Genomic DNA, 72,089 nt, shown 5'->3' on the forward strand with positions numbered 1-72,089 from the left:
AATGCCCTTGGGAGCAGTTTAGCAAACTACATTGATGGAAGGGAAGAAAAGAATGCAATACACTTGCTGGATTCAAGACAATACGGTAGCTACAAGCTGATGAAATGTTAGGGGCGATTCTGCATTTCTTTCAGTGGGCATCAGCGCTTGCAGGGAGAACATTATGTGGCGTGCTTTGTTATTTTCTTTGATATGAGGAGGGTTATGAAATAGATTGAAATTCTCTGTTATCTGTAATCTGTTCATTGATATATTATGTGTAAAATAAACCAGTTGTTTGTTCGGTAGCTGGAGCAGCAGTGGTCCGTATTCTCTTAATGTGGGGTCGGGAGGAGCATCCCTACTCCTCCTGGTTCCACATCCAGATAAGTATATTTTAAAAACTTACCTTGTTGGTTGCAGCCTAATAGGCTGCCTGTTAGACTGCATGTAGGCCTAGTTTTCCTGAGTGCAACTGGTGTCGGCTGCCTCAGGACAAACTAATGTTGCAGCAGGGACCTGAAGCAGGCATTAGGCCTCTTATTTTCATGCAAAGGGACCAACGCCTGTTTCAGGCATGGATATTGCACGCTGATTTTTTTGGCCTTTACCAATATGGCAGGCAGTGCACCTTTGGCTCATAATGAACGTGCACATCCTGCCTGCCATATAGGAGGGTTAGGAGGCCGCATAACGCCTGAAAAATGGTCGCTACGCGGTTGAATTTCTAGGTCAACATGTTTATGATTTCGTTGCACTGAGCCCATATAGGGAAATCTTCTCCCACTTATGGAAATCTTCCCCCAAGAATCTATCCTTGGCCTTCTCCTATTTCTCATCTACATGCTGCCCCTCGGCGACATCATCTAAAAGCACAATGTCAGGTTCCACATGTACGCTGATGACACCCAGCTCTACCTCACCACCACCTCTCTCAACCCCTCCACTGTCTCTGATTTGGCACACTGCTTGCCCGATGAGCAAAAATTTGTTCCAATTAAATATTGGGAAGACTGAAGCCGTTGTCTTTGGTCTCCCCCACAAACTCTGTTCCCTAGCCATTGACTCCATCCCTCTCCCTGGCAACTATCTGAAGCTGAACCATTCCGTTTGCAACCTTGGTGTTCTATTTGACCCTGAGATGAGCTTCCAACCATGTATCTGCTCCATCACCAATACCGCCTACTTCCACTTCTGTAACATCGCCCGCCTCCGCCCCTGCCTCAGCTCATCTGCTGCTGAAACTCTCATCCATGCCTTTGTTGCCTTTAAACTTGACTATTCCAATGCTCTCCTGGCCGGCCTCCCATTTTCTACTATCCATAAACTTGAGCTCATCCAAAACTCTGCTGCCCATAGCCTAACTTGCACCAGTTCCCGGTCACCCATCACCCCAATGCTCGCGGTCTGGGAATGCCTCAATTTTAAAATTCTCATCCTTGTTTTCAAATCTCTCCATGGCCTCACCCCTCCATATCTCTGTAACCTCCTCCAGCCCTACAACCCTCCGAGATCTCTGCGCTCCTCAAATTCGTGCCTCTTGCGCATTCCTGATTTTAATTGCTCCACCATGGTGGTCGTGCCTTCAGCTGCCTAGGCCCTAACCTCAGGAATTCCTTCCCTAAACCTCTCCGTCTCTCTATCTCTTTCTCTTCCTTTAAGACGCTCCTTGAAACCTACCTCTTTGACTCAGCTTTTGTCCTAATATCTCGTGTGGTTCGGTGTTAAATTTTGTTTGATAACGCTCCTGTGAATGCCTTGGGATATTTTACTACATTACAGGTGCTATATAAATGCAAGTTGTTGTTGTTGGCACAGGATATGTGTTCCTAGTGCTTCAAGGATTTACTTCATTGGGTTGTATAAGACAAAATAAAAAGAATATCCTGAAATACTTTACAGTTTGTACTGCTGTGTAGATATACCATTTCAATGTAGGATGAATTCAACGTTCCTGTGTTCCCAGGAAGGAGGGTGTAAAAGTGAAGCATTTTTGTCTTGTTTTAGCATGGTAGCAGTCCCTTTAACTCCATCATAAGATATAAGGACCCCAACTGTTGCAGTAGACTCCCACTGTACACTCGGTGGGAATTTTCTGGAATAGCTACAAACTTGGCCAGGAGCTGGATATTCTGGATCCCAATCTTAAAGCAGAGTTTCTTGTATGGCCACGTGGGAGTGGAGCCTCAATGCACTTTTACAAAACCATTGACATAAGGTTAGAGGGGACTCCCTGGATCAAGAGTTTGAAATGTCTTGACCCTCAGTGAAGATGCAGCATATATTAGCACAAGTATACCTGATCTCACTAGGTGTACCTCACCGAAAATGATGGTAGTGGGGCGCATCTTTGGATCTAGGATGGGGCCGGGATCTGCACCCCTGAAGATTAGGGGTATATTGTATTTTTCTATTTAAAGCAACAACCTTTGTAAGGGGCTATGGGAACAGCCAGATTGTTCTTCTGGGGGACACAGCACCTGGCCGCCTCTGAAGCAATCAGCTTCCACTGCCATTTGCAAGATATCCAGCAGTTGTAATGGAATATTCTCCACTTGCCTGGATGGGTGCAGCTGCAACAACACTCGAGAAGCTGGACGTCATTCAGGACAAAGCAGTCCACTTGATTGGCAGCCCATCCATCACCTTAAACATCCACTCTTTCCACCATCGGTGCACTGTGGCTACAGTTTGTATTATCTACAAGATGCACTGCAGCAACTCACCAAAGCTTCTCCAGCAGCACCTCCCAAATCTATGACCTTTACCACCTAGAAGGACAAGGGCAGAAAGCGCAAGGGAACACCACCACCTCCAAGTTCCCCTCCAAGTCACACACCATCCTGACTTGGACAAATATCGCCATTCCTTCATCGTCGTTGGGTCAAAATCCTGGCACTCCCTACCTAACAGCATTGTGGGAGCACCTTCACCAAATGGACTGCAGCAGTTCAAGAAGACGGCTCACCACCACCTTCTCAAGTGCAATTAGGGATGGACAATAAATGCTGGCCTTGCTAGCGATGCCCGGATTCCAAGAATGAATTTTTTTAAAAGGTGGACACACCACTGAAGGCCACTTCTGGAGGCCCCTCCATCTGACACCATAAACTTTAGCGAGGTCAGCATTGGAATTCAGTGGCTGTCAAAATCCTACTGTAACTGCCAGGATCACACCCCCACAGAATTTCTGGGGCCAAAGAGTTTTTAAAAAATAGTTTCAGTTATATTCCTGTCTTTAGCCCAACTCAATAATAATGTTGTGAATGTTTGTTGGTTGTCTCCAAAGTGCTGTAGGCTTGAGGGTAGGAGCCAAGCCACATTCAACTAGAAACGTATTGCACTATTTGTTCATGACAACTTTTGAATTGAGCTGACAGTTATTTAAATCCAACATATCTCAGCAACTGTTTGAGGGGTACTTAAATAAGTTGAACAGTTTTGAATTATGGAGTTTCGTTGAATTGGTCAGGCCATTTAGCTCTTGTGTTGGAAAGTCTACAAGAAGAAAAGAATGCTATTTATACCGAAGCTAACTACAAAAGAATAGGTTAGTATATAGTTTGTGACCAATTATTCTTTTTCTTTGTGGAATTGGCTAACATAATATCTACTGTAAGTAAATATGTATCATATTGTTCTTCTACATTGCTTGTTTGACTTTTATTTAATATGTTCACTTTTTTTTATTCGTTCATGGGATCTGGGCGTCGCTGGCAAGGCCAGCATTTATTGTCCATCCCTAATTGCCGTTGAGAAGGTGGTGGTGAGCCGCCTTCTTGAACCTCTGCAGTCCGTGTGGTGAAGGTTCTCCCACAGTGCTCTTAGGTAGAGAGTTCCAGGATTTTGACCCAGTGACGATGAAGGAATGGCGATATATTTCCAAGTGAGGATGGTGTGTGACTTCGAGGGGAATGTGCAGGTGGTGTTGTTCCCATGTGCCTGCTGCTCTTGTCCTTCTAGGTGGTAGAGGTCATGGGTTTGGGAGGTGCTGTCAAAGAAGCCTTGGCGAGTTACTGTGGATGGTACACATTGCAGCCACGATACGCCAGTGGTGAAGGGAGTGAATGTTTAGGGTGGTTAACGGAGTGCCAATCAAGCGGGCTGCTTTGTCCTGGATGGTGTCGAGCTTCTTGAGTGCTGTTGGAGCTGCATTCATCCAGGCAAGTGGAGAGTATTCCATCACACTCCTGACTTGTGTCTTGCAGATGGTGGAAAGGCTTTGGGGAGTCAGGAGGTGAGTCACTCACCACAGAATACCCAGCCTCTGACCTGCTCTTGTCGCCACGGTATTTATGTGGCTGGTCCAGTTAAGTTTCTGGTCAATGGTGACCCGCAGGATGTTGATGGTGGGAGATTTGGCGATGGTAATGCCGTTGAATGTCAAGGGGAGGTTGTTAGACTCTCTCTTGTTGGAGATAGTCATTGTCTGGCACTTGTCTGGAGCGAACTTGTTAGTTAAAATCTAAAATGAGATTTGATGTTGTGATGCTCTTCCACTATTTGAAGATGGGAGAAAATCCCTGGGGAATTACTGGATAGATTCAGCAATTAAAACAATTTACAGAAAGGTTTTCTGTTTGTTATCTAGGACACTTCCATTTAATAACTGCACAGAGGACTGTCATACAAATGCATTAGGCATTGGTACAATAATACTGCAAATGGCAATTCATAGCCTGTAGACAAGAAAGTACATTGTCCAAATTTTGTAACATAATAAAAATCTAACAATTAAAATAAAAAAGATGTTTGCAATATCCATTTATTTGTAAAGGAGATCTCATTTCACTTTGAGGTCCCTTTGCTAATGTACATTAATGGTAAGAAACACCCATGTTCATATATTAGTTGCTGATACATGTTTGTTCAATACTCCAACCGTGAAATGCACATGTTTAATCAATCATTATTAACCTTCTTTGCAATTTAAAACCATTCATAAATCTCAATTTTATTATCTCTCACCACAAAGTAAAATAGTAGGTTACCCTGGACTTTAAATAATTTAAAATTTCTTCTGCTTCCCACCATTGATCCATATACTTATTTGTCTGTAGCAATAAACTATCCTGTTCTGAGTTAATTTAAAAGCCATAGACATGATTGCCATACCCATAATGATTAAAACAGACATTATCATAAAAAAGTTAGGATGATCAGGGACAAAGTCTCCGAAGCCAATGGTGGTAATTGTAATAAAATAGAAATAAAATGAATCAAGATATTTCCATTCTTCCCAAATTGAAAGCACACCTGCACCACAAAGAAGGCATGCCATAACAACACCTATGATAATGATGATTGGCACATCAAATTTTTCCAGTTCTTTTCCCAGACTTGCAAATAAAGAGTCATCTTCATCTGGCTTTAAGTTCAGCTGGGGGCATGATTTACTTCGATCTCTCTTGCTGAGCTGGAAAGGTTTAAGATTTAAGTTTTCATGGACTATTATTTTTTCGAATATTTCAGCTTTTCTCAGCCGTTCAGATTTCCTTTTAACAGAAGTCTGAGCGTTCAACACACTTTTTATGCGCATTGGTGTGATGATGACTTGTGTGCCTCTTTTAAAGGTGATAGACCTTGTTGTAGCTTTTGATTCCGATTTTGTTAAGCTCTGTTTGAATGAAGACCATCTCGATGGTGTTGCTGAGGGTGGTGGGGTAATATTCTTTCCCATCCGCTTTCTTATGTTGTTATAAACTCCGGAAAGCAAAGCTGCCAGCTTGTCTCCAACATCAGTGATGACTAATAGCATAATGGGGATGCCGCATATTGCATAGAGCATACAGACTATTTTTCCTCCTACTGTTAAAGGATAGATGTGACCATAACCTAAAATTGAAAAGAAAGATGTTACTCAGCACAATAGTGAGAATAATGTACAGTACCTACCAGCAGTTTTTTGGACTACCACATCTGTATGTTCCTTGTAGTATTTTTTATTCCAGTGTCTTCTGGAATCTGTTGGTCTGTGGGTGTCATCCTTCCAGTTACAAATGGTAAAGGGAGATATTTCGGTGATAGATTGCTCTAGCTGCTATGTGTAGCATCAATGCCAGTGTGTTCATGAAAATTTCCCCTGCCTGGTATTTCTTACAAAATCAGAAACACATACAGAAAGAACATATTGTGAAGTGGCCTTAGTTTGAAAGTTCAGGTCTATACGAATGAAACCAAGTCTATCAAACTGATAGGCAAATTAATACTGTTGTTGCTTCTTCATAGATTATTAATGAAAACTGAGATGAACTTCGGTATTGCAGTTAACTATGTCATAATGGCTAAAGCAGATTTATTGCCTGAATTTATATTGCACTCTAATATTAACCATATTGTTTTAGACTCTCCTTTATTTGTGCCGCCATTTGGTCACCAATGTGTAAAGTGATGGTCGTTGACCTTTCATCAGAACTGCCACTGCTACTTCTCTTCCGGAGGGTTCTGACGAAAGGTCATCGACCTGAAACCTAAACCCTTCCTTCCTTCCTCTCTCCACAGGTGCTGCCTGATCTGCTGGGTGTTTCCAGCATTTTCTGTTTTTATTTCAGATTTTCAGCATCTGAGGTATTTTGCTTTTTGAATAGTGATGGTGATTGGTAATAAAGTTTGTTTTCCTGTTTTGTGCCATATGACAACAACAAGGTATAACACCCATGTATAACAACTGAGTCCAATGGAATGCTGAGCTTCAATACACTGACAATGGCTTCAGAAAGAGACGTCCACAATATCACACAGTGTGATATTCCAATATCACCTATTCTCTATTCTTGTGACCTCTAAAGTCATTGAATTTCTGCCAATTAGTGTTTACTTTCAGGGTAGGGTCTTATAATATACAACTAGGAGATGAATTGAGACTTAATTTGTTTAATAATCATGCACCTTCAAAAGTGAGATCTGCACTCCAGCTAGATTGCTTTCAAACTTAGGACATAGTGGAGAAAGAACAGTATTTGTAACCCATCATATCACCCAATTCTTACATTATCAATTAATTAACCTTTCGTGGACCTTAGCTATGTGGTATTGTGCTCAGGAGGCTGTTGACAAGTATACTTATTTGACAGAGCCTGTTTTTACGTGTTTTTACACATCAGAGATTAATCTGGTTGCATCCATTACATTTCCATGTTAATCTTAACACTTAAAGCTTTTAATTGGCTGGGAATAGAAACATAGAAACAAGAGTAGGTCATTCAGTCCCTCGAGCCTGATCCGCCATCTAATTAGATCATGGCTGATCTGTATCTTAACTCCATTTACTTGCCTTGGTTCCAAAGCCCTTAATACCGTTACCTAACAGAAATCTATCAATCTCACTTTTTAAATTTTCAATAGACCTAGCCTCAGCAGCTTTTTGGGGGAGAGAGTTCCAGATTTCCCCTACCCTTTGTGTGAAGAAGTGCCTCCTGACATCACCCCTGAATGGCGTACCTCTAATTTTAACGTTATGCCCTCTTGTTCTGGACTCTCCCACCAAAGGAAATGGTTTCTCTCTAACTACCATATCAAATCCTTTAATCATCTTAAACAGTTCAATTAGATCACCCATTAATCTTTTATACTCAAGAGAATACAAGCCTAGTCTATGCAACCTGTCCTCATAATTTAACCCTTTTAGCCCCGGTATTATTCTGGTGAATCTTCATTGCCCCCCTTCCAGGCCAATATATGCTTCCTGAGGTGCAGTACCCAGAGCTGAATGCAGTACTCTAGATGAGGTCTAACCAGAGCTTTATACAACAGTAGCATAACTTCCACTCTATTGTATTCCAGTCCACTTAAGATATAGGCTAACATTCCATTAGCCTTTTAAATTATTTTTGTACCTGTTCACTAAGTTTTACTGATTTCTGTACATGGACCCCTAAATCTCTCTGCTGTTCCACAGTCCCCAGCTTCTCACCATTTAGAAAATACTCTGATCCATCTTTCTTCGGTCTAAAGTGGATAAACTCACACTTCTCCACATTGAACTCCATCTGCCACAGTATTACCCACTCACTTAATCTATCAATGTCCCTTTACCACTTTCTGCTCCCTTCTACATCACTTACTGCGCCAGCTAACTTAGAATACAAGCTAACTTTGAGATTTGGTGCTCCCAGCAGGAAACTATGCTCGCAGGGAATGTGGGATGGAGAATGTTGTGGTCCACACTCCCTTTGAATGCAGATTTCCTGCTGGGAATATGCAATGATGGAATATATCTCCATAGGCTATAGAGGCAGCTTTCAGGAAATGAAAACCCACTTTTTGACATTTGTTCCCTCTTTATAATATATGACGGAAACCAATATGATAGAAGGTAAGTAAAATATTTTAAATTTATTCCTAAATAGAATGTGGCTAGATTTAATGGGAAAAAAGGTAAAATTTACATAATAAAATAGTAGGGAGAGAATATAAGCAGATGTAATATATTAAATTATTTGAAATTTATATTTAAAGTTCTGTTTCAGGAATTTATTTTTGTGATATCAGCTTCATATTATAGCATTAAAGTTATTCCTTACATTTAGGTTGTCTTGTTTCTGTCATATTAGTGTTTGTTTCAACATCATAGCAGTGAGCTGAAAATATAAGTCCTGGCAGTCATTTTCCTGGACCTGCCGGCAGTCTAAGGTTCAACATATATGTGATCTACCATTCCCCACCAATACCATAACCTGAAACACCATCATTACAATAACCTAAAATAGGTGCTAATAATTACTTAGAATTGTTGGCATTGATTTTTCAAGGCCTTCTTGCTAACCAACTAAATGCACTCAGTTTTCACTGAGCACAAAGGCACTGTGAGGCTGGAAGTTGCTATGCGTTTTGCACATTGTCCAGATCCTAAATGTGTGCCACCAAGTTGAATTCTGCATTGCAACATTCCGTGTCAGAACGGTGCCGGAAATCCACTCGACGCCATATTGGTTCTGATGTTTGATAGGCATCTTTAGCGGCCGCCTACGACAAAGGAGGCATCATTTAAATATGTTAATAAGGGTCCTGTGTTTGAATCGGGGGTCTTATATTAAATTAGTGTCCATGCGTGCCTGAAACATCACTTCCTTAACCCGCACAGCAAATTATGGTGGGAAAAATCAGCAAGCAGCTTTCACAAGTGGTATTTACAGGAATCCTCACCTCCATTAAGGTTAGTCTCTGGTTAGTCATTTTAGGCTGCCAGGGTGCTTTTGGGACAAGTTTTTGGCTCTTTTGTCTGTGAGATACTTTTGCAGAGTGAATTGGTAGAGAACTATTTCACAGGATTTGCTTGTTCTCAGTTGCTGAACATAATTGCTGCTGGGCTTACCATTAAGGCTCCCAAACCAGGAGAGGAAGCAGCAGCAAGGAAGGTAGCAAAGACCTGCACAGCCTGCAAGAAGAGGGCAAAGGAGGCAAGGGTGCAGGAGGCATTACAGCATAGGAGGTTTCAGCAACAGAACATCATACTTGAACCTCACAGAGCAGCAGTGTGTAAGGCAGCTGCATTTCAACATGGAGACAGTCACGGACCTGTGCTACCTGTTGGAGCGAGAATTGGAAGCCAACAGCAGGGCATGCACTGCACTGCCTGTGGCAGTGGTTACCGTGGCTCTAAACTTTTATGCAGCTAGTTCCTTCCGAACTGTTTCTAGGGACATCAGCAACATCAGTCAGTTATGCACTGTTTATGAGGTGTCAACATTTCATTACTTTCCTCATGGAGGCTGACCAGCAGGAAGAAAGAGCACTGGGATTTGCCCGCATTGCTGGTGCAGGGCATCAGAGGCTGCATGCACATAGCCCTGCGTGCTCCCCATCTGGAACCACCTCTGTGTCTCAACAGGAAGGGCTTCCATTCGTTCAATGTTCAACTTGTTTGTGACCACAGGCAGTGAGTCATCCAGGTTTATGCCCGGTCTCCTGGCAATATAGATGATGCTTTCATACTGCGCCAGTCCTCAATACCCCCTCTGTTTCAACCAGACGATTGGGTGGCAAGCTGGCTGCTGGGGGACAAGGGCTATCCCCTCACCAACTGGCTCATGATTCCTGTCAGGAACCCAGGCACAGACACGGAGGGCCAATATAATAAGAGCCATGCAGCAACAATGGTCCTGATTGAGCAAAACATTGACGTTGTGAAACAATGGTTCCACTGCCTGAGGATGAAGAAGTGGAGCAGGAAGATGAAGAAGAAGAGGAAGAGGAACCGGAAGATGCGAAGAGCATGGTCCAGCAGTACTGCAAGCTGCCAGAGCTGTAAAGCAGCAAATTATTGAGGAGAGATTCTCCTGAACCATCCCTCCCCTCCCCAGAGCACCAAAATTCCCTCCTTCCATTTGACCCAGCCCTGACACCCACCACGTTAATGCCCTCAAACAGTACAACTTTATGGATGTTCCTGTTACATCACTAAGATTATGAAGACTATACCAAAGCTATACTAAAACAGAACATTTTACTTCACCACTCCAAAATACTCCAGTCTTGATTTGACAATTGGTTGCAGGACTAATGCCTATCTACAAATCACCCTTGTGCAAAGCCCTAGTGCCTGTCTTGTGTGTTCAGTTACCTAATCTAGTGCTTCTACGAGGCTTCTTCTTGGGTCAATCTATCTCCCTGCCCTTGCTCCTGTGCACTAGCACTGGATACATCTCCATGTGTAGATCCCTCTAGCCTACCCTCTGAAATACACATGGTGGCAATCTCTGAGCTGGTGTCTGGGAGTGTACGGTCGAGTGATGGTTCCTGTTGTGCAGTGCTGCCCTCTTCTTCCTCTTCTGCTTCCTGAAGGCTGTGTGGAGCTCTGGGCCTGAAATGCAAGAAAGGGACAAAAGTTATCATTTAGTGGCATGGATAAGCGAGACAGATGAGTGGCTTCTAAAAGCAGCAACAATTTGTCATGCATAATGTGTAAAGGTGAGATTTAAGTGAGAAGGGAAGGAGAGGAAGATGGTTTATAACCCTGCAGGACTTGTCCTCCAGCCTCACCAGATGCCATGCTCCTGACGCGCCCCCTGCCACCAATGTCCATAACGTGTTTTTCAAGTGGGGACAGCACATGGATGAAGCATGGCCCTTCTCCTCTGGCTGCCTGCTCCCTGTTATTGCATGTGAGCTTGCCCTGCAAAAAATAAGGCAGTATGTCAGTTTTAAAGTAGTGAGAATTTTTGAAGACATGCATGTCAGGGTAGAATAGTGTTGCTGATGTTTGAAAGACGGCAGAGGTTTGAGGAGGTGAAGGAAGTAATAGTGAGGAGAGAAGCACTTGTAGAGGGCTGCAATAGGAGCTGAAGGAGGTGGACTAAAGTGTGCTGCAATGGTTGGAGGAGAGTGCTGATAATCAGTGGAGGGAATGGTTGTGAGTGCTGGGGCAACAGGTAGTGCAAGGCTGAGCAGAGAGTAATGAGAGATATGAGCTAGAAGGTTTACCTTAGCTATCGTTGTGAGGTCATTGAACTTTTTCCTGCATTGCAGCCATGTCCAGGGATGATACTTCTGGCACTGACCCGCTCTGCCACTTCTGCCCACTCGTACCGGGCAGCGTGCCTTGATATCCTCCTGCTGCCTGTTGGATAGATTATATCCCTCCTCCTGCCAACCTCCTCTGCCAATATCTCCATTGCAGCATCAAAAAACAAGGGCCCTTACAGCTTCTCCTGTGCCTGCCATTGTCCACAATTCTTAGTTATAGTTGCCTGCAGCCAAAGTGCACCTCCCCTTTAAGAGGTGCAGGCTGCTTTTAAATGGCGTTAGCAATGTGCAATATTGATGCCCCCCTCCCCCCCACAATTCGGCGAGCTGCCAATGAACAGTGCAAGTAGCAATGATAGTCCACCTATTTTATCTTAATTAATCAAGGGAATGAATTTGGGGCCTCAATTGTGTCCACATTATTGGGCGCGCGCAATGAGCACAGTGCCTGAAAATGTGCTTAAACCAATTTCTACCCCTGTGACTCTTTTACAGTGACAACTTACTTTGATCGGGATAATTGGGAATGTTTGATATAAATTGGCAGTAATGGGAGAGTTCATTCCAGTTTTGATATCTTCTGCGATATTAGTTGATTTCTAAAGGATATGAAAAATAGTTTATGAAGTTACTGGGTGATGGAACATGCCACTGTTTCTTGGACTGTTTTAGCCACCTTCAATAATATTCATTTGCAACTTTATTATTTATTATTTATAATTAATTTTATAATGAAATAACTTTAGACAAATTATGTAAGAGGAACAAATAGTTATTTCATATGAAGAAATGAGATCTATTTTGATTTTAATGGGACATGCCCAAAAGATTTAAAGAAGTTAGATTCTTTGAATATTATTGCAAAAACATTTATATTATTTTCCCTTGTCTGCTATTTTAAGGGAGATGCTAATCTGTTTAAAATTAAAGTTAACACTTTTATTAAAATAGGGAGCAAAGGGATTTCATATGATGCATTCAGCTCTCGTATGATAATATTTGAAGAACCTAATTTTAAAGCAGGTTGGTTACTGCTGTCTTCTCCCATACTAAAAGTTACACTAAATGAAAATGTGGATTTGACTCAGATGATTCAATAATGGCAGACTGGTGCATTGCACTTTTTATTTTGGCCCTGATCTTAAATCCACCCCAGATTTAAGGGATGAAAACCTCTTTTTGCTGGTTCTTAAGGTACCATGTGAATTTCAATTACTAAGCATTATGAGTCCATATCACAAAAATGTTTTAATAACCATCAAATTGTCAGTCTCAGTCAGACAGGCCATGATGGGAATGGGAAATGAAAATGCCAGGCTGATGCCATCAGAAAAAAAAGGTATGATTTGGAGATGCCGGTGATGGACTGGGGTGGACAAATGTAAGGAATCTTACAACACCAGGTTATAGTCCAACAGTTTTATTTGAAAATCACAAGCTTTTGGATGCTTTCTCCTTCGTCAGGTGAGTGAGTGAAGGGTTTTAAAATTGCATATCATATATTAGGCTGGGAGACAATCACAGCAATGAAAGGTGTCGTTGGTGTTCAGACAGGTTAGCCACGGAAAACATTACATCCCAGTGTACTGAATACACAGTGCGTCAGATTACACAGAGAGAGAATGAGACCCGAAAGGCAGAGAGAGAGAGAGAATGTCCAGTTGTATTAAAAACAGATAACTTTTTTTTCTCGCTGGTGGTGTTACGTGTAGCGGAACTTGGCTATCAATTTCTGCTCGACGATTTTGCGTTGTCGTGTGTCTCGAAGGCTGCCTTACATAAGAACATAAGAAATAGGAGCAGGAGTAGGCCAATCGGCCCCTCGAGCCTGCTCCGCCATTCAATAAGATCATGGCTGATCTGATCCTAACCTCAAATCTAAATTCATGTCCAATTTCCTGCCCGCTCCCCGTAACCCCTAATTCCCTTTACTTCTAGGAAACTGTCGATTTCAGTTTTAAATTTATTTAATGACGTATCTTGCACAGCTTCCTGGGGCAGCAAATTCCACAGACCTACTACCCTCTGAGTGAAGAAGTTTCTCCTCATCTCAGTTTTGAAAGAGCAGCCCCTTATTCTAAGATTATGCCCCCTAGTTCTAGTTTCACCCATCCTTGGGAACATCCTTACCGCATCCACCCGATCAAGCCCCTTCACAATCTTATATGTTTCAATAAGATCGCCTCTCATTCTTCTGAACTCCAATGAGTAGAGTCCCAATCTACTCAACCTCTCCTCATATGTCCGCCCCCTCATCCCCGGGATTAACCGAGTGAACCTTCTTTGTACTGCCTCGAGAGCAAGTATGTCTTTTCTTAAGTATGGAGACCAAAACTTTATGCAGTATTCCGGGTGCGGTCTCACCAATACCTTATATAACTGCAGCAATACCTCTCTGTTTTTATATTCTATCCCCCGAGCAATAAAAGCCAACATTCCGTTGGCCTTCTTGATCACCTGCTGCACCTGCATACTAAATTTTTGATTTTCTTGCACTAGGTCCCCCAGATCCCTTTGTACTGCAGTACTTTCCAGTTTCTCGCCATTAAGATAATAACTTGCTCTCTGATTTTTCCTGCCAAAGTGCATAACCTCACATTTTCCAATATTGTATTGCATCTGCCAAATCTCCGCCCACTCACCCAGCCTGTCTATATCCCCTTGTAGGTTTTTTATGTCCGCCTCACTCTCTACTTTGCCTCCCATCTTTGTATCATCTGCAAACTTTGATATGTTACACTCGGTCCCCTCCTCCAAATCGTTAATATAGATTGTAAAGAGTTGGGGACCCAGCAGCGACCCCTGCGGAACACCACTGGCTACTGGTTGCCAGTCCGAGAATGAACCATTTATCCCAACTCTCTGCTTCCTGTTAGATAACCAATCCTCCACCCATGCCAGAATATTACCCCCAATCCAGTGATTCTTTATCTTGAGTAATAATCTTTTATGTGGCACCTTGTCGAATGCCTTCTGGAAGTCTAAATACAGTACGTCCACTGGTTCCCCTTTATCAACCCTGTACGTTATGTTCTCAAAGAACGCAAGCAAATTTGTCAGACATGACTTCCCCTTCGTAAAGCCATGCTGACTTTGTCCTATTAAATTATGTTTATCCAACTGTTCCGCTACTGTCTCCTTAATAATAGACTCCAAAATTTTACCCACCACAGATGTTAGGCTAACTGGTCTATAATTTCCAGCCTTCTGCCTACTACCCTTTTTAAATAAGGGTGTTACATTAGCAGTTTTCCAATCTGCCGGGACCGTTGCCGAGTCCAGAGGATTTTGGAAAATTATTACCAAAGCATCCACAATCCCTACTGCCACTTCCCTCAAGACCCTGGGATGTAAGCCATCAGGTCCAGGGGATTTATCCGCCTTGAGTCCCATTAAATTACTGAGTACCAATTCCTTAGTGATTTTAATCGTATTTAGCTCCTCCCCCTCTAGAGCCCCTTGTTTGTCCAGTGTTGGGATATTCTTAGTGTCCTCTACCGTAAAGACTGAAACAAAATATTTGTTCAGCATTTTTGCCATCTCCATGTTTCCCACCATTAATTTCCTGGTCTCATCCTCTCAGGGACCTACGTTTGCCGTAGCCACCGTTTTTCTTTTTATATAACTGTAGAAACTCTTGCTGTCTGTTTTTATATTTTTTGCTAATTTATTTTCATAATCTATCTTCCCTTTCTTAATCAATCCTTTAGTTACTTTTTGCTGTCTTTTGAAGACTTCCCAATCTTCTATCCCCCCACTATGTTTGGCTACCTTATATGTCCTTGTTTTTGGTCGGATACTATCCTTAATTTCTTTACTTAGCCACAGATGGCTATCATTTCTTTTACACCCTTTTTTCCTCAGTGGAATATTTTTTTTTTGAAAGTTGTAAAATAACTCCTTAAATGAACACCACTGCTTATGTACCGTCTTACCCTTTAATCTATTTTCCCAGTCCATTTTAATCAATTCCGCTCTCATACCATCATAGTCTCCTTTATTCAAGCTCAGTACGCTTGTTTGAGAACCAACCTTCTCACCCTCTAATTGGATATGGAATGTAACCATGTTATGGTCACTCATTCCAAGGGGATCCTTAACTAGGACATTATTAATTAATCCTGGCTCATTACACAGGACCAGGTCCAAGGTTGCTTGCCCCCATGTAGGATCAGTTACATACTGCTCAAGAAATCCATCCCTAATACACTCAATAAACTCTTCCTCAAGGCTGCCCTGCCCAATTTGATTTGTCCAGTTAATATGATAGTTAAAATCCCCCATAATTATAGCTGTTCCCTTATTACATGCCCTGACGATTTCCTGATTAATACTTCTTCCAGCAGAGTTGCAACTATTAGGAGGCCTATATACTACGCCCACTAGTGTTTTTTTCCTCTTATTATTCCTTATCTCTACCCAAACTGTTTCATTATCCTGATCCTTTGTCCCAATATCATTTCTCTGTATGACAGTGATTCCTTCCTTTATTAACATAGCCACCCCACCTCCCCTTCCTTCCTGCCTGTCCTTCCTGATTGTTAAATACCCTGGCATATTTAATTCCCAGTCGTTGTCACCCTGCAGCCATGTTTCTGTAATGGCCACAAGATCATACCCATACGTAGTTATTTGTGCCGTTAACTCGTCCATTTTGTTACGAATGCTACGTGCATTCAGATAAAGAACTTTCAAATATGTTTTGTGACACTTAGTTCCTGCTTTTTCCTTTTTTAACACTTTACCTTATACTCCATGCCTTCTGTCCCTTCCTGACACGCTTTCCTCTGTCTCCCTGCTCAGGTTCCCAACCCCCTGCCACAGCTTTGATGCTGGGTTAATCGCCTTATGCCTTCTAGATTTTATTTTATCTGTCATGCCTGAAGTACACTTTCTTTCCGCTGCTCTACGCTTTTCCCTTTCACTTGTTCTTGAACAACTGTTTGTACTATTTGTATTGTAGATTTCCCCTGGGTCTTCCCCTCTCTTGCTGCTCTCAACTTTATTCCCTTCTGACTCCCCGCTCAGGTTCCCATCCCCCTGTCACTCTAGTTTAAACCTTCCCCAACAGCACTAGCAAACACCCCCGCGAGGACATTGGTCCCGGTCCTGCTCGGGTGTAACCCGTCCCGCTTGTACAGGTCCCACCTTCCCCAGAACCGGTCCCAATGTCCCAGGAATCTAAATCCCTCCCTCCTTCACCATCCCTGCAGCCACGCATTCATCCGGTCTATTCTCCTGTTCCTATACTCACTAGCACGTGGCACCGGTAGTAATCCTGAGATCACTACCTTTGAAGTCCTGCTTTTTAATTTATCTCCTAACTCCTTAAATTCACCTTGCAGGACCCCATCCCTTTTTTTAACCTATGTCGTTGGTACCAATATGGACCACGACTACTGGCTGTTCACCCTCCCCCTCCAGAATGCCCTGCAGCCGCTCCGTGACATCCTTGACCCTAGCACCAGGGAGGCAACATACCATCCTGGAGTCACGTTTGCGGCCGCAGAAACGCCTATCTGTTCCCCTTACAATTGAATCCCCTATCACTATAGCCCTGCCAGTCTTCTTCCTCCCCTCCTGTACAGCAGAGCCACCCGTGGTGCCCCGAACCTGGCTCTTGCTGCTTCCCCCTGATAAGCCATCTCCCCCAAAAGTATCTAAAGCAGAATATCTGTTTGAGAGGGAGATGGCCCCAGGGGACTCCTGCTCTACCTGCCTAGTACTTTTACTCTGCCTGGCGGTCACCCATTTCCTTTCTGCCTGGGTAATCTTTACCTGCGGTGTGACCACCTCACTGAACGTGCTATCCACGATAGTCTCAGCATCGCGGATGCTCCACAGTGAATCCACCCGCAGGTCCAGCTCCGAAAGACGGATAGCCAGTAGCTGCAGCTGGACACACTTCCTGCACACATAGTCGCCAGGGACACTGGTAGTGTCCATGATTTCCCATGTAGTGCAGAAGGAGCATATCACGGGTGCGAGCTGTGCTGCCATGACTTGCCTTAGACTCTCAGACTCTCCTCTCGCTCTAGGTCTCTCCTTTTATCCTGTGCTCACCTCTCGGACTCTCCTGCCTCACCTGTGATGTCTCACAGTCGTTGTCTCTTGTTGCAGGTCTGCTGCTGCTTTTATTCCCCAATCTCAGTCTTCTACTCTCAGGTCCACTGCCGCTCTGGGGAAAAAGTTAGGAAAAGCAAGGCAAAGCAGCACCTCCTTCCCCCAACTCCCACACGTACCAAACTCTCAGCAGTTCGCACTGTGTTGTCTGCACACTGTGCTGTTTGCACTGACAGGCCCTTGTATTTCTACAGTTTGTGACTCAGATGAGTCAGGCCTGCCGCACCTTCAAGTACCAGTTTAATCTAGCTAACCAATTAACTTGCTACAGCAGCTCTCTCTGCTGAAGCCCGACAGAAACTTAAAAATTTAAACTTGGAGAACGCTTACCCGAAGATCGGTGGCTGAATGTCCTTGACTGCTGAAGTGTTCCCCGACTGGGAGGGAATCCTGAAACCCATCGTACAGGGAACCCCCAGCTTCTGTCGCGACACTACAGACTTCCTACAAAAACTCAGTACCCACGGACCAGTTGAACCAGGAACACTTCTCACCACGATGGACGTCTCGGCACTCTACACCAGTATCCCCCACGATGACGGCATCGCTGCAACAGCCTCAGTGCTCAACACCAACAACAGCCAATCTCCAGACGCCATCCTACAACTCATCCGCTTCATCCTGGATCACAATGTCTTCACCTTCGATAACCAGTTCTTTGCCCAAACACACGGAACAGCCATGGGGACCAAATTCGCACCCCAATACGCCAACATTTTCATGCACAAGTTCGAGCACAACTTCTTCACTGCACAGGACCTCCAACCAACGCTATACACCAGATACATCGATGACATTTTCTTCCTATGGACCCACGGTGAAGAATCACTGAAGAGACGACACGATAACATCAACAAGTTCCATCCCACCATCAAACTCACCATGGACTACTCCTCAGAATCAGTTTCTTTCTTGGACACATGAATCTCCATCAAAGACGGGCACCTCAGCACCTCACTCTATCGCAAGCCCACGGACAACCTCACGATGCTCCACTTTTCCAGCTTCCACCCTAACCACGTCAAAGAGGCCATCCCCTATGGACAGGCCCTGTGAATACACAGGATCTGCTCAGACGAGGAGGAACGCGATGGACACCTACAGACGCCCTCGTAAGAACGGGATATGACGCTCGACTCGTCGATCGACAGTTCCGACAGGCCACAGCGAAGAATCGCATAGACCTCCTCAGAAGACAAACACGGGACGCAACCAACAGAGTACCCTTCGTTGTCCAGTACTTCCCCGGAGCGGAGAAACTACGCCATGTTCTCTGCAGCCTTCAACATGTCATCGATGACGACGAACATCTCGCTAAGGCCATCCCCACGCCTCCACTACTCGCCTTCAAACAGCCACCCAACTTCAAACAGACCATCGTTCGCAGCAAATTACCCAGCTTTCAGGAGAACAGCGTCCACTGCACCACACAACCCTGCCACGGCAACCTCTGCAAGACATGCCAGATCATCGACACAGATACCACCATCACATGAGAGGACACCACCCACCAGGTACATGGTTCATACTCCTGTGACTCGGCCAACGTTGTCTACGTTGCAGGAAAGGATGCTCCGGAGCATGGTACATTGGCGAGAACATGCAGACACTGCGACAACGGATGAACGGACACCACGCAACAATCGCCAGACAGGAGGGTTCCCTCCCAGTCGGGGAACACTTCAGCAGTCAAGGACATTCAGCCACCGATCTTCGGGTAAGCGTTCTCCAAGACAGCCTTCGAGACACACGACAACGCAAAATCGTCGAACAGAAATAGATAGCCAAGTTCCGCACCCATGAGGACGGCCTCAATCGGGATCTTGGGTTCATGTCACGCGACACGTAACCCCACCAGCGAGAAAAAAATGTTATCTGTTTTTAATGCAACTGGACATTCTCTCTCTCTCTCTCTCTCTCTGCCTTTTGGGTCTCATTCTCTCTCTGTCTGTGTAATCTGACCCACTGTGTATTCAGTATACTGGGATGTAATGTTTTCTGTGGCTAACCTGTCTGAACACCAACGACACCTTTGATTGCTGTGATTGTCTCCCAGCCTTATATAGCGATTTTAAAACCCTTCACTCACTCACCTGACGAAGGAGGTAAGCTCCGAAAGCTTGTGATTTTCAAATAAAACTGTTGGACTATAACCTGGTGTTGTAAGATTCCTTACAAAAAAAAGGTACACATTCCTGGAGAACCTTGGAGTGAACTTTATACTAACCAACTTTATACCTAGCCACTGAGTACCTGATATATGTGGGAGAATGTTCTGTTCACTGACATCTTTCATTTTGATGTGCACATATTTGTAGAAATTCAAAACGTTTTTTAAAACAAAGTGAAAATATCCATATGTCGATGCTCCTTTAGGTCTCGAGACTCCTGCTTGGATGTTACATTGAGACTCCCTTTGGAGAATAATGGGCATTGGCAATGCTGCAATTGTTGACTTAGTACAGTGGAAGTCAGGTTGGAATACTGCACCTAGAATTACATGAGTGTCTACTAAATAGTACAGTAACATATTCTTTCCCTAATTAACAACAGTCACTGCATTTCAAAATAATTCATTTTATGTGATTCGCTTTGCGATGTTAGTGAGAGGCAAGATGAGGCTCAACATAAGTGCAAGTCTTTCAAAATGCCTGGCAACTGATATGGTAACTATTATTACTCAAAACTATTATTACTCAATTACTTGTCAAAGGATTGCTTTTAACATTCATTTGTTCCTTTATTATGGCTACATATTAAAATAGAAGACAATGAGATTTTCTAACTGATTAGAATTGGATAAAGTAGTTGTTCTTTCTACTGAAAATATTTCATCCAGAAGGAAAAGTGACCACATTTCACATATCAACACTAGTTCATTGACCGTTTTATGTTCCTTTTCTCCCTTCCTTTTAATTTTGATCCTAAATTATTATTCTCAATTGATACATTTCTCATGGAAAGGAACAGCCCCATTCAAGCTTGATGGCATTGCTCAGAGGAAAGCCTAGTATTCACTGCTCGCATAATGACATTTCCTTTTCTATACCTGTAATCTATGAGAACCCTCTTTTAAAAATTAAATAATTGATTTTGGCTTTATAATTTCCTCTTCATATCCTTGAGCACGCCCCTGGGTAGCATACCACAATAGCCCATTTTAATAGGAAATCACCAGTTGGAGCCATAGCAGAGCTTCACATGGCGACCTTGCCCATTAAAACTGGATGTACTGGGCCTGCAGCCAGCGAGATCTTCTGCTGAAGGGATCTGTCACATTGGCTGAGCTGCTTGTGCACACATCTATCAGGGAAGTGGCAGTTGCTATATTTGCAACAGATGCATCATGTGGACAGGTCATTCAGATTTCACCACATGGGCAGGGTTTCCTCAAATACAAAGAGTCATACATGGCAGCCATGCAAACATCAGGGCTCTTCAAGTCAAGCTCAGCGCTGTCACAAAGAAAAAGAGTTTGAACTCAATAATGTTCAGGTGGTAGCTAACCACAGAAACCCCATCATTCACATTAGTGACTGTTATCCATTAAGCATTCCACAGTGCCTGCTTTTTTGAAGCAGATGAAACATTGATGGCTGTTAGGAGATTAGGGCTATTCTCCGCATCCCTTACTGGATATCACACTAAGAAAGCCCATAACAACAGAGGACTGCCTCAACCTGGAGTCCCCAGCAATAGTTTGCTGATCCTTGGCTACCACTTTCACCTTCAAGGAAATGCACCTTACAGCTTAGGTACAATGAAAGAACGTAATGGGTGTGCATTATGCCTAAAATAGAACCTCCAGGAGGGGGTTTATGCCATGACTGATGGGCCTCACAAGAAATGTAAGAAAAATAGGGGAGTACAATTACCCTCACCTTTGCCAGATAGCATGCCCCCCTCTTCCTCATTTGTAGCCAGGTATGAGGGAGCTGGGTGACTGCATTGATTTGGTCGCTGAACTTCCTCAATGCTTTAACTGGACGGTAGTATTTAGCCTCCAATAGAGTCACCCTCTTTTGGGACACCTCTTGCAACAGGACCTTAAACTCTTCAGTATTAAAGTGTTGCCTACATGTCTTTATTGTGCCATTGTGAACAATTAGGCATCTTTTCTGTTACCGCCACAACTTCCCTTTTATGGCAGGCTGCAGCCCTTTAACAGCTGTGACTGAACCGGATGTTGTTTTCCCGAACCAAATAGACTACAAGCCAAGCAGCACTTACTCACCAATAACCTGTTAAACCAATGCTCAATTTGGGTTCCGCCAGGACCACTCGGCTCCAGACCTCATTACAGCCTTGGTCCAAACATGGACAAAAGAGCTGAATTCCAGAGGTGAGGTGAGAATGACTGCCCTTGACATCAAGGCAGCATTTGACCGAGTGTGGCACCAAGGAGCCCTAGTAAAATTGAAGTCAATGGGAATCAGGGGGAAAACTCTCCAGTGGCTGGAGTCATACCTAGCGCAAAGGAAGATGGTAGTGGTTGTTGGAGGCCAATCATCTCAGCCCCAGGACATTGCTGCAGGAGTTCCTCAGGGCAGTATCCTAGGCCCAACCATCTTCAGCTGATTCATCAATGACCTTCCCTCCATCATAAGGTCAGAAATGGGGATGTTCGCTGATGATTGCACAGTGTTCAGTTCCATTCGCAACCCCTCAGATAATGAAGCAGTCCGTGCCCGCATGCAGCAAGACCTGGACAACATCCAGGCTTGGGCTCATAAGTGGCAAGTAACATTCATGCCAGACAAGTGCCAGGCAATGACCATCTCCAACAAGAGAGAATCTAACGACCTCCCCTTGACATTCACTGGCATTACCATCACCAAATCCCCCACCATCAACATCCTGTGGGTCACCATTGACCAGAAACTTATCTGGACCAGCCACATAAATACTAGAGCAGGTCAGAGGCTGGGTATTCTGCGGCGAGTGACTCACCTCCTGACTCCCCAAAGCCTTTCCACCATCTACAAGGCACAAGTCAGGAGTGTGATGGAATACTCTCCACTTGCTTGGATGAGTGCAGCTCCAACAACACTCAAGAATCTCAACACCATCCAGGACAAAGCAGCCCGCTTGATTGGCACCCTATTCACCACCCTAAACATTCACTTCCTTCATCACCGGCGCACTGTGGCTGCAGTGTGTACCATCCACAGGATGCACTGCAGCAACTCGCCAAGGCTTCTTCGACAGCACCTCTCAAACCCGTGACCTCTACCACCCAGAAGGACAAGGGCAGCAGGCACATGGGAACAACACGACCTGCATGTTCCCCTCCAAGTCACGCACCATCCCGACTTGGAAATATATCGCCGTTCCTTCATTGTCGCTGGGTCAAAATCCTGGAACTCCCTTCCTAACAGCACTGTGGGAGAACCTTCACCACACAGACTGCAGCGGTTCAAGAAGGCGGCTCACTATCACCTTCTCAAGGGCAGTTAGGGATGGGCAATAAATGCTGGCCTCGCCAGCGATGCCCACATCCCATGAACAAATAAAAATAAATGCTTCCTGGGCAAGCTTTTCCTGCATCTGCAATGTGTTCAGTGCAGCTGACGGCCCACCTGGTGAACCATGAGTGCAAAATGGGTCAGCACAACCCCATTTTTGCCAGGATCATAAAACTGGGGTTTATTCTTCACAGCAGCTATGGCACAGCTCAGTGGGTTCCTATCAAAATCTTGTGTCTGAGCAGAAACAGCAATATGTTCATGTTTACACCTGGAATTTCTGCAAGAGTTCTTCAGCAGGAGATTGGTGGAACATCTGAAAAAATGTTTTGAATGGCAGGATATCGAAAGACCCCACAGAAATTCAGGGCTGTCGTGTTTAAGAAACTGCATTTTGAAGAATTTAACATTTTCTTCAACCATTTCTCCCCTGACTGATTTGGATTTCTTTGATGTCCTAAGATCAACTAACTTCATAGGACTAATCACATTACTATCTTTGGTAAAAAATGTTCCAGAAAGATATTTCAGTACTTATTTTGTTTGTTTCATTTATACTACAATAGTTATAATGTCACAATGGCTCCACCATACACATAATATTTACTTTTTCATTTACTTTTATTATTCAGTTATTATCCAGAGAATGCAAGATGAGACTACTGAGAGACAACTAGTGAGATTCTAAAGATAGTTAAGAACCAGAGAAACATTGGAGACAGACATAGCAGGTACAGGGAAAGATCATGGTGAGATGATAAACTGGAAATAAAAACATCTCCAGGAACAGAGAGAGTGAGATGGTACAGAGACTAAGGGGGTGATTTTAAACCCCAAGAACGAGCAAGTTGGGGGCAGGTGGGAGTTGAAAATAGTTTTTTGGGTCGCAACCGCAAAATTTTTGGACTTTGCATTCCCAGTGGGAAGCCTGTACTTTTACGCGCCGACGTTAAACCCGGAAATAAAGCCGGGTTGCGGTTGCGACCCAAAAAACAACTATTTTCAACTCCCACCCACCCCCAACCCACCCGTTCCTGGGGTTTAAAATCACCCCCTAAATGTAGGGAATGAAGAGAAACAGAAAGACACCAAGGAACACGTGCCAGCAAGAGAGATTCCAACTGAGCTATAAAAAAATAATTTAAGTAGAATCAGTCCACCAACAGGATGAATGAAAGTAGAACAGGGAAACATTCAAAGATCATTAAAAGGGAAGACATTAAAACATAGAGAGACATATGGGAAAAATATAACAAAAATAGAGAGTGAAGTCTGCGCAAAGTTAATAACATTGATCCCTATCCTGAAAATAATGATGTAAGGAAAATCAAGATGGTGGTTAGTGTTTCCGTTCAGTAATATCCTTTCTTCAGTTAATTGTTTTCAGATGAAAATCTGAACATGCTCAACTAAAGATGCTATAAATACAGTCTAGAATTCACAGTGGAGTACAGATCTTGCCAAACAAAAGAATGCAGCATGCATTTATAATGAAGATGTGGAATGGATAAATAGTCATGGGTTTTTGTTTGATTACTTTGGGGATCGGGGAATATTTATGTTGAATATGGTCAGCGGGAGGAGTGGGCTTGGTGAGCCAATTAAGCACTCCATTCTTAAGCTCTTATGAATAACTTGGTACTCAAGGCTGAGCAGTGATTGTCATAAAATCTATAATTTTACAAACTCATCGCATTTCTCAAAAATTTGTCTTGGTTTCACAGATTGCACATCCAGCTGACTAATTACATATTCCATAACTATGCTCTCAGATTTTAGATTACTCCATATATTTTTTTTAATTATAAAAGATATTGTAATATAAACTCATGATGAAGAGCATCAGAGCTGAGACCATTCCTGTCCGTATGTTGCAGCAGGGGCCAATGATTGGTGATCAGGAGCAAAAACCCTGACTGATTTTTTTTCCCTCTTTCTAGCCCTGGAGCACTGAGGCCAGATATGCCTCTCCCCGAGATCAGCTAACTCACCAGAGATTAGAATATGAACATGGTACCTTCTTAGCCTATGTGGCTCAGTTTCATATTGCCTTTATCAAATTGAACTATGGTGAGCATGAACTGTGAATTAGTACCTGTACAATACCATTAGTTCAGGCATTGCCACTCAGTTAATAGACTAATAAATATTGCAGTAAAATCTAATGCACTTTCAGAAATTCACAATATGTATTTCATATGTAATATTTAATACTTTTTTTGAAATGCCCAACAACAATTAAAATGTGTAAAAGTAAGTTTTCAGTGCCAGAGAGATTGTTTAGCAATCATTAAGACTTACCATGCCGTTAAAAGTTTGCTTAGACTTAAAAAAATTGATGCACCTTTTTCTTGCAAGATAAGAACATAAGAAATAGGAGCAGGAGTAGGCCATACGGCCCTCGAGCCTGCTCCACTGTTCAATAAGATAATGGCTGATCATCTACCTCAACTCCACATTCCCGCCTGTTCCCATATGCCTTGATTCCCTTAGTGTCCAAATATCCATCGATCTCAGTCTTAAATGAGATTACTTTGTTTCCATTAGGGGAGAAGAGGAACTTCACGCCATTGCAGTCATTTCAACGGTGAGTCAGCCAGCGAGATCTTCTTCCCGTAAAGCTTCTGGAGGAGCAGGGCCTCTCAGACAGCAACTTCCGGATTTCCGCATTTAACTGCGCCTGTGCGGTCGCCGGAAGTTGCTGTTCGCTTTGCACTGAAATAACAGTGAGCGATGTTAGGCTTGCTGTTATTTTTAGAGCAAAATCCGGCCCAATGTCTTTTTCTAATTTTATGCTCTCGCCTACACTACTTACTATGCCACCAATCTTTGTGTCATTGGCAAACTTGGATATATGGCTCTCTCATTGATATTAAGCACTCATTGATTTTATAGCTGTAGTGTTTCCATGAATAAATTTATGACATTTGAAAGATAGGTAGGAAAGGTTTTTAACCCCCAAAAAATTACTTTTGTAAGAAATCACGGAACAGTGAGAATTGCAACTCACACACACACACACACACACACACATATGAATGATATATGTTAATAAAGATATTTTATTGCCCACTCTTCCCTCAGAATGAACTCCATGGGCTCGATATTGCCAGGGCTGTGGGTTCGCAGCGGGGGGCTATTCGCCCGGCGAAATCAGTCTGCCCCCCGCACGATCGCAGCCTAATTGGATCCACTTACCTGGTCTTCTGGGATCCCCGCTGCTGATCTGCGCGTCGGGCGGACTGCGCATGCGCAGTAAGGTCTGTCAGCTGGAGGAGCTCTATTTAAAGGGGCAGTCCTCCACTGACAGATGCTGCAACAAATAGGAAAAATTACAGCATGGAGCAGCCCAGGGAGAAGGCTGCTCCCAGTTTAATGATGCCTCACTCCAGGTATCATTAGATGGGGTGAGGAGGAGGGGGAGGACAGAGATCTTCCCCCCGGCGGGCGGGAGGAAGCGGCCTGCCTCTGCCACCAGGAAGGCCTGGCTCGAGGTGGCAAAGGAGGTCACCTGCACCACCAACATATCGCCCACCTGCATACAATGCAGGAGGCGCTGCAATGACCTAAGTAGGTCAGCCAAAGTGAATAGACTTACTCATTCCCCTGCACTCCGTCTGCCACATCACCGCCCCCACCCCACATCTCCTTCTGCACTGCCAACACTACTCTGTCACATCACCCCTCACACCCACTCAAACCTCATCCTCATTTTACCTGCACTTACTCACCTCGCCAGTACTCATCCCGCCACTACCACTCAACCCAATACTCATACAATCTCATGGCTCTATCTCATACTCACCCTCTCATGCATCTCTTTCACGGTCAGCCTCACTCAACCTGCCACTACCTGTGCTGCAGCCACAGGGCATGCATCACATATGTGCAGTAGGAAGCGTAAGGCAAATGTGTTGTCAGCATGAAGGGGATGCACAAGTGTATTTGAGGGCTTGTCATGGTTTTTACTGCTATTTAATTTCTGACCAACTCGCATCACACATTATATTGTCACCACTACTGCCACGTCTTTGCGAACCTTGTCTAGTTTGTGCAATAATGCCCTTTCCTGAGGATCACAATGAAGACCCACACCTGATGCCACCCATTGTGTCACTGCAGAGTGGGTGTAGGTGCATTTGCAGGTCTCTTTTGTGCAGACGACTGAGAGACGTCGGCGATGTCCCCGGTTGCACCCTGGAAGGATGCGGAGGAGAAGTTGTTGAGGGCAGTGGTGACTTTGACAGCGACAGGTAAGAAGATGGTGCTCGGGCCAGCCGGGAGCAGCTCGGCATGAAGGAGGCTGCAGATGTCCACGGCTACATGTCGAGTGACTCTGAGCCTCCGTGTGCACTGCTGCTCAGAGAGGTCCAGGAAGCTGAGCCTCGGTCTGTGGACTCTGTGGCGAGGGTAGTGCCCCCTGCAACGCATCTCTCTCTGTGGTTGCCCTCCCTCCTGCTGTGCAGGTGGATGTGTCACAGCACTGTGTTGTGGAGCTCCACGTGTCAGAGGTGGACGGCTTGGCTGGCGAGGCTGGTGATGCTGTTCGCCCTCCGAGGAGGTCATGACTGCAGCTACGGCGGCCCCCATCTGGAAGATGTACATCTGAGGGGGTCCGCAAGGTAGGTACATGTGTCTGGACCCCGGGGTAAGTGTGCAAGTTGGTGCATTTGATTGTCAGGAGGAGGGTGGTGGAGGCCAAACTTTGTCCCAAGTGACAGAGTGGCCTCCTGCAATGGGTGAGGGTCTTCCCCCCCCCCCACCTGTCAAATGGACCTTTGCAGCTGCCACAGGCTGATAGCTGCAACACGTCCATTTGAACTGGGAGTGTTTCCCCCAGTATGGGAAACAGTCCCAGTTGTTTCTAAAATCCCAACCCTCCAGACATATTCCCTTAATCAGGTCTGTTAATGACCTGAAATAGCAATGTAAATAGTCTCAAGTGGCACCCCGCTGGCTTTAATTGCCTGCGGGAGTCCCACATGCGGGGGCTGCGCGCGCACGTCGGCGCGTCTGTGGGGAACCCAGAAGTGGGCGGGTTGGAGCCGGGCTCCCGATCTGCTCCGGGATTCCCCGATTTTCAGAGCCCCCCCGCCAGGAACGCACCCGATAGCGGGTGCTAAAATGGAGGCCCATATGGCAATGAACATGTGAGGAATGATTCTTCAAGTGTGCATTTCTGATGCGAAGCTTCACCCTTAGTTTTAATGGATGGAAAATCATGGTCAGTACACGCCTTACCTTTTGATATACATTCCCGGTGGTAGAAGCTCTGCACTGGGAGGGTGCATTCAGAAATTTTGCCCTGTAAAGTGGTTCTGATAAAATGATTTAAAAATATATTCTCTCCCCTCTTTTCCGGAAGACACTTATTCTTGTTGGATACAGTTGCATGTGTATCGAATGCCCTCAGTAGCTAATTCAAATAACTATTGTTCATGTATTAGCAAAGACAGTGAATGTTAACAGACTATTCAATCACAGCTTGAATTCAATTTTGTCTTCTCTCAGGATCCATGCATACTTTTCAGCAAAGACCACTGAATAGCTATCAGGAACAGGAGTTCTGATTGATACTTCCTCTCCATAGTCTAGGTCTGCCTATGTCCATTTTAGCCGCCTGAACTGACATCAATTAACTCAGCACAGACCAGGGATTGAACCTTGGAACTACTGAGCTATGTGGCTACATATATACAATACATTGTGCGTCTAGCAAATAAACCATTAAGGCAGCTCTAATAAGGTAATTCAAACTCATTAGTGTAGAAATCACTGTTGGCAAATTTATCATTCAAACACTTATACCAAGGTCCTCGCTCTGCTATTTTAACCCATGAGTTATCAACTCCATTAAAATAACAGAAAGCGGAATTTGATACTAGCATTATAAACTTTTGTACAATACTGCCAACAATAGTTTCTAGCCTAGAGTTACTGATGGGTGAAGCTAAAAATAAATAGGAGTGATTAGAATGTGCAATAAAGTTGCCATCGGGTTTTCCATTATTTTAGTTTTAAAAAGAACATGTACTTCATCCTATCTCCACCCTTCCCCCATCCAGTTTGCCATGTTTACTGTTTGTATTCTCTGAAAAACACTGTTGATTCTGAATAATTTCCTAGGATGCTTTGAAGATATTTAATTTTGTTTGGTATGTGAAATTATTCTCTCCCAATAGTGCTTACAAATTGTGCCGCTTGTTCAAAAAGATGCAAAGCTCTCTTAGGACTGATAAAGGCTGCAAATGTGAGACTGTGATCACGCAGAGAAAACAAAATGTAAATATTTTAAAAACAATCTAATTACAGATTCCATCATGGGCAAGTGAAGTATTTTAACTGGTGGTTTGAAAAAGGACATGCAGTAACACAAAATATAATCAGCTGGAAAACAACAAAAAGTCAGCTAGAAAACTGGTATAACTGAACCACAGACATATCTGAAGATTAAAATAGAATCAAATTAAAAACTGGTGTATTCCCTGGGAAAGTTGCATGTTAATTTGTATTATTATTTTGGAGGCAGGTGACTTACCCACAGTTGTGAACACTGTGCAGCAGAAAAACAGAGAACCAAGAAAATTCCATTCAGTTTGATTTTCTTTAAGATTGGACCAATAACTTTGGAAATGCTTCAGTTTTTCCCTTACTTCATCTTTAAAGTACAGTTTCCCAGCAGCAGTTTCAATCCCTATAAGCAAATATATATATAAATGTCCTGGTATAACTGACACAGATACTAAGAACTCGATTTTGATTTTTAAGGGAAAAAATTACATTGCATGTAATAATCTCATGCATTTATAATATTTAATTTGGGATCATTATGATTTTTAAAGAAGGACTCATGGTATACAATTACTATTGAAACTGAAAAGCTATTATGTGAACAATTAAAACAAAACTTAACCTAAGATATATTCGGCATGCATTCTTTACCATGAGTTTTGTTGACAATTTCCCACAGCTCATTCAAAAACTTGTCGTAGTTCTCTGCTGACCCACTGTTACTTTCCAACTGCTCAAACAGCAACGCTCCGATAACAGCATACATTACCAGGAGGAAGACCAGGAAGAAATGAGGAATAATAGCATGCACAACTTTGAGACTCCATAATTTGCATTTCGCAGCAGGTTTTTGCTCTTGAACAGACATCTTATTTGCAGAAGGCGATGTAATAGGAATGTCAGTTGCAGCAATGTGTCTCTGTGTCTTTTAAACGCATTATCCGGGATAGAGTGCCTCACTTAAAATAACCACCGAGTGTATGGTCTAAAGGGACTTCAGGCAGTCGGCAAATTAGCTGGGCTTTCAACTCCCCAAGGGGAAACAAATAGCCTTAATAGCAACATTTACTAGAAATTAATATTGATTCATGCAGCTTTAATGTGGGCTGGTGAAAAGAAATATATGCAGAAGTGTCCTCCTACAGCAACTTTCAGATTTCATGTCATAAAGTTCCCAGTTATTGCAGATAACAGTCAGTAGCATACAGCCATCCTATGGTACTAACTTTATGTCAGCTGTTTATGAATAGCATTATTCATTGTCCAAAGGACACATTTCTATTTTCAAAATTTTGTATAATTAGTAAGAGGAAATATGCAGCTGCCGTAACTATAGTATTCACTTGGAACTATACATCTACCAGCATAGTTTTCATATTAGAATAGTTTAATTGTTTTAAGGGTTAATTTAACTTAAATTATTCTGTCCTTATTCAATCTATTTCCTTACAGAACTGCAACTTAAAATATGATTGATTGCGATACTGCCATATTGTAAAGAATCATTTTCTGGACAGGAATATCCCCTGTACCTACCCTGGAATGCTACATGATAATTGAAGCCCTGCAGAAAAAAGGCCATAGTTCAATACTTTCCTAGATTTGATTCAATATACCATTGCTTGGAATGAAATACTTTAATTCTATTCCAAAAGTTCCTGAAGCTATCCTGAATGCAGCTGTAGTCCTTTGTAATGAAATGAAACTGTTAAATTTGAACAATTGTCATTATTGTCTCGTATAATTTTTCCAAGCAACTAATTTTTAACATAACAATGCCCAAGGTGCAACCCTGCATTACCAGGTTCATATTTCTTTTATGAGCACTAATGCAAGTCATTTCCAAGGCCATTTTTGCTTTCCTTTAAATTTACAGAGGCCATCCATTGCCTGAAAGCTCTGACCACATATTTCCTGTGAATTAAGGCATTATGAAAGACTTTCACAGCTACATGCATTAAAAGGCAGAGATTCCTCCTGTCATTACTTTAACCCGTGCAAAAATAAGCAGTAACATGAAGTTTGCACCAGCGAAGCATTCATCTTATTCCAGTGCTCTCTTATAATTCCTCCTTTGTGTGAGCAGGTATACCAAATAGTTGGAAATAGTTTTGTGTTGAGCTGTGTTTAACATGTTACAGCTCTTTTAAAGTCTTGTTAAGAGTACTTTTGCAATATTGCTTAGCCTTGAACTTCCCACATACAGTGCATGTATAATGCACAATAAAAAGTACCGCTAGATCACTGGAGGGGCCTGCCAGAGCTGAATGAAGGAACAGAGGAGCAATTTGTTTGTGTGCATATTAACATGGAAGCAGCATCCAGTACCACACTGGCAGACAATGTACAGAGTAGCCATTGCTGGAAGGGAAACTGTCATGCTCTCGGTGATGAACTCTTCCCTTAAGCTCTTGGCATTGTTTTTACAACAGTCACCATAACAGAATAGCCATTACAGTATCTGAGATTTTAAACTCTAATATCTCAAGAGCAACAGCTGAAGTATTGGTGAAAGATGCCCCTGTTGTGTTTACTGTCTGCATGCCTATTACCCACAACAGATGTCATTAATGTTGCCATATGGATAATAATATAATACAATGCAGAAACCTTAATACATGTCAACCATCAAGGATTTACCCTGATAGGCTGTGTTTTAGGGGCCCAGGCCGTATGTCAGAGTTTGCTGATAAAGATAGAGAGCCTGGTCTGCACTAATTTTTCTCAGCAAATGCTGATGCGCGGATTGAATCCCGCTCTCTTCAATGCCATACCTTGGGCCCTGCGACAAATTGATTACCACCACTACATACTGTAGGTGGGAATTCCTATTAGAACAGGAACTCCTGCCTACAATATGCCATATTTGGAATCACTTTGCAATAAGGCTTGGGTAGGAAGAGTACTGAGTGGAGAGAGAAGGGTGGGAAATAGATGGCAATAAATGAAAAAGGAATAGGTCAGAAGCTGCTTCTTAGGAGTGTTTGTAGATGATGACATTGGAATTGTCACATATCAACCCATTGGCCTGGACAAAAAGATATTAGCTGAATCACATGGTTCCAAATAGTGCATTCCTATTGGTGCATTACAATGCAAAATTTTAAAAAATTGCTTTCGTACTTTTTCTGTAAGCAACAATAACAACAACGTGCATTTATATAGCGCCTTTAAGGTAGTAAAAGGTCCCAAGGCGCTTCTCAGGAGCATTATCAAACAGAATTTTATACCGAGCCACATAAAGAGATATTAGGACAGATGACCAAAAGCTTGGTCAAAGAAGTAGGTTTTAAGGTGCATCTTAAAGAGGAGAGAGAGGTAGAGAGGTGGAGAGGTTTAGGGAGGGAATTCCAGAGCTTAGGGTTTAGGGCCTAGGACCAATGGTGGAGTGATTAAAATCGGGGATGGGCAAAAGGCCAGGTCAGACTCGTAGTGTGCTGCGTCCTGCACAACATAGCGCAGCAGAGAGGTTCACAGGTGGAGGAGGACAAAGGCGCTCGTCCATCATCATCTGCTGGCACATCATTGAAGAGGAAGACAAGGAGGAGGCGGAGGCAAATGAAGATGGGGCATGCCAGGGATGCCCTCATCTCTCAAAGGTTCTTATAATGAGAGTTGCAAAATAAAGAAATGGAGATACTAAGGCTACGTGGCACAACCACCACCACCAACCCCCTCCTCCCCTTTGCACAAAACAGTCCTTCAACCACTCATACACACATTTACACATCTGCCCAATGGGTATTGTCATGCATTAGCATTCATGATGCAGCAAATGAAAGGGCAACTTAACACTCGGGCGCAATAATGGCCAAGACATGGAAGTAGGGATAATCAATAAATTTTATGTGCCAGTATAAGAAAAAAGAAAAATTATCAACATAACATTTCTTCAAATGCCCTTGTGCATTCCTATTGGTGAATTAAAATTGCTTAAACTTATGCTTTCTACCGCTTCTACATGGCTGTGGCAAAATGCAGAGCTAGTGACAAGCTGCTCAGATCCATGCCCTGACTGCTGAGATGCTTTTGGCCTTCGATCTCTGGGTTTTGGAGCCCGTGAGGGCCCCACCAAAGACTACTACATCTGTACCTGCGCAGGGGCAGACTCGGCCATTGGGAGAGGAGGCAGCATTTTGGGTACTAGTTGAGGGGAGGGGGGATTCAACGGGTGAGACGTGGGAGTGCTTTGAGTGGAGTTCCCCTTCCATGTCCCCTTCGGCATTATCCTTCGCCCAGGCCAGCGCCACATCATTCCTACCACTCTGATGGAGAGCTGCTTGGTGCAGATCAGTGATGCACTGTAAGGCCACGGATAAGGTATATGTCATCATGTTTAAGGCAGCAGACATGTTGGCATCCAAAGTCTGCACGGCCATGATGGTGGCCTGCATAGACTCATTTGTGAGCTGTGCTTGAAGCTCAATGGAGATAGTCACTCTCTCCATTGCAGACATTCTCGCACTTACCTGCGACAACAATCCACTAGTGTTGAAGTTGGACTCCTCCATCCTCTCCGTTATTGTGGAGAGTCTATGTGGCACATTTTCCAGTACCTCACAAAGGTGCAGCTGTACCTCAATCATTCTCCATCTCAACGATGGCCCCTGGGGTTCAGCATCTGTGTCCAGCTGAGCAGAGCTTGGAGATGAGTGCACCCTACGACGTGGACTCTCCACAGCCGTCCCTGCCACTAATGACTGCTTGTGCTCACTTATGAATGGTGAATCACCAGGTGTAAACTCAACTGACTGTGTAAGAGGACCCACCAAAGTGCGACTATCTGCACTGGAGCATGACTGTATGTCCTGTAATGGTGCACCCACAGAAGGACTGAGGACCTCTGAGGAATCGATGTCATCCAGCTCGCCAAATTTTTCTTCTTCATTTGAAGGCCCTGGAAGACAATAGAAGGCGATACGAATTAGACATGGCAATGTAATAATCTTGCCAATGACCATATTCAGGATTCATTGATGAAATAAAGTCATCATATGTGTGAAAGATGTTTAAGTTCTCTCATCAGGCATCTGCAGGTTCCCAGTCTCTCCGTTTCCAGTTGAGAGGGATGCAGCTGTTCAACTTATCTTCGTTGCCTCCTCTGCATCAGTCAGCTGCACAATTTGTGGAGGTCCACCTTCAGACCTCGCCCTCTCCCATGCTTTTTGCATTCTCTTCTCCTACGAGGGGTGACAGAACAGACCTGTGAGTGACTGAAGGTGCCGTGTTCACCCGATGGATGCAGTGCATTGGGTGAGGCTGACTATCAGGCAGCTGCATCAGAGGTTGACTATCAGACAGATGCATCACATTGCATCAGGATTGGGGTGAGTGGCACTGGTGGGTGCATAAATGGGGAGGTGAGCAAGTGCATAGAAAGTGAAGGATGGTTGCTGATGAAACTTAAGTGGATGTGAGGAGTATTGTGATGGAATAGGCTTGCCAAGACCGAGTTTGGGGGGGTTGTGGCGGGTGTTGTTGTACACCACAGGATGTGGGTGAATTAGCAAATGTACTCACTTTTCCTGACCTGGTCAGTCATTTAACTGCTTCCTGCACTGCAGCCAAGACCTGGGCACCGTGCTCCAATTGCTCACCTCTCCTGCCACCTCCAGCCACGCCTTCTTGGTGGCAGAACTAAGTTTCTTCCTCCCATCACTTGGGTATATCACCTCCCTCCTTGTTCTCACTACATCCAGCAATATTTCCAGCAAACCATCAGTAAACCTGGGTGCTGCCTTTTGGAAGTCATTTGTGTTTTTCCTCCTTTCTCCTCCAAAATCCATTTTTGCCTTGTCCCTTTAAATAGTGGACTTCAGATTGCGTCATGGGGGTGAGCCGTACGCCCGCTGCACAGCCTGGAGACGTGAAACCCAGAAGTAAAATTAAGTGTCTTCAATTGAGTTGCGATCGCAGATTCTGAGGTGCTCACTTTACTTCCAAGTTTCCCACGCGATAATCTACCAACCTGCTGAGTTCCCGGCTCCAGGTAAAAATCATACCCCAGGAGTCAACACTGTGCACCCCTGGATAGATCCACTGCAGAATTTCCATTCTCTTGCTGCAGAATTCTAGGGACCCTGGCGGCACTTTATTAAATGCCAATTGGTTTGACGGTTGAATCAACTCCTACTAACTACTTCTTACAGCTCTACTGAAATTCGGTGGTCACTAATTGTGAGAAGAAACCAACCTTGGTTTTGAGGTCTAAATATTTACTGCAAAAACAGGGTGTGGTTGCTGCATCAAGTCTCTACTAAGACCAAACAAGACCAGCTTACTGGTATAATACAAACGCTGTGTGCAGCAAGCAGAAGCGTGTTCCAGCCAAGTGCCGGAGTAAATGAAAGATTTTCTCCAGCATTGGCAATAGTGATAATATTTTTGCCACCCTTGTAACAGTAGTGCCAGATGGATGGCCCAGTAAAGTAGTGGGTGCAATTGTGAGGAAGGTAGATTAGGCTTTAGTAGTACTGGGATCTCTAAAGCAGCTGAGTCAGTGCTAATGAACACTTTAAACCTTTACCTGATAATGCATGGGCTCTTGCCTCGAGGATCGTAGAATTCTATGTCGAATGTTCTATTTCATTCTGTTTTATACAAATGTGAGTGCTTACCTTTTACTCACAACATGACAACCATTTTTCTTGCGGCACAAATCAAATGTTTCAGCAGAGAAGATAAAAAATCTCTTTATCTGTGCGACTGTGTTACTTGAATAAACTAACAGTGGTAGTTAGCACTAGAAATCAGAAACTTTCTTCTTATTTCTTTGCGGAAGCAAAGATTTTTCCAGCGGTTTTGCATCGGAGGTAGTACTGAATCCTATCACAGTACTGACTGATGTCATTTTGGTGACAAGTGAGATATAGTAAGAAGTCCTCCTTCCTGTATCTGGATTTTGCTAATTAGTGATCACTGAATAACCATTTTACAACAGATTGTACCGCCATACAAGTGGTTTAACATAAATGAATCTATATCATTAAAAATCATATGCCTGTGTGAATCTGTACCTGTATGTGAATATATTTCTGTGTGACTGTTCTTTTGTTTGAATTTGTGTGTAAACATGTGTGTGTGAATGTTTGTCTGTGTCTGAATATGAGCCTGTATGAATATCTGTCTTATTGTGCATGGAGTAAATTTTAACCCCCAAGGATGGGTGGGTTGGGGGCGGGTGGGAAAGTAAAAATTGTAAAAATGTAAAGCCCGACCCCAACTCGCCTCCAACCCGCCCACTTCTGGTTTTAACGGAGACGAGTCGTGGGGGGTGGTGGTGGGGTTGGGCGGGGAGCGGTGACCAACCCGCTCTCAGGAGGCGGGTCAGTCAGTAAAATATTTTAAGGAGGCTGCGGGCCTCCATTTTAAAAGGTTTTTTATTTTTAACTCTTGGGGGCCGGGATTCCCTGGCCTTCTGATACACGCCACGTAAGAGGAGGCGAGAAGGGCCGGATCAACAGATGACCGAACTTCCCCAATGTCCGACCCCCGCCCCCACCCCACCCGCTGTCTCTGATCCCCCCCCCCAGATATCAGAGCTCCCCCCACCCCACCCAACCGATGAGCGACCCCGTCCTTGATGTCTGGCCCCAAGCCCCTTGTGTCAGACATACCTGCTGGCATCTGTTCCCCGGCTGCTTTCCCGTCCAACAGACAGACAGCCTGTCAATCTGGCTGGCTGTCATGCGGGAAACCTGCAGAAAAAATTTAAAGGACGTCCTTATATCAAAATTGTAAGGTTGTCTGGGAAACCCATACTTCTGGGTTTCCCGTCTGGAAATGCTCCCCCACCTCCCGCTCTCCATGGCTCGGAGTGAAAATCCAGGCCCATGTGTCTGTTTTAATGTCTGTATGTAAACATAGGGCTGATAAAATGGCTCTCACGCAGTGCTCCCTGTGCCAGCATTGTTCAGGCAATCAGTTTGCTGTGCATGAAAGAGCTGAATTTGTATCATAACATTTGGTCAACTTATTTACATAATTTACTGATATGTCTCTCATGAAGTGCCAGTAACATCAAGGCTGCATAACTGGGCTTGAGCAAGGAGGGGTATCTGACATAGGGCAGAGGGATGAGGTGTGGGCATAAAGGTTATGGTGCCAGGGGCCAGGGATGCTGAGGGAGTGAGAGGGAAGTAAGGGGGAGAGGTGGATGATTTCTTTTCTAAATTTGAAGGTTGTCTCCCCTTTAACACCATTCAGATGGGACCGGGGAATTGGAGACTGGGAACAGATGCTTGAAACAACAATAACTTGCGTTTATATAATGCTTTTATTAAACTTCATTAAAACATTTAAATGGGAAGGGGGAATGCCCTGCATGCAATTTCCTAATGTCAGTCCATGCAGGATGCTCAGTCATAATTATGCCAATGAATAATGGGCATCCAGGGTTGCTAGTTACAATTATGCATAAGTTAATTGGAAGGTCCATTGTAAGAACTATTCAAAAAGTTTTAAGGCTATTTCTGTACCATTTTCTTCATTTTTGGGGGGTTTATTCTACTGTCATTTAGGATTCATTAGCCTTTGTGACAATTGTTGCGAATTTTTTTAGAACCACCCATGGCTTTCCCAATGGGAATCTGCCACATCTGTGCATTTTCAGGAAAGAGGACCAGTGAAGGGGTGCCAGGCAGGTCAGACTGCACCAGCTCTGTACTCACACACCTAACAGTACCCTCACAACCGCATCTATAGACAGAGATGTACACACATCGCTTTGGCAGAGAATTAGTGCATGTAGAGGCACCAATTTCTAAGGGAGACCATGGTACAAAAACAATATGTGAATCATGACCAACCGTAATGCTAGATAGTTCTTCAAAAACACCACTATCTCAGTATATCAGGTACTGCATGAAGGAAGGTATGTCACCCTGACTAGCAACCAAAGTAGCTTGGTTAGCACATCGCCAAGACTTCACATCTGCAGTCCCTGGAATACCGACCTGGCAACCACTATGGGGAACTGTCTTCAAAAGCTTTGAATCAGCAGAGAGGTAGATACAGATCTGTGCCGTGTGCTGCAAGGACGCCTGCAGCTAAAATGCAGGAAGGGGCTGGCATAGCCAAGGACAGTAACCATCAGTTGCAACTTCAAATCTACCTCTTCCTCTACATCTTTGCATGCATACTGCAATGGTGACCTATGGGCATGGTGCCTTGGAGTGGCAAACAGGTCCACAATCCTTGCAACCATCTTATGCAGCATTGTTTACACTTAAGCAGCCATTAAACAAGGATGCTGGGCTGCTCCATTGCTTGCCTGCAGATTTGTGCCTCCACACTGGGTTTCCCTTCAGTTTACTTTTGCCTGTCACTGCCAGGTTCGGGGCACCACGGGTGGCTCTGCTGCACAGGAGGGGAAGAAGAAGAGTGGCAGGGCTATAGTGATAGGGGATTCAATTGTAAGGGGAACAGAAAGGCGTTTCTGCGGCCGCAAACGTGACTCCAGGATGGTATGTTGCCTCCCTGGTGCTAGGGTCAAGGATGTCACGGAGCAGCTGCAGGGCATTCTGGAGGGGGAGGGTGAACAGCCAGTAGTCGTGGTCCATATTGGTACCAACGACATAGGTAAAAAAAGGGATGAGGTCCTGCAAGGTGAATTTAAGGAGTTAGGAGATAAATTAAAAAGCAGGACTTCAAAGGTAGTGATCTCAGGATTACTACCAGTGCCACGTGCTAGTGAGTATAGGAACAGGAGAATAGACAGGATGAATGCGTGGCTGCAGGGATGGTGTAGGAGGGAGGGATTTAGATTCCTGGGACATTGAGACCGGTTCTGGGGAAGGTGGGACCTGTACAAGCGTGACGGGTTACACCCGAGCAGGACTGGGACCAATGTCCTCGCGGGGGTGTTTGCTAGTGCTGTTGGGGAAGGTTAAAACTAGAGTGGCAGGGGGATGGGAACCTGAGTGGGGAGTCAGAAGGGAATAAAGTTGAGAGCAGCAAGAGAGGGGAAGACCCAGGGGAAATCCACAATACAAATAGTACAAACAGTTGTTCAAGAACAAGTGAAAGGGAAAAGCGTAGAGCAGCGGAAAGAAAGTGTACTTCAGGCACGACAGATAAAATAAAAACTAGAAAGCATAAGGCGATTAACCCAGCATCAAAGCTGTGGCAGGGGGTTGGGAACCTGAGCAGGGAGACAGAGGAAAGCGTGTCAGGAAGGGACAGAAGGTATGGAGTAAAAGGTAAAGTGTTAAAAAAGGAAAAAGCAGAAACTAAGTGTCACAAAACATATTTGAAAGTTCTTTATCTGAATGCATGTAGCATTCGTAACAAAATGGACGAGTTAACGGCACAAATAACTACGTATGGGTATGATCTTGTGGCCATTACAGAAACATGGCTGCAGGGTGACAATGACTGGGAATTAAATATGCCAAGGTATTTAACAATCAGGAAGGACAGGCAGGAAGGAAGGGGAGGTGGGGTGGCTATGTTAATAAAGGAAGGAATCACTGTAATGCAGAGAAATTATATTGGGACAAAGGATCAGGATAATGAAACAGTTTGGGTAGAGATAAGGAATAATAAGAGGAAAAAAACACTAGTGGGCGTAGTATATAGGCCTCCTAATAGTTGCAACTCTGCTGGAAGAAGTATTAATCAGGAAATAGTCAGGGCATGTAATAAGGGAACAGCTATAATTATGGGGGATTTTAACTATCATATTAACTGGACAAATCAAATTGGGCAGGGCAGCCTTGAGGAAGAGTTTATTGAGTGTATTAGGGATGGATTTCTTGAGCAGTATGTAACTAATCCTACAAGGGGGCAAGCAACCTTGGACCTGGTCCTGTGTGATGAGCCAGGATTAATTAATAATGTCCTAGTTAAGGATCCCTTTGGAATGAGTGACCATAACATGGTTACATTCCATATCCAATTAGAGGGTGAGAAGGTTGGTTCTCAAACAAGCGTACTGAGCTTGAATAAAGGAGACTATGATGGTATGAGAGCGAAATTGATTAAAGTGGACTGGGAAAATAGATTAAAGGGTAAGACGGTACATAAGCAGTGGTGTTCATTTAAGGAGTTATTTTACAACTTTCAAAAAATATATATTCCACTGAGGAAAAAAGGGTGTAAAAGAAATGACAGCCATCCGTGGCTAAGTAAAGAAATTAAGGATAGTATCCGACTAAAAACAAGGACATATAAGGTAGCCAAACTTAGTGGGAGGATAGAAGATTGGGAAGTCTTCAAAAGACAGCAAAAAGTAACTAAAGGATTGATTAAGAAAGGGAAGATAGATTATGAAAATAAATTAGCAAAAAATATAAAAACAGATAGCAAGAGTTTCTACAGTTATATAAAAAGAAAAACGGTGGCTAAGGCAAACGTAGGTCCCTTAGAGGATGAGACCAGGAAATTAATGGTGGGAAACATGGAGATGGCAAAAATGCTGAACAAATATTTTGTTTCAGTCTTTACGGTAGAGGACATTAAGAATATCCCAACACTGGACAAACAGGGGGCTCTAGAGGGGGAGGAGCTAAATACGATTTAAATCACTAAGGAATTAAATTAATGGGACTCAAGGCGGATAAATCCCCTGGACCTGATGGCTTACATCCTAGGGTCTTGAGGGAAGTGGCAGTAGGGATTGTGGATGCTTTGGTAATAATTTTCCAAAATTCTCTGGACTCGGCAAAGGTCCCGGCAGATTGGAAAACTGCTAATGTAACACCCTTATTTAAAAAGGGTAGTCGGCAGAAGGCTGGAAATTATAGACCAGTTAGCCTAACATCTGTGGTAAGTAAAATTTTGGAGTCTATTATTAAGGAGACAGTAGCGGAACATTTGGATAAACATAATTTAATAGGACAAAGTCAGCATGGCTTTATGAAGGGGAAGTCATGTCTGACAAATTTGCTTGAGTTCTTTGAGGACATAACGCACAGGGTGGATAAAGGGGAACCAGTGGACGTAGTGTATTTAGACCTCCAGAAGGCATTCGACAAGGTGCCACATAAAAGATTATTGCTCAAGATAAAGAATCACTGGATTGGGGGTAATATTCTGGCATGGGTGGAGGACTGGTTATCTAACAGGAAGCAGAGAGTTAGCATAAATGGTTCATTCTCGGACTGGCAACCAGTAGCCAGTGGTGTTCCGCAGGGGTCGGTGCTGGGTCCCCAACTCTTTACAATCCATACTAATGATTTGGAGGAGGGGACCGAGTGCAACATATCAAAGTTTGCAGATGATACAAAGATGGGAGGGAAAGTAGAGAGTGAGGAGGACATAAAAAACCTACAAGGGGATATAGACAGGCTGGGTGAGTGGGCGGAGATTTGGCAGATGCAATACAATATTGGAAAATGTGAGGTTATGCACTTTGGCAGGAAAAATCAGAGAGCAAGTTATTATCTTAAAGGCGAGAAACTGGAAAGTACTGCAGTACAAAGGGATCTGGGGGTCCTAGTGCAAGAAAATTAAAAAGTTAGTATGCAGGTGCAGCAGGTGACCAAGAAGGCCAACGGAATGTTGGCTTTTATTGCTAGGGGTTAGAATATAAAAACAGAGGTATTGCTGCAGTTATATAAGGTATTGGTGAGACCACACCTGGAATACTGCATACAGTTTTGGTGTCCATACTTAAGAAAAGACATACTTGCTCTCGAGGCAGTACAAAGAAGGTTCACTCGGTTAATCCCGGGGATGAGGGGGTGGACATATGAGGAGAGGTTGAGTAGATTGGGACTCTACTCATTGGAGTTCAGAAGAATGAGAGGCGATCTTATTGAAACATATAAGATTGTGAAGGGGCTTGATCGTGTGGATGCGGTGAGGATGTTCCCAAGGATGGGTGAAACTAGAACTAGGGGGCATAATCTTAGAATAAGGAGCTGCTCTTTCAAAACTGAGATGAGGAGAAACTTCTTCACTCAGAGGGTAGTAGGTCTGTGGAATTTGCTGCCCCAGGAAGCTGTGGAAGCTACATCATTAAATAAATTTAAAACCGAAATAGACAATTTCCTAGAAGTAAAGGGAATTAGGGGTTACGGGGAGCGGGCAGGAAATTGGACATGAATTTAGATTTGAGGTTAGGATCAGATCAGCCATGATCTTATTGAATGGCGGAGCAGGCTCGAGGGGCCGATTGGCCTACTCCTGCTCCTATTTCTTATGTTCTTATGTTCTTACTTCTTTTCTCTCTCCCCTTCAGTCTGTAAGGGAATATCTTTTATAATAAGGGTTTTTTAAATGTATTAGAAGTTTAGTTTAAGTTCCTGCATTCATTCTGTAATCTATCCAGCATTTAGTGTTTTTCCAACAGAGATTCAGGGGTAAATTTTAACCCCACGAGCAGGTGGGTTGGGGATGAGTGGGAAGGTAAAAATTGTAAAAAAGTAAAACCCGACTCCAACCCGCCTCCAACCCGCCCACGTCTGGTTTTAACGGAGGTGGGTCGAGGCGACCAACCCGCTCTCAGGAGGCGGGTCGGTCAGTGAAATCTTTTAAAGAGGCTGAGGGCCTCCATTTTAATAGTTTTTTTATTTTTAACTCTTGGGACCAGGATTCCTGGGCCTTCTGCTTCACACTACATAAGAGGAGGCGAGAAGGCCCGGATCAGCAGGTAAGTGCTTTTATTGCACTGCTTGTGGACCAGGAGGAGGGAATGTTTCCTCCACGCTAAACAAGCCTAGCTGCCGCGATCCCACACACGCGATCGGCCGACTCCCTCCCCATGTCTGACCCTGGGTCTCTGCTCCTTTTACATTGCCATGCAATTCATGGGGCTTCGCCAAAGGGGCAGACTTGGACCTGCTCCTTCAATAAATGCATCCCAAATGTTTCCATTGGAAATAAAAAAGGAACCAATCACATCCTGGCCCACTCTTTTGTTGTTGCCTCAGAAGAACCCCCAGATGCAAGAACTCCCTAAGAAGCTGGAGGTGGGCTTTTTGCCTGGGACCGCCTGAGATCGAAGAGTCTGAAGGGCTCAGGCAGCAAAGCAAGAAAGGCCGCAAAGGTAAATGGCACCTTTCAGTTGCAACCTCCCAGCAGTTCCTCAGGCCTGGAAGGTCCCAAGGCTGGTGGCCGCTTCTGCTATGTTAGTGACCCAACCCACCAAATTTGGGTGTTGTGAGGCCTGGACAGGTGCAGCACACTTCAGATGTGATCCGCCTGTCCAGCATTTGGGCGGGTGGGGGGGCAGGAAAATCAGCCAAACTTAGCTTAAGGAGTGCTTAAATTTCCTTTGATAGAAACAGAGCCTCTTCATCAGGGACAATTTCTCCTTATCTGAAGAAAACACACTTTTCAGCAGCTCTGTAATTTTAGGAGTAGAAAATGAGGGTGTGGAAAGCATTTATGTATCCAGAATAGGCATCAATAGCAATAAAGTCCATCTAGCTGTCTCTTTCAGGAAAATCACTATGAACTTTCTGTCACAATTTACTTTCCCATTTCCAGGGAAACACAGCAGTAATTCTGTTTGGCTAACACATTTGGCAGCAGATTACACAGGCTTCAATATCCTTATCAAGTTTGGACCTTCAAAATAGAGTGTATCTAATGCTTTCATTTTAAACATGTCAGTGTCCCTTACATAGCTTTAATAACAGTCTTGGTTGCAGAACTTTAACATTCATCATTTATAATCCCTACAGTGAAAATCCATTTCAGTCGACAGCCCTGGCTGTCTGTTAAAAAATGGTTTTAAGTTATTATTAAATTAATATTTTCAGGCCAACCAGATAGTGTGTTCTCCAGTAACTTTAACAGCTTTTGTTAATTCTCGATTAGTTGCGGTATGTATTTTTACTTGAGATTCTGCTAGTATTGGCAAGAGGGGCAACGCATCAGCATTTACATCGTTCACTGATGTTTTGTTCTGCACTGCATTCTGATCTGCTCTGATTCATATCACACAAATTTCTGCTCCCAAATCGCCATCCCGATGGATCCGTTTATTGGGGGTTTCGCCGTTGATGGACTCAGATCCTAGAGAACCTAATGCAGATCTTCTAATTCCACTCAATCTATCAACTCCAAGCAATGGGCTTTGAATACCACTTCAGACTGCTCCCGTTTCTCTTTGCCCCTTTGGCGTCTAGTCCAAGTTTATTCAACTGCCTGCTCAAATTGAATTCTACAAAGAAGCCCCCATTGACCTTTGACTTGATAGCTGAATACTTTTCAACCATTTTATTTTGGCATCAATGCCAGATAAACAACTTCTACCAGGTCTTCATTTCAGCACATTTATTCTTCTTTCACAAATCTTTGAAGGTGGCAGGACAAGTTAAAAAAGCTGTTAAAAAAGCATATGGAATACGTGACTTTATAAATAAAGGCATAAAGTACAAAAGCAAGGATGTTATGCTAAACCTTTAAAAATCACTGGTTAGGACTCAGCTGGAGTATTGTGTCCAATTCTGGGCAGCACACTTTAGAAAGGATTTCGAAGCTCTGGAGAGGGTGCAGAGGAGATTTACCAGAATAATACCAGGGATGAGGAAATTCAGTTATGTGGAGAGACTAGAGATGCTGGGATTGTTCTCCTTAGAGCTGAGAGATTAAGGGGAGATTTAATAGAGGTGTTCAAAATTGTGAGGAATTTTGATAGAGTAAATAAGTAGAAACTGTTTCCACTGGCGGGTGGGTTGATAACCAGAGGACACAGATTTAAGGTGATTGGCAAAAGAACCATAGAGGAGATGAGGAGAATTTTCTTTATGCAGCAAGTTGTTATGATTTGGAATGCACTGCCTGAAAGGGTGGTGGAAGCAGATTCAATAGTAACTTTCAAAAGGGAATTGGATATTTAGTTGAAAAGGAAAAATTTGCAGGGAAATGGGGAAAGAGCAGTGGAGTGGGACTAATTGGATACCTCTTTCAAGGGCTCGATAGACTGAATGGCCACCTTCAGACTCCATGGGCCCGATATTACCAGGGCAGCGGGTTCGCGGCAGGGGGGGTGCGATTGGGCACGTGGGTAACGCGCCCGGTAAAATCAGTATGCTCCGAACGCAATCGCAGGCTAATTGGATCCACTTACCTCTTGTTCCGGGTTCCCCGCTGCTGATCTGCGCGGCGGGCAGACTGCGCATGCGCAGTAAGGTCTGTCAGCTGGAGGAGCTCTATTTAAAGGGGCAGTCCTCTACTGACTGATGCTGCAAGAAATAGGAAAAATTACAGCATGGAGCAGCCCAGGGGGAAGGCTGCTCCCAGGTTTAATGATGCCTCACTCCAGCTCTTATTGCATGGGGTAAGGAGGAGGGGGAGGACAGAGATCTTCCCCCCGGCAGGTGGGAGGAAGTGGCCTGCCTCTGCCACCAAGAAGGCCTGGCTCGAGGTGGCAAAGGAGGTCACCTGCACCACCAACATATCGCCCACCTGCATACAGTGCAGGAGGCGCTTCAATGACCTATGTAGGTCAGCCAAAGTGAATACACTTACTCATTCCTCTACACTCCGTCTGCCACATCACCGCCCCCACCCCACATCTCCTTCTGCACTGCCAACACTACTCTGTCACATCACCCCTCACATCCACTTAAACCTCATCTTACCTGCACTTACTCACCTCGCCAGTACTCATCCCACCACTACCACTCAACCCAATCCTCATACAATCTCATGGCTCTATCTCATACTCACCCTGTCAAGCATCTCGTTCACAGTCAGCCTCACTCAACCTGCCACTACCTGTGCTGCAGCCACAGGGCATGCATCACATATGTGCAGTAGGCAGCGTAAGGCAAATGTGTCATGAGCATGAAAGGGATGCACAAGGGTGTTTGAGGGCTTGTCATGGTTTTTACTGCTTTTTAATTTCTGATCAACTCACATCACATATTATATTGGCACCACTACTGCCATGTCTTTGCGAATCTTGTCTGGTTTGTGCAATAATGCCCTTTCCTGAGGATCACAATGAAGACCCACAACTGATGCCACCCATTGTGTCACTGCAGAGTGGGTGGAGGTGTATTTGCAGGGCTCTTTTGTGCAGACGACTGAGAGACGTCGGCGATGTCCCCGGTGGCACCCTGGAAGGATGCGGAGGAGAAGTTGTTGAGGGCAGTGGTGACTTTGACAGCAACAGGTAAGAAGATGGTGCTCGGGCCAGCCGGGAGCAGCTCGGCATGAAGGAGGCTGCAGATGTCCACGACTACATGTCAAGTGACTCTGAGCCTCCATGTGCACTGCTGCTCAGAGAGGTCCAGGAAGATGAGCCTCGGTCTGTGGACCCTATGGCGAGGGTAGTGCCCTCTGCGACGCATCTCTCTCTGCGGTTGCCCTCCCTCCTGCTGTGCAGGTGGATGTGTCACAGCACTGTGTTGTGGAGCTCCACGTGTCAGAGGTGGACGGCGAGGCTGGTGATGCTGTTCGCCCTCCGAGGAGGTCATGAGTGCAGCTACTGCGGCCCCCATCTGGAAGATGTACATCTGAGGGGGTCTGCAAGGTAGGTACATGTGTCTGGACCCCGGGGTAAGTGTGCAAGTTGGTGAATTTTATTGTTCGGAGGGTGGTGGAGGCCAAACTTTGTCCAAAGTGACAGAGTGGCCTCCTGCAATGGGTGAGGGTCTCCCCCCCACCCACCTGTCAAATGGACCTTTGCAGCTGCCACAGGCTGACAGCTGCAACACGTCCATTTGAACTGGGAATGTTTCCCCCAGTGCAGGAAACAGTCCCAGTTGTTTGTAAAATCCCAACCCTCCTAAAATATCTCGTTAATCAGGTCTGTAAACGACCTGAAATACCAAAATAAATACCTTAAGTGGTACCCTGCTGGCTTTAATTGCCGGCGGGTGTCCCACACGCGGGGGCTGCGCGCGCATGTCAGCGTGTCTGTGGGAAACCCGGAAGTGGGCGGGTTGGACCCGGGCTCTCGACCCACCCCGGGAATCGCTGATTTTCGTGGCCTCCCCGCCAGGAACGCACCCAATCGCGGGGTGCTAAAATCGACCCCTATGATTCAAATCCATCTTTTCTCTTATTTACTGCTAGCTGCTTTAGTTAATTACCCAGCATTTTCCTTAAATACATTTTATTTTCCTGATATTACTTGTTTCCTTTTACTGTTGTTCCTAACTTTAAATGCATTTTATTCCTCTCTCTTAGATTGGTATAACATTTTCACTTTTACTGTCTTCCGTTTTTTTTATTAGAATCTGATATCAGAAATGTCAATGGATTTTATTTAAAAGCCTCATTTGTGTGCATTGTGCTATTTGAAAATCTATCATAATGGACATACAGCATAGCATGCTGTGTTCACTATAGACTTGTGGTAAGGTGTATTATAAACATTGCATGTTAAAAACAAGACCTCTGAAATTCCTGGGCCCCTGCCAGAAATGCAGAGGAGCAGGGTTTCATGCACTGATAGTCCCCAGTGCTGGTCCCCCCTAAATCCTGGGGTCTGCTGTTTTGCATAATTCTGGGCAGGATAGTATAATGAGTCCCACCAGCAGTAGGATAGTTATGGCAGTGAGAACGCAGAAAACACATGAGGGGAGGGGTAGAATAAGGGTAAAAAGAATGGATTTAAAGGCCTGCATTCATTTAAAGGGTTAAACTCAATTGAAAAGAAGACATGGCACCTGTAAAAGAATTCAAAAGAAAGACCGTAAATGTTTTTGAAAGCCATGTGGAGGTCATTTTAAGTGAGATTCGACAAAAGAGGGATACAGTTCTCAGGGTGGGTGAGGAATAAAACAGTTAATTCAGCCGACTGTAATGTGGAAGGCAACAGTAGTGAATGACACCTGCATTACCTCCAGGGTACCCCTCTAACATCGGGAGATGTATAATGATCTCACAAGGGCAGCATAGGTTAGTAACTTGCCAGCTAAGTGTCATTACTGCTTTGTGACACTATCAGAAATCAGGCACCACTCTCCGCCCTCAGTGTTCAGTCACCGCCCTATAAGGTTTCACAGTGCACATTTTGGTCCATGCTCCAGTTCTGTGCTCACATGGAACCCTACAAATCGTGTTCCCTCACAGTTTGCCATGCATGCTTGTCCACTGAAGCCTTACTTCCCATATCCATGCTTCCAAACAGCTGTTATTATTCTCCTCTGTTCTTTGAGTGCTGACAGCTTGTAGGGAACAAGATTCGGAGACTGCTGCAGCCAGTTCATACTCTACATTCTTCCAGCTTAGATAGGAGAAGGCAGCCCATATGCAGGCTACAGGATTAGTCATTAAAGACGGTGTAATGAATCAGTTTGCATTTCCGTTTTCTTGCTGCTGTAGCTTGTAGACTTGCAGTGCATCCTCTTCCTATGCCTGGTCTTCTGCATCAACTATGTCAGCATCTAAAGAAAGAACTTGCACTTATATAATGCCGTCCACCACCTCAGGACACCGCAAAATGCTTTACAGCCAATGAAGTACATTTGAAGTTTAGTAACTGTTGTAATGTAGGGAAAACATGGCAGCCAATTTGCACACAGCAAAGTCCCACAAATAGCAATGACCAGATAACCTGTCTTAGTGATGTTGGTTGAGGGATAAATATTGGCCGGGACGAACTCCCCTGCTCTACTTCAAATAGTGCCATGGGAACTTTTACATCCACTGGAGAAAGCAGACAGGGCCTCAGTTTAACGTCTCATCCAAAAGACAGCACCTCCGACAGTGCAGCATTATTGTGAAATGTTAGCCTAGATTAAGTGCTCGAGTCTCTGAATTGTGGAGTTGGACTTGAACTCTGACTCAGAGATGAGGGTGTTACCACTGAGCCAAGGCTGACACCTCTCCTTTCTCTTCTGAGATTTCCAGGTCTTTCTGGAGAGCGAAATTGTGGCGGACACTGCAGGTGACCACAGTTCCAGAGACTATGCTTGGTGCATACTGAAGAGCACGCCTTGACCTATCCAGCCACCTGAATTGTCCTTTCAGCAGTCTAATGGCTCATTCTATGCAAATTCTGGTTCTAATGTGAGCATCTTCTGCAGCAGTGGAAGTCGTACAAAGTGGTGGCTTGAATCAGGGGAGGAGCGGATAGCTTGTCACCCAGCAGCCACCCTGCTCTTGCCCTGCTGCTGTAATACAGCTGGGACACTAGATTGCTCAAGTATAAAAATGTCATGATAGCTCCCAGCATAATGTGCATCAATGTGCAAGAATCAGTATTTATGATTGCACATTAACTGCTTGATAGATGTAATTCGGGGAATGACATTTAGGGCACACATTGCCATGTGAGTGGTCTCAATGGCCCCTAGCACCCTGGGAAATCCTGGGACTCAATAAAAATTTATTGTTCTTTCACCCATCTGCCTGAGACCACTGTCAAATTATATAAACTATACAGCCCCAACAAAGAAGGCATTTGTGACTTGTCTGGTGAAAGCATATACAGTAAATTGGCTGATTTAGCAGAAGTATCCAATGATCACTGGAAGCAAGGGCAGACTGGCCATATGGGAAATAGGGAGATTTCCCAAGCGCCCCTGTGAATGGTTCCATCGCACTGTATTATGGGTGCCCCCCCCCCTCTCCTCCCAACCCCTGCTTTTTCCATGAGAAACCCAACAAATCCTTTTGGGGGAGCTAGCCCGCCCCTGCCTGGAAGGAGCCTGTTGCATAAAAGTTCAGTACTGTAGTGACCGTTTCTATCACTATGAACGCAGTCTGTGCTGTTGACCTGGTCTGAAGATCTGGCTGCATCAGTGAATTTAGCTATGTAAGACTACAAATATGGAAAATACTGTAAAAACACTGTAAAACTGCAAGACATGAAACAGGCTGCGAGATATGAAACCGTTAACCCCACGTGCCAGTCAAAGAGACTCCAGCCCATGATCAGTTTAATAGATTGTAAACAATTTTACAACACCAAGTTATAGTCCAGCAATTTTATTTTAAATTCACAAGCTTTCGGAGGCTTCCCCCTTCGTCAGGTGAACGATGTGAAATGAAATCCTCGAAATGAAATCGCATTTATAATTCACAGAACAATGCTTGGTGAGTACAGACAGTTTTTTCAACTGCCCGTTGCCAAGGCAATCAGTGTGCAGACAGACAGGTGTTACCTGCCAGGTCTCACAGAATATACAAATCACCAAAAAAAAAACAACAAACAAAAAAAAAACAGAGATAGAGAGGTAGAAACATAGAAAAGACAGCAACTGACCCGTTATATTAAAAACAGATAACATTTGTTTGCTGGTGGGGTAACGTGTAGCGTGACATGAACCCAAGATCCCGGTTGAGGCCGTCCTCATGGGTGCGGAACTTGGCTATCAATTTCTGCTCGACGATTTTGCGTTGTCGTGTGTCTCGAAGGCCGCCTTGGAGAACGCTTACCCAAAGGTCGGTGGATGAATGTCCATGACTGCTGAAGTGTTCCCCGACTGGGAGGGAACCCTCCTGTTTGGCGATTGTTGCGCGGTGTCCGTTCAAAAAAAGTTTAATAGACTCATTTACCATCAAACAATGATCCCCTGGCGAAGACATATTAACATCGAGACAAAGTATAATCAAACTGAGCCTCTGAACCATGCTCAGTCTCGGACAAGAACGGAAAGCCTTTCACACCTGAACAATGCTGTGAGTCAAGGGCCCATCACAGTGAGGAATACCGCATTGTTCTGATGCTGTGCAGGTAGCGGGGGAGGAGATAAGGAGTTGTCTCTAGACCTCACAGCTCTGCACAACTAAGGAGTTTTGAATCACCGTGATGCCCAGATGAAGAGGTGTGAATGTCAAGCAATCCAAAAGATTGATAGCTGAAACCACAGATGAGGCCCAGGTGGGGGTTTGCATGACTGGAAAACTGTAAGAAGGTTCAACAGCAGAATGTGAAGGCTGCAGTCAGGTGAAAGCGGATGGAGACTAGTCACCTCCAGATCCAGGCCTAAATCAACATCGATAACGACCAGCCACGTGGGTGATTGTAAGTTCCAGGCAAACCACTAAGGGGTTTGCACTATGGAGGCTGCAGTCAAGGGAAGAAGGATGGAAACCGATCATTTCCAGGTCCAGGCCTGTGATCAGCATCGGTAACGACTAGCTGCATGGGTGATTGTAAGTTTCAGTCAAATCATAGAAAGGTTTGTACTGGGGTTTTGTTGGTCTAATAAACTAACAAGTTTGGGTTCAGCCAAAGCCTGTTTGTCGCGTACAATTTTGTTCTTGTAATTCCGAGGTCCAAGAACCGGTGTAAGGCGGAAGGGAACGGAACACCTTACAGCTACTCCAGAACTTTTTGGCTGAATTGCAGTATCCTGAGACACAACGCCTTAGAAATATTTAGGAAAGACCATCTGGGTCAATATATCCAGCTGGCTGGGTACCATTGGGAGGGTCTGGTTCTCTTTGATGCTGCTGATAAAAGCCTTGTTTCCCATTTGGTCTCCTGCTGCTGTATCTCCTTCTCTTCCTCCTCCAAAATGTAGATCATGTATAATGAAATTCGCACAAGGAACCACATATTGCAATCTTAATTGATGTTTCACTAATGCTCTTGTGTGAGCACCCTCTCCACGTGGAAGGAAAGTTGTTGCAGAATTCTTTAAATGTGCACAAAAAAAGATTCTAAACCAATACAGGCAATGCATAGTTATGCAGAAGTTCACCTTTAAGAAATCCCTTCCACCTTGATCAGCTGGTCCTGGCAAGAACTCTTGCTTTCCATCGGCATTCTATGGAAGAGTGAATGGGAAGGTGGAAATAGTGGAATTTAGGACAATGCATTATTTGCATGACTGTTCTGGTAAGAGACGGCCACCTCTTCAGTTTGCTCCCAATTCCACTGGAATTTGTTGATGTTGCAGAAATGGGGCAGTAACCCAGGCAGATCTAGGGCCCTTCCCAAATGCAGGTTCCTCCCCCTGCACGAGAAATGCCTGATTTGCACCGTCCCCCTTCCCAGAAATTTTGGGCTCAAAATATTTAAGGCTATTCATAGAATCATAGAATCATAGAAGTTACAACATGGAAACAGACCCTTCGGCCCAACATGTCCATGTCGCCCAGTTTATACCACGAAGCTAGTCCCAATTGCCTGCACTTGGCCCATATCCCTCGATACCCATCTTCCCCATGTAACTGTCCAAATGCTTTTTAAAAGACAAAATTGTACCCGCCTCTACTACTGCCTCTGGCAGCTCGTTCCAGACACTCACCACCCTTTGAGTGAAAAAATTGCCCCTCTGGATCCTTTTGTATCTCTCCCCTCTCACCTTAAATCTGTGCCCCCTCGTTATAGACTCCCCTACCTTTGGGAAAAGATTTTGACTATCGACCTTATCGATGCCCCTCATTATTTTATAGACTTCTATAAGATCACCCCTTAACCTCCTACTCTCCAGGGAATAAAGTCCCAGTCTGTCTAACCTCTCCCTGTAAGTCAAACCATCAAGTCCCGGTAGCATCCTAGTAAATCTTTTCTGCACTCTTTCTAGTTTAATAATATCCTTTCTATAATAGGGTGACCAGAACTGTACACAGTACTCCAAGTGTGGCCTCACCAATGCCCTGTACAACTTCAACAAGACATCCCAACTCCTGCATTCAATGTTCTGACCAATGAAACCAAGCATGCTGAATGCCTTCTTCACCACCCTATCCACCTGTGACACCACTTTCAAGGAGCTATGAATCTGTACTCCTAGATCTCTTTGTTCGATAACTCTCCCCAACGCCCTACCATTAACGGAGTAGGTCCTGGCCCGATTCGATCTACCAAAATGCATCACCTCACATTTATCTAAATTAAACTCCATCTGCCATTCATCAGCCCACTGGCCCAATTTATCAAGATCCCGTTGCAATCCTAGATAACCTTCTTCACTGTCCACAATGCCACCAATCTTGGTGTCATCTGCAAACTTACTAACCATGCCTCCTAAATTCTCATCCAAATCATTAATATAAATAACAAATAACAGCGGACCCAGCACCGATCCCTGAGGCACACCGCTGGACACAGGCATCCAGTTTGAAAAACAACCCTCGACAACCACCCTCTGTCTTCTGTCGTCAAGCCAATTTTGTATCCAATTGGCTACCTCACCTTGGATCCCATGAGATTTAACCTTATGTAACAACCTAATTAATCAAAGAATTATTACACCCGTAATACTCTTTGTTGATTTCACTGAGTTGCCTTTTTTCCCCAGTGAATGTTGTGCTCACCTTGTGATGGGTGTTACTGCAGGGAAATGGAACATCAAGCATTCCCTGAGCAGGTATAGCATACAAAAATACAACATAAAGCTCCCTTTACTCCAGCTCAACAATATAGAACCACTGATTGCAGCATTGGTTAATCTAGATGCAGAATAAAAATGTTGCATATTTTAACTCCAAACTTCTTGCAGAAATATTTCAATTCAATGTGTGTAAAAATTTCCAAATATCTGCTCTATTCCAATGCTCTCCTGGCCAGCCTCTCACCTTGCACCCTCCATAAACTTGAACTCATCCAAAACTCTGCTGCCCATATCCTAACTCGCACCAAGTCCCATTCACCCATCACCCCTGTGCTCGCTGACCTGCTTTGGCTCCCGGTCCGGCAATACCTCGATTTTAAAATTCTCATCCTTGTTTTCAAATCTCTCCATATCTCTAACCTCCTCCAGCCCTACAACCCTCCGAGATCTCTGCACTCTTCCAATTCTGGCCTCTTGCACATTACCAATTTTCATCGCTCCACCATTGGCAGCCATGCCTTCAGCTGCCTAGACCCTAAGCTCTGGAATTCCACCCCTAAACCTCTCTCCCTCTCTACCTCTCTCTCTTCCTTTAAGATGCTCCTTAAGACCTACCTCTTTGACCAAGCTTTTGATCACCTGTCCCAATATCTCCTTACGTGGCTCAGTGTCAAAATTTGTTTGATAACGCTCCTGTAAAGCTCCTTGGGATGTTTTACTACATTAAACGCGTTATATAAATGCAAGTTGTTGTTGTCTTAAGAGACAACCACCCACACACTGACTAGTTCTGAAAGTGATGCTAATTGCAATTCAGAATACTTTCATTCCTTATATACCAGTTAATGATAAGTGCAAAATATGAAATAGCACTCCAGTGTCAGATTAATGTAAAATGAATCATTTGAAAGGTTGTTCTAGACTGGAAACTGTATTCCATTATGAATAACACAGTGTTTTATATGATCCATGTCCATTGTGGCAATTTATTTAATTTGATTTCTACAGCAGTTATTGTAGATGTTCTTAAGTACCTTAGAATCCCACTTCAACGCAAAACCACAGCAAGTTTTAAAATTATTTTCATTATCGCTTTCCACTGTCCTTCGAGATAATGGCCCAGAATTTGCTGGAGTGGGGCATCTCGTGGCATGCCCCGTGAGTTAGATTTTATTCCTCACCCTTCAGCTCGAAAATTTTTTGAGCCACTAATTGCTGTAAGTGCGAGTTGATAATGGGGCCAACGGGGCATCTGGGACCTTAGTGAACAACAGGGACCAACAGTCTATCTCCTTAACCAATTAATTTTAAGGACAGAGAAAGAAACAGAAGAACGGCGGAGAAGAAAATAGATTGAATTAGGGTCCAATTAGATACAGAAAGAGAAATAAAGAGAGGGAAAGGAAAAGTAAGAAAAACATTTTAAAATTTTAAATTTTAAAAACTTCTAGAAACAATTTACTACGTCCAGGAGTGTGACTCCACAGTTTCAACTGTTCCCTTTCTGGGCCTCTGAGTTTGAGTGGCAGTGAAGGAACATAAATCTCGTCATTAAAAGGGTCCTTACGGAATTACATTTCTTGAAACTCATGGGGAAGTTGACGGTGCGCTCCAGTTTTTGTGAGGCAAATGGTCGAGTGGCGCAAATTGTCCAGCGATTTATGGCGATTTGCAAATCACGGCGTATCTCTTCCTCGCCACAAGTTTCTGGGTTTTTTACACATTAATAATGGCGTGCGCATTAAACTCGCTGTTATTTTCCCAGCAAATTCTGGGCCAATAGCTTCACTTTTGCTCAATAAACTCGCATCCTTTTTTCAGTTGATAACACAACTGTTACTTCAGCTCGGGGATATAATGCATACTGGGATCATTTTAAGCATGGTAGTGTAATGGCTATGGTACTGGACTAGCAACCCAGAGGTCGGGGGGTGATTTTAAAATGGACCCGAGAAGGGAGCAAGGGGGTCAAATTGAGGTCGGGAAACCCATTAGTACGGGTTTCCTGGAGTCCTCACGATTTTGACGTAAGAACGTCTTTTATTTTTTTTGTCGGTTTCCTGTCCGACTGACTGGCTGATTGACAAGCTGGTCTCAGTCGGATGGGAGACCAGCCAGGGAGAGGACGTCTTCAGGTAAGTCTGCAGGTAAGTCTTTGTTTGTATGGATGGAGGGGGCGGCACGGGGGGCATGGGTGTGCATAGGTGGGCATGGGGGTCGCGAGTCATGGGGGGTGGGATCGGGGGTCCGTGATCATTGAGTGGGAGGGAGGATCGAGGTCAGGATGGGAGGATCGGAGTGGGGGGGAGGATTGGGGTCGGGGGTCAGAGGGGAAGGATTGGGGCCGGGGGGAGGGTCGGGGTTGAGGGGGTCCACGATTGGAGGGGTCCGTGATCGGAGTCAGGGGTCTGCGATCGGGGGATCGGGGGTCTGCGATTGGGGAGGGTCGGAGTTCCGTGATCAGGGGGGTCCGCGATCGGGGCGGGTCCACGATCTGGAGTCGGGGGTCCGCGATCGTTAGAGGGTCGTTGCAGGTCGGCTTGTTGGGCCTGGGGGAAGCACACCTGCTCCTCCGGGCCCACAAGCTGTGCCTTTCTAGGCAGCTACCTGTTAGTCTCGGGCCTTCTCACCTCCTTTCACAAGGCATAAAGCAGAAGGCCCGGGATTCCCGGCCCCCTTCCCCCGGGGTTGAAATCGGGAATTGGAGAAAAATGGTGGCCTGAAGCCTCCTTGAAAGGTTTTAAGACCCGACCCGCCTCCTGGGAGCAGGTTGGTCGCCTGTCCCTTGTCAGCCCCGGTGAAAACCGGAAATGGGCCGGTTGGAGGCAGGTGGGGGGCAGGTCTGAAATGGTGGCAATTTTCAATTCCCCTCCGCCCCCAACCCACCTATTTTTTAATTTGAAAATTGAGCCCTGTGTGTTCAAATCCCACCGTGGCAAATTGTGAAATTGAAATCAACAGATCATCAGAAAAAATGACCATCAAAGCTGCTGGATTGTTGTAAAAGAAATATGCCCAATGCTGATTTCAGGCGTGCGCCCATGACGACTCCGGGCACCCTGAACAATTTGGCATGGAGCACTCTCCCAGTGAGGAATGAACACCCTCATGCTATATCCAACTCTTCAGTGCCAGTTTTTTGGCTGCACAATCCAATTTCTTAGCCATGAAATTTAACAGAGAAATGTGAGGTGTTACAATTTGGGAGAAAGAATAAGTAGAGGACATCCACACTAAATGGTAAAATTTTAAAAGCAGAGAAACTTGGGGATTCAGATACACAAATCTTTAAAAGTGGGTGAACAAGTTGATAAAACTATTAAAAGAAAGCGTATGGGATCCTAGGTTTTATAAATAGGGGCTTACAGTAGAAAAGCAAAGAGGTAATGCTAAATGTTTACAAATCATTGGTTCGGCCACACACAGAGTATTGTGTCCAATTTTAGGTGCCTTACTTTTGAAAAGATGTCAAGGCAATGGAGAGGATGCAGATGGGATTCATTAAGATGACACCAGGGATGAGAGGCTTTAGTTGTGAAGAGACACTAGAGAAACTGGAGCTTTTTTCATTAGAACAAAGTGGTAAAGAAGGAAATCTAATAGAGGTGATTAAAATCATGAGCGATTTTGATAAATTAAATTATTAAAAACTATTTCCACTGGTTGGTGAGTCACTAACTAGATGTCATAAATTTGAGATCATCACCAAAAGAACAAAGGAAGAGGTTAGGAGATATTTTTTATTATGTAGAGGATTATTAGAAATGGCCTATAAGAAACAGTGGTGGAAGCAGAATCCATAATAGCTTTTAAGAGGGAAGCGGCTAAATATTTGAAAAAAGAACATTTAAACGTGTATGGGGTAAGGGCAGAGGAAAGGGACTAAGTGGATGTCTTTCAGATACCCCAGTACATATCTGCTGGGCTGAATGGCCTCCTTCCATGTTATAAAATTGTATGGGGGAAAAAATTTGATAGGGCCTATTATTGGGCGTAGGTAGCATGATCTGCTATTAACCCGTGCCCAGTGGCTCCTGCGCAGGCAGGACGAGAACTTCGTCCAGCCTCGGTACTCATTTGCAAGCTGTGTTCAAATCCAGGCCTTGAACATCGATTCGATGCAATTTGCACTTTCCACCAGCAGGGGGAGCCCCAATCTCTTAAAGGGAGAATGTCTCTTAAAATGTCTTAAAGGTAGACGGTTCCTGTTATTTGCTAAAAATAAGTCTACTGTCTGCACGGAGTCTGAACGGAGATCAAACTTCATGCACGTAAAACACAGATGCAGGTCCTGTCCCTATGTTTACACACTGATGAATTATGTTCAAACATTAAATAAAGGTTGTGCATTACTAAATCCCACATCAGGCCTGCAAGAGTATGTGCATCAAGGTACTCTGATGATGCACTAGAGGCCTTGGTGCAAGAGGTGGACAGAAGGAAGGACATCCTATAACCACAGTGGGGTGGGGGGGGGGGATGGTGACAAGTGGCCCTCCATACATATGCCCAAAAGGCAGTGGGGGACAGTAGAGCCACGCGCATAGCACCACGAACATGGATGTAGTGCAGGAAGAAGTTCAATGCTTTGACACGAGTGATCAAGGTGAGTCAGGTCAACTGTCAAGTGGTGTCTCCTACCAACTGCACCACTAGCCGTATCCACAGCTCCACGCACTATACCTCCCATCCCCCACATACCAACAAGCCCTTTCCATCAGTACTCAACTCTTCCAATCAGATGCTTCCTCTCACCCTTATACATTACCACTGTTGCAAGCCACCCACCCACAATTCACAGGCCACACACACTGGCAGCTATTCAACCATGTCTGGCATATCACCAGATACATGTCCCGCTTTTTTGCAGCAGAAGGTGGTGCATATCAGGAGGCAGCACCTGTGACCTAACTCCATATACCCACCTAAGCCCAATATCCCTTAATACCCTTGGTTCACAGAAATCTCTCAATCTCAGATTTAGAATTCACAATTGAGCTAGCATCAACTGCCGTTTGCAGAAGAGCGTTCCAAACTTCTCCCACCCTTTGCGTGTAGAAGCATTTCCCAAATTCACTCCTGCACTTCCTGGCTCTAAATGTTAGGCTATTTCCCCGCGTTCTAGTATTCAAGTATAGGAGACCTCTAAATACAGTTACAAATGTCTCGGCAGCCAGAAGCAATAATCCAGCCACTAACCTGTAAATCTTGCATGGTCCCTTTAAATAGTGCTCATGGGGGGTCCTCCAGGCACTCTCAGACACATTCAGATGGTCGGGGTTAAAACTGTGCATTGAGCTGAGCGTTAAGTGCCAAAATGGTTTCTATCACTTTAAATCAGCGTTGCACACTGATTGTATCCATTTTCTCTTTACTTTACATGCAGCCGACGTCCAGTATTTGCACATGAGCTAACTCCTATACCAAGATGGTGTCCGGCGCACGTCATGCTGGAAACGTGCGTGTCCAGCCAAGACGCCATCTTGGCACCTCAAGAGGCTACATAGCGCCGAAACAATGGGCGCTACACGGCCCAATTTAGCGCCCAATAATTTTACCCATTGCTTCTAAAAATTGAGGAAATTAAGTCAAATTTGGGAACATTAATGAATACTTTTATTTATTGCAATTGTGTGGTGAAATACCAATTGAACCTGATATTTTTTGGGCCAAACGGAATTACAAAATTACTCCTTTAAAGTCATGTTTTTCAACTGAAACAGACTACAAGTGTTAACTTAGAGATGGGTCATTTTCAGCCACTCTATTGTGAAGTGACCATAACTCCATTTTGAGGCTATGTGGTGTTTTCTATGTCGTTTTCTTCTTAAAGAGCTGAATAACTGAAAGATAGTTCCTATTTTTCTGAAATTGAAAATAATCATTCGTATTAAATTAGAAAGCACCAGCAAATGGATGATAACTTTATTTGCCTTTAGATGTATCTAAATGTAAGACAAATCCAATCTCTAACAGTTTAATATTCTTAATGTTATTAAATGTGATGAATCATGTGGCTACTTGCAGCAGGAGTGGAAGCATCTCATTTAGCTGCAGCAAAATCTTGAAGTGCTGGGGCAAAATTCTACTTTATTTTTATATTTTTAGGCCCACATTTGCTCACGAATCATTCAGACAATGTCAACCAAGAAAATAAATCTTAAACCATCTAATTCGGTAATTCACAACATTTTTTTTAACAACCGGCTCCAGGAAAAACAACTGTCACGCTGCCCCCTTTCAGGATACTGATACTGGTAAGGCTGAAAAATATTTGTCTCTTTTCTTCCCTTGTTTCTATGTCACTTTCTTCCTTCCCTTCTGTTTCTCTCTTCCCTTATTTCTCATCTTCTCTCCTCTCTCACACACGAACACATTATCACTGGTCTTACCCACTGAAGCCACTCTCCCGCTGGAAATGTACATGTGGATAATTAAATATTCTACTGAGCATGATGATTTCTGTGCTTCTGAATGAATAGGTGTGATGTCTGTGGAATGTTCCTGGCTCGAATTGGATGGTGTGAGTTGTGAAATTGGATTAATATTCTCCAGTTTTTATTGATTAGCTTTAAGTCAAGGAGATGTTTCCCACAGCTTTACTTTCTTGGTGGTTTACTTGTGGTGGATTGCCTCCCGCAGAAGATTGAATAGTTTTGGTAGAATCCAGAGTATAGAAATTGTACATGGTTCATGAGGGAATAGGGCTGATGGACCACTGACTCACCTTTGAGTCAGAAGGTTGTGGGTTGAAGTCCCACTCCAGAGACTTGAGCGTATAATCAAGGCTGACACTCCAGTGAAGTACTGAGGGAGTGCTGCTATGACACTATTTGAAGAAGAGCAGTGGGGTTCTCCCCAGCATTCTGACCAATATTTATCCCTCAACCAACATCACTATAACAGTTTATTTGGTCATTATCTCATTGCTACTTGTGGGTCCTTGACTGCCGCATTTCCTACATTATAGCAGTGACTACACTTCAAAAGTACTTCATTGGTTGCAAAGTGCTTTGGGATGTCCTGAAATGCACTATATAAATGCAAGACTTGCTTTCTTTCTTTCTTTCTGCCTTTCTTTCTTTCAGCCTTTTTCTTCTTTTCTTCTTTTTATTCATTCTCTTCGTTGGTGGAGATACATCACCAGTTCCCCAGTGGTCCTACACTGTGGGTGTGTTTTAACAATTCTACTGCTCCAAACTTCTGTGCATTTGTACAAGTTACACCAATGATTCTGAACACAGTGAGCTTCCAATTTCAACCAGGTCACCTGGTGCTTTTCCACAGGAAGGATCACACAAAATGGGAGACTGACACTACTCCATGTGTAAGGATACAGAATTATAAGGCATAATTTTAACAGGACAGCGGGAACTCAGCAAGGTGGGGGGGGGTGAATAATCGCTCGGATAACCCAGAAAAATGTTGCATGCGTTGGCTCGAGCGAACGCAACTCAATTGAAGGCCCTTAATATAACTTACGATGTTTTGCGTCTCCACGGTGCGCAGAGGGCGTACTGCGCACCCGAATGATGTGCTGGGAACTGGAGTATTTAAAGGGCCATTGCAACCATGGATTTTGAGGCAGAAACGACAAATTTACAGATATGGATCACCAAAGGACTAAGGCAGCACCCCAGTTTAACGACTCTTCACTTGAGTTGCTACTAGTTGGTGTGAGGAGCAGGAGGGACATACTGTACCCGGCTGATTGGAGGAAGCACCCTGCCTCTGCCACCAAGAAGGCCCAGCTCGAGGTGGCAGAGGAGCTGAGCAGCAGAAGCACTGTGGCAAGGTCGTGGGTACAGTACAGGAAGTGCTTTAATGACCTAACCAGGTCAGGAAAAGTGAGTACAATTACTGATTCACCTACATCCTATGGTGTACATTACCCCCCCTCTCACTCTGTCTTGCCAAGCCTATCCATCGCATCACTCCTCACACCCACTTAAGTCTCATCATCAACTTACCTTCACTTTCTGTGCACTTCCTCCCCATTTGTGAACCCACCACTCCCACTCAATCCTGATGCAATGTGATCAATCTGTCTGATAGTCACCCTCTGATGCATCTCTTTCATTGGCAGCCTCAACCAAAGCAATGCATCCATCGGGTGACCACATCACCCTCACTCACTCACACGTCTGTTCTTTCTTCCCTTGTAGGAGAAGAGAGTGCAAAATACACAGGAGAGAAGAAGGACTGGAGGGGGGACACCACAAATAGTGCCCCTGACAGAGGTGGAGGAGGAGGCCTTGGATCTGAGCCGCAAGGTTGAATGCCTGGCTGTCGGGATATGCAAAAAAAAATGCAAAATTGTGATCGAATGCCCATCCCTGTACATTGAATACCAATGGTAGTAAATTCATAAATTTAGAGATGTTCCCGTGACAACTGTAAATGCTGTATCAATATTGCAACTATTAGCAACCTGTTAGAACTAGATTGGAGTATTACATAGAATTACATAAAATTTATAGCACAGAAACAGGCCTTTCGGCCCAATAGGTCTATGTTGGTGTTTATGCTCGACAAAAGGCTCCTCCCATCTTACTTCATCTCACCCTATCAACATATCCTTCTATTCCTTTCTCCCTCATGTACTTATCATGTAATTTAGTGTGCTTTGAAAGTTGGTAATAAGCTGCTGAAAGTGAAGTTGTTTAAAACTATAATAAATACAGTTATTATTTCTTAATTGTTTGGTAGTGGATTATAAGAAACCCTAAAAACACTACACGTTTTTTTCCTTTTCTACTTAGCTTAGCTTATTTGGTTGCATTATTGCCTCTGAGTCAGAAGTTGTGGGTTCTAACCCTATTCCAGGACTTGAGCACACAAACTAGACTGACACTCCTGAGTACTGAGGGAGTTTCCATTGTTAAAGATTTGTATTTTAGATGAGATGTTAAACTGAAACGCTGTCTGCAGGTGGATGGCATTATTTAAAAAAGAGCATGGAGTTCTGGATAACATCCTTCCTTGAATCAAGTGCCACTAAAAACAGATTAACTGGTCATTCATTTAACTTGTCTTTTGTGAGATCTTGCTGTATGCAGGTTGGCTGCTGTACATAATAACGGTGGCTGCACTTCAAAAAGTAACTTATTGGATGTGAGATATTTTCAGACATTTTAAGAGACCTCTGAAGTAAGTTCTTCCTTTCCAACTCAATAATGTTATTTTGTTCATCTGAAATATCTTTCTACTTGTCCTAATAAAAGAAGTTTATTTTTCTCACCATGAGGCACAAATGTCTTCTTCGTCGACTAGTTTTTCAAAACCAACCAGACCATTCAGCATGGCGTCCACTCGCATTCTTGGGTAGAATTGCAACTCAGTTTTCACGTGGGGTTAATTGTAAAATCCCAGTTATTGCCTCTATCTAGATGTTGTATGTATATCAATTTTTATTATCTGCTTTCAAAATCATGCCTTACCCCAATACAAAGACTGTTGACTCCAGATAAAATAATTATTGTATTCATCAGTATTTATGCATGATTGCTACAAATATATAACCCCAAGGATGATTTCTGGGAAGAATTTGTATAAATGTCATGTGTTTGATATTCTATTTTTGTTAAAATTAAAACAAACTGTACTTTTTTTCCATTTCCTTTATGCCCTGCCTTTTGTGTGCAGTGTCTCATGTAATAGGGTATTGCAGTAAAGAATGGAGAGGCTAAAACTTCGGCAATAGAGACATTAATGGTTCTAAATTGTATTTCTTTTGGTTAACACATCTATAATGCATCTGTTAATCAATCTTATGTTCTATGTGCAATTCAATTTATCTTGATTTCTTCATTGGACTGCTGGCTGAGAGTATTTTTTCAAAACAACAGCAAACATCATTACAAAGTGGTCCATAATATCTCCTCAAATATCAAAAGCAATGTCATTAATTAATTATTGGTTATATGATCACACATATTGTAAATACATGTGTAGGTATATATATATATGTTATATCATCTTAATCTATAAAATACATTTCTGTTGTATTTTAGGTCCCATTATTGAAGAATTAAAAACACCTGCAGGATATCCTTTAGCTCATGATCAAAAGCATAAAAGCAGATATTTGGGTGAAATTCCTCTTTTAACAAACCTGCTAACAACCTCTTAACAAAATTACAGCAAGTCATGGCGTTGGAAAATTAAATTGCTAAGAAAACGATTTCAAGTTATTAATCATAGAGAAAAAATAGATGTTCTCCTGTTTTTCAGTAAAAGAAGAATTGCTCCCCCATAACTCAGTCATTGCCAGCAGCTTGTTTGGCCAGCTCTGTATGTAGATCAGCTAGGTCCAAAATCTGGTCCACTTTGGATTTTCAATTCGGTTAAGCATTTATTCTTGCCTTAAAGGAGCAGCTTTCCAGTAACAAAACTCTAGCTACAAGAATAAAATTATTAGCAACATGTTTTGGAATCTAATCCCAGATGTTAACTTGGTTAATTATGGAATTCTTATGTAAGTTAGTTTTCTTAAAACTTTATTTTACTCACCTGGAACAGCATGATGTACAATATCAAGAAATGTTGAAAGTTTAACACAAATGTCTTTGAAAATCTCCTAAGTAGTTTGTGTTTAATGAAACTTCTTAGGGAGAATTTTAATCCATCCCGCCCGAGTGTGCAAAGAATTATCACCCCGTTCCCGCTCGATTCCCACTTGCCACCAGCTGGCTGCCCGAAATCTGCCCGCAGTCAAAATCTACCTCATAGTCTCCAATTATACAATGATAACGAATGTGCTTGGCTGACTCCTTCCATATATAAACTTGGAACGAATGATTTGAATATTTGGTTTGGTCCAAACCAACCCAGCTATTACAAACCATTATCATAGTGTAATTGTGTATCAACTGTTAATTTAGATCTGGGAATTGCTTTCCACAATGGACTGAGTATTAGATACTCAGTAGTAACAATAATATCCCATTCAGTTGTCTTGTCCATGTATTCAATGATTTGTTACTAGAATTATGCCGTTATTTCCTTGGGCCAATTTGGCTTCCCTTCAATAATGCCTTATTTGTTCTTTTACATTTGAGCTTTTTTATGATTATATTTTCCATGGAAATAATTTCAGGCAATATGTTATCTCATGCGAAATAATGGGACATTGAAAAAAATGGCTTGACATGCATGAAAGGTTTTACCTTATCAAGAGACTCCGCTCTTCTTTCCCATTTTAAACTCTGTTAGATAAGAATGCGGATGAATGAGACAATTAAGTAATATCTCTGGTGAGATGTCAAACATTATATGCATAATGACTGCTACACTGGGAGAAATGATAGTGCACCACCTTGAGTCATAGGAGTGGCCATATATTGTACTCTGCAATGAACCGGAGGCATTATCTCACATTAATAGATATGTTAATCACATTATATGACCTAATTGCCAAAACAGTAAGCAGTAATGCTTGCTAAAAGCATACTTTTGCACAACAACCATTAACCATTATTAGATTCAACTGCTGCAGGCTAATTCTTTGTGACATATCTGACAGATACAGCTTGCTGTTGGTAATGCACTTCTGTGCATTTTGCACTGTGTACCTTATATTTTCTCTAAGATTTGTGGAGACTGCATTTTCTAATTACTGTGTCTGCTCTATCTTACTAAATTATGAATTCACTCAGAGGAAGAGAAATCTTATGAGAGTCAATGGATTACATTTAAATATGAAGTATGATGAATGTTTATATTTATAACAACTTGGATTACGAGGGCATAAAATAAACTAAGCAAACTAACCTTGAATTTTTAGCATATTGAAAAGTTCTGATAATTATCTCAGTTTGAATGAGACTGAACATCGCAAATTTTTGTTGTCAGCAAAAATTTACATAATGACATGCTGACTTTCCTCTGAGTAGATGGACTTGAATGGTTTTTGAGGTATATGTATATCAATTTAATCATATCTGATTGAAACAATTGTGTTAGTGGCTTTAGTGAGGTTGAACACAGGGAAAACAGAGAAGGGGAATTTAAATTCTGATAACGATCCCATGAATTGAATGGGCTCTGGATATATGACATGGCAATATTAAAATTGAAAATCCCAGGTCCAGAAAGTGGATACTCAAAGATCCTAGTTATTTAATCTTTGCAACAGTAATACATTTTCAACAACTAAGAGTGTAAACCCAATTTGGAGCAATAAATCACACCACTGCCAGGCCTCAAGCACCAATATTTTGAATCACCTTCTCAAGAGCAAAAACCTGCTCGCAAAGGCAAACATAGTGCTTCCCAAGTTTGGTGCTTGAGGCCTGGCAGTGGTGTGATTTATTGCTCCAAATTGGGTTTACACTCTTAGTTGTTGAAAATGTATTACTGTTGCAAAGATTAAATAACTAGGATCTTTGAGTATCCACTTTCTGGACCTGGGATTTTCAATTTTAATATTGCCATGTCATATATCCAGAGCCCATTCAATTCATGGGATCGTTATCAGAATTTAAATTCCCCTTCTCTGTTTTCCCTGTGTTCAACCTCACTAAAGCCACTAACACAATTGTTTCAATCAGATATGATTAAATTGATATACATATACCTCAAAAACCAATGGAATGTCAGTTGCAGCAGTGTCTCTGTATTTTGAACAGACTGTATGAGACAGAGTGCCGCACTTAAAATAACCACAAACTACATGGTGTTGGGGAATTTCAGGCAGTTGGGAAATTAGCTGGGGTCTCAACTCTTCAAGGGGAAAATAAACAGATTCGTTGGTAATTTTACAGGAAGCGTGTGCTTCTGCTATGCAATTTTGATGCAGGCTAGATAAAAGAAATACTTGAAAAAGTGGTAGGGTAGCTTTTGAATATTATGTACTAATTACATTATTCATTATAGGTCATGATCCCAGTAACAAATAGACATCAAATTACATCAATTTGCATATACATAAAAGAGGATATATGCCAGAGGTCAGTGGGGTTTATGAAAAATAAGCCACTCCGTGGCAAAAGCTAAAAGCTACATCAATATGTGTTACAAGCCATCAGTCGCTGAAATGTATTTTATCTATACAATAGATATAAACAGTAAAAAGTTACTTCTGTTTGGTCAGCCAAGTGACCTACACCAAAAAAAAGCCCATCACAATGCTTAGGAGTATCCGAAGCAAACTACTGAAAAATCCACTTAAATAGAGTTTCCATTTGCTTGATGTGGAGTGCCCACTCAGTCCCCATAGGGGCACACCCTGTTCATCTCAGCCCAGAGAACGTAGGCACAGTTTGGCAACAGCTAAGGCATGAAGTGTGATTGTGGGTACCGCTGGAGTTTAACCAACTAAAGCTACGCTGCTTACTAGTGCAGGCCAGTGCTAAATTTCTCTTCTTTTTTCAGATAGCAAAGCCGTACCCATTAGGGCACTCATTTGCAGGATTATCTGGAGTGAGTGGGAGGAATCCCAGACCCCAGTAATAGGCCTATCCTGCCATTTCCCATCAGTGAGCAAAGCTGGCTGGTCAATCATCAACCGTGCCCTGGCATACTGCAACATGCTTGGCTCACCTATCTTCTACTGTTCCAATCTTCCATCACCAGGCATGTCATCTTGGAAAAACCCAACCCTAAGTAGGATAGTCACTAGTTAATCAATAAATAACTGAAAGTTTGAGCCCTCACTAGGCAGACAACAGGTACCAGGAATTCTCCTTAGCATTATGGTGAGCAGCACAATACATCATAACATGTGTGAGTGCATTACCATCATTCTTTTGAGCACATCTTGGACCACATTATAGTTTATTGAAAGTTGGTTCTACAAGTTGGAGGTGCAAAACATTAGCAACAACTGCTTCCCTCTGCAACCCAATCAAGGTAGGTACCTAATCTTGGATATATGAGCTGCCAGGTAATACCTAACAACATCTATCTTTCCAAATCTTTGAATTTCCACATCAGCCATTTGACAGACATTTACCTGCAGCAGAGTGGAAGGACCTATGCACTACAGATTGCAACATGCCAGCCACCTTGATGTTCTAGACATCAAACTCAAAAGGATCTGGGGATGATCCATGTTGAAGTCCCATGGAAGTTGGTCAGCCTTGAGAGGGTGAGAGCCTTGTGTCCCCTGGTATTTGAACCCTTCATCGCTCTGTTAATTCCCTTCCAAACCTTGAAAACTTTAATTAGGTTACCATGAAGCTACCTCTTTTCCAAAGAAAACAAAGCCAGCTTCCTAATTATCTTTTATACCCTTTCAAGACAAATAATATCCTTACAATCAAATAAAATTATTACTTTTGAGCAATTGCCAGTACTTTCTGCATGGTGTGAAAATACCTTGTGGAGATGTTTCATTTTGCTTTGTCTCATGTGCAATGTTTTCCAAGCAACTAAGTTTTAATATAACAATGCCCAAGGTACTATACTATCAGTTCATACTTCTTTTATGAGCACTAACGCAAGTCATTTCCAAGCCCATTACTGCTCTCTTTTCAAATCACAGAGGAGAATGCCCAATAGCTTTTCTGACCACACATTAATTCCAAGTTAAGACTTTATGAAGGATTTTCATGGATATAAATACTGAAGCTTCAAATTTGATTGCAGTGCATTTTTAACAGGATAGAATTGTATTCAACAGAACATCCAAATAACTTTCCCTGGAGCAAAGAATAACACAGAGGGGGGCATACTTAGGGATGGAAATTATCATATAATAAAGTACTCTACAAGGACCAGAATTAAGAAGTGTGGATCTTATCATTATTAACTAGGAATATTGAAGTGGTAAATGAGAACAAAGCACTAAAATAATACATTGATCATCCTCTGTACCTATTCTTTCCCCGAGTTGATAATATTGGCTAAAGATTTAAGTTGCACTATAAATGCAACCTAACCTGAAAGACAGCCTTTAACTTCCAGGGCCTTAACTTGAAGCAAATCTGGATTTGCACACCTGCGTTGCATAAGTCTACAGGGGTAATTTTCCGATATGCACTGCCAGCGAGCGAAGTTCCCTTCCGCCAGTGCGTACTTGGAAGATGACCCCCTACTTGTAGACATAAACAGAAAAATTATAAATGCTGTAAATCTAAAATAAGAACACACTTTGTTGAACAATGGGCCGGATTTTGCTCTGAAAATGACGGCGAGGCTAACAGGGCTCGCCGTTATTTCAGTGCATCTGGTACAGCAACTTACAGCGACTGCACATACGCAGTTAAGCGTGGAAATCCGGAAGTTCCTCTACCAGATGCCCTGCTCCTTTGTAAGCTTTGCGAGAACTGCGTCTCGCCGGCTGACTCACCATTAAAATGAATATAACAGCGTGAAGTTCCTCTACTGTCCTGATGGATACAAAATAATCTCACCAAAAAAAGGTACGTCAAGTTTTTTAAGTCTAAGCAAACTTTTAACGGTATGGTAAGTCTTAATGACTGATAAACAGCCGCTCTGGCACTGAAAATTTACTTTTATATGTGTGGAGTCTCATTCCTTCAGATTTTAATTGTTGTTGGACATTTTCAAAAATGTTAAATTTTTACATTTTTATTTTTTTACTTTTTCTTTCTGTCTCTTTTATCTCTGTCCTTTAATTCAATATTTCTTACCCTCTCTTTATTTTGCTTTCTGTACCTGATTTGACATTGAATTTACTATTCTAACTTACACTTCCTGGTTCTGTCTTGGTGTGGCTTATTAATATGCTTCAATCTGCTTAGTTAAGGGGATACACAGCAACTTGCCCCGTTCACACAGGTCCCAGATGCCCGGGAGAGGACACCACACTGGATTGAGGGCCTGCCAATAGGACCTTGCAGTACAAAAGCCCATGAAAAGTCTATGGGTAAGTCCAAGTCTACCGGACAGTGGCCGCCATTGGTTCACTGAATAAAATCTGGCCCATTATCTTTCACAGCTTCAGACTTTAGCAGTCTCTCCCATTTTCCTGCCAGTTTCTTCCATTCACATTCCATTACATTCCCTTTTATTTTGGAGCTGTTTTGCTCACCTTTTGTTTTTATAATTTTTTTAAATTCATTCTCGGGATATGGGCGTCGCTAGTAAGGCCAGCATTTATTGCCATCTCTAGTTGCCCTTAAGAAAGTGTTGGTGAACCTTCTTCTTGAACTGCTGCAGTTCATGTGGTGAAGCTACACCCACAATGCTATTAGGTAGGGAGTTCCAGAATTTTGACCCAGCGACGATGAAGGAATGGCGATATAGTTCCAAGTCGGGATGATGTGTGACTTGTAGAGGAACTTGGAGGTGATGATGTTTCCATACTAGGTGGTGGAGGTTGCGGATTTGGAAGGTGCTGTCAAAGTGCATCCTGTAGATAGTGTGCACTGCGGTTGGATTTGTCCTGCTTTTTGAGGCAGGACATATCTGGGCAATTTTCCATGTTGTCAGTTAGATGCCAGTGTTGTACCTGTACTGGAATAACATAGCTAGAGGCATGGCTAGCTCTGGAGCACAGGTCTTCAGGACTACAACCGGGATGTTGTCGGGGCCCGTAACCTTTGCTGTGTCCAGTGCACTCAGCCATTTCTTGCTATCACGTGGAGTGAATCAAATTAGCTGAAGACTGGCATCTGGGGACCTCAGGAGAAGGACATGAAGAATCATCCACTCTTCAATGCTTCAGCCTTGTGTTTTACAATAATTTGTTGGGCTCCGCCATCATTGTGGATGGGGATGTTCATGGAGCCTCCTCCTCCCGTTGGTTCCTTAATTGTCCATCACCATTCACGACTGCATGTAGCAGGACTGCAGATTTGACCTGATCCGTTGGTAGTGGGATCTTTTAGCTTTCTGTAGCATGCTGCTTCTGCTGTTTAGCATGCATGTAATCCTGTGTTGTAGCTTCACCAGGTTGGCACCTAATTTTCAGGTATGTCTGATGCTACTTCCAGCATGCTCTTCTATACTCCTTATTGAACGAGGGTTGTCATCTGGCTTGATGGTGATGGAGGAGTGAGGGATATGCCAGGCCATGAGGTTACAGATTGTGTTGGAATACAATTCTGGTGAGACTGATGGCCCAGAGAGCCTCATGGATGCCCAGTTTTGAGCTGCTAAATCTGTTCTTAATCTATTCCACTTAGCATGGAGGTAGTGCCATTCGACATGATGGAAGGCATCCTCAATGTAAACATGGGACTTGATCTCCACAAGGACTGTGCGGTGGTCACACCTACCAATACTGTCATGGACAGAAGCATCTGCGATGGGTAGATTGGTGAGGATGAGGTCAAGTAAGTTATTCCCGTGTGTTGGTTCTCTCACCATCTGCCGCAAGCTGAGTTTGGCAGCTATGTAGGACTCGGCCACCTCAGTCAGTGGTGGTACTACTGAGCCACTTTTGGTCATGGACATTGAAGTCCCTCATCCAGAGTATACCCTTGCCCTTGCTACCCTCAGTGCTTCCTCTAAGTGGTGTTCAACATGGAGGAGTACTGATTCGTCAGCTGAGGGAGGAGTACTAATTTGTCGTCTGTTGCTTCCTTGCCCATGTTTGACTCGAAGCCATGAGACTTCATGGGATTTTATACTGCCTTCTATAGCATTTCTCTTCCCTGCTCTAGCCTTTTTTTTAAAAAAAAGGTCTGGTTAGAGGCTATTAAATTCAGCAGCTGTTCCTTTATAGTAGCTAGTATTTCTGTACTTATGACCTTCACTTGTTGTTCTCCCCTTCTCTCTTTGTTTTGGTCAAGTAAACGAATTGCCTTCCCATTTCAGTTATGTTAAACATATAAAATATAAATTTATCTTTTCTTTTTTCAGATATCGATAGATGTACTATGCACTTCCTCTTTTGTTTTTGTTTTTATTTTTATTTATGAAAGCCTATGTGTTGTTTATTCTTTAATTTGTTCTTGGAAATGGGCAAAGCCACATTTATTTCCCATTCCTGGTTGACCTGAGAAGGTAGTCATGAGCCTTCTCCTTGAACTGCTGCAGGCCTTGAGGTGATGGTGCTTCCACAATGATAAGTAAGTAAATATAGTAATATATCAAATCCCAGCTCCTTACAGCAGTTACCTCTTGATCAAGTAATTCTGTTATTGTTGAATAAATTGATGACCAAAAATTAAATGAAGTGTGAACACTCATAACTTTAATTTGTTTTGTGAATAATCTTGCCGACTCACATATGCTCATGCAATTGCTAGTCCTTTTAAAATCTGTACATGCATCATTAGGACTTGTAGTTTAATAGATTTGTGGTTTATTAGTGCTCCATTTTTGCCCACTACACTCATCTTGCACCTTAAGTGAAATTTAGTGTCTTCAAATGCTATGCTTTTAAGTCTGGTGAGTTCTTTTATTTGGTCACATAATTTCCGGGGCGAAGTGACCAGTCCATCACTGGGCTTATGTATCAGCCAACATTTAGTGAATGCTAAAGCCTGTTAAAACAGATATGCTCCTTTTCTTCCAACAATCCTACCACCTCTGCCTCAGCACAATATAACTCACACAACACTTTGCATTTCTACTTGGGCCGGTTTGTTAAAGAATTCGTTGGGGAAAATAATCTAGTAAGAAATTATTTATAGTTGTTATAAATCTTAGGCTGAATGAAATCATGTTGTTGAATACTCCCAAATTGGAGCTATTAAATTTCTGTCTTGTGAGATTT

The 72,089-nt window shown here is 43.4% G+C and overlaps 1 protein-coding gene across 1 annotated transcript; it reads right to left on the reverse strand.

Annotated features, from left to right (window-relative positions):
- Positions 1 to 4,987: 4,987 nt before the first annotated feature.
- Positions 4,988 to 30,189, reverse strand: kcnk18 (potassium channel, subfamily K, member 18). Its single transcript, XM_068002710.1, has 3 exons — positions 29,964 to 30,189; positions 29,569 to 29,724; positions 4,988 to 5,814 (listed from the first exon to the last, which is right to left on the reverse strand). The coding sequence occupies exons 1-3, from the start codon at positions 30,187 to 30,189 to the stop codon at positions 4,988 to 4,990; spliced, it is 1,209 nt and encodes a 402-aa protein (XP_067858811.1).
- Positions 30,190 to 72,089: the final 41,900 nt, after the last annotated feature.

The sequence above is a fragment of the Heptranchias perlo genome, chromosome 21, assembly GCF_035084215.1.
Source record: "Heptranchias perlo isolate sHepPer1 chromosome 21, sHepPer1.hap1, whole genome shotgun sequence".
In the NCBI taxonomy this organism is placed as follows: domain Eukaryota; kingdom Metazoa; phylum Chordata; class Chondrichthyes; order Hexanchiformes; family Hexanchidae; genus Heptranchias; species Heptranchias perlo.

Bases quoted from the DNA above. Each gene is read 5' to 3' on its own strand.
- kcnk18 (XM_068002710.1), bottom strand. From the start codon at position 30,189: ATGTCTGTTCAAGAGCAAAAACCTGCTGCGAAATGCAAATTATGGAGT. The intron at 29,725-29,963 runs GCATGCCGAATA...ATTTGCTTATAG, and splicing joins CAAAACTCATGGTAAAGAAT to GGATTGAAACTGCTGCTGGG. The intron at 5,815-29,568 runs GTAAGTCACCTG...TTTCAATTTTAG, and splicing joins CACAGTGTTCACAACTGTGG to GTTATGGTCACATCTATCCT.